This window comes from Zeugodacus cucurbitae, chromosome 4 (assembly GCF_028554725.1).
Source record: "Zeugodacus cucurbitae isolate PBARC_wt_2022May chromosome 4, idZeuCucr1.2, whole genome shotgun sequence".
NCBI lineage: Eukaryota > Metazoa > Arthropoda > Insecta > Diptera > Tephritidae > Zeugodacus > Zeugodacus cucurbitae.
Window position 1 is genome coordinate 33,882,630 of NC_071669.1, and position 72,089 is coordinate 33,954,718.

The following is a 72,089-nucleotide window of genomic DNA, read 5'->3' on the forward strand; positions in this document are numbered from 1 at the left end:
CCAGCGAAGTCGATCAGCCTCAGGCCGTTTGGCGATGTTTCGTCATGGAGGCTGAATTTTCCGACTGTTGTGCCAAAGACACCTTCTTTACCCACCCTGGCGTTAAAATCGCCAAGCACGATTTTGACATCGTGGCGGGGGCAGCGCTCATAGAAAGCGTCTTTGGTCACATCGTCCTTCTCTTCCGTTGGGGCGTGGGCGCAAATCAGCGATATGTTGAAGAACCTCGCTTTTATGCGGATTGTGGCTAGAGGTTCATCCACCGGGGTGACTGACAGGACTCGGCGACGGAGTCTCTCTCCCACCACAAATCCAACACCAAATTTGCGCTCCTTTATATGGCCGCTGTAGTAGATGCCACAAGGACCCACCTTCTTCCGTCCTTGTCCCGTCCATCGCACTTCTTGGACGGCGGTGATGTCAGCCTTTAGTTGTATGAGGACAACAACCAGCTGGGCAGAGGCACCTACCCAATTAAGGTCCCAATCTTTATCCTTAAAACGTTTGCAGGGGTCGTCGTCAAAAGGGCGGTGTCTCATCCGAGGCTCTGTGTTTGTTTTCATTGGGGAGACTTTTTTATGAGGTGGGTCCCAAGCCCTACGCACAACCGCATAAGCGGGCTTCGCCTTCTCACTTGAGCTCGCCTCCAAACGGATGTCTGTTAGCTACCCAGGGGATACTTGGTCTAAAACCGGAAGTCGTGAGCTGCTTGAGTCATATGCAAAAGAATCGTTTCTGGCCACTCCCAAGTGAATGGCAATCAGAAACTTTCCTCACTTGCGTGAACTTCTACATATGACCCCATCCCCCTATATGTTCGATATATGGGGCCTTAAAAACCTATGGTCCGATTTCAGCGATTTTTAGAATGGGGCTGCCACACTATGAACATAGTATTTGTGCAAAGTTCTGCACCGATATCTTCACTAGTACTTACTTTATATATTGTAAAGTAAACGATTCAGATTGTCTTCAAAGTTCTGGTATATAGGAAGTGGCAATTAAATGCACATCTTAACCAAATAAGTACCACAGAGCATCTGTATATGTTAACATAAAATCAATGAATTTTATTGCTTTCAAAGAATTGAAAATAATATATAAAGACTGTGTCTTCAGAACAAAAATAAAATTATTAGTAAAACAGCAATAAACTTATAAAACTTTTAAACTTTGAATCTTTTTTATTTTTACAATTGTACCTAGTACGCCGAACAAACGTTCTTTTTATCCATTGTATTTTCAACGAAATTAACGATTCGGTTCACCTGGTCAATTGTTGAATGATGATTACGAAAGACGAACTGATGTATTGTTATAAGCTGTTTTCATTCTATTATTGATTTGATTATTATTATATATTATATTATTTCTTTTTTAAATGACAATTGTACCTAATAAGTTAAAAATAATAATTAAAAACTAAATGTTAGAGGAATTCATTTGCTGTCTGAAGGCCTATTACGTTTCAGTCGGTTTTCTCGTTCAGCGGTTCTTCATTTCGTGAGACTTTGAAAGATTGATTATTTCGTTTACTACTGAATTCACAAAAAGATCACGGTGAAAGTCAGCAGATCTAACATACCAAGGATCATTAACTATACTTCTTAGTACCTTATTTTGGAAGCGCTGAATGCAGGCAGTACAGTTTTAACGTGAGCAACCCCATAATTGAACTGAATTGATTATATATAAACAGCGTGTTTTCGATTGAAAACGTGGATCTCGTATCCTACTAGATTGTAAAACTTAGCAAATTTTAATTCAAGCTCACCCCATTTTTCCTTGACATACTATTTCCAGAGAAGCTTAGCTATGGATTCCTAGGTACTTAGCATTATTGTGAGTACCATACGAGTACCATTTATATAAATGGGATGATATGATGTTTTTTTTAAGTAAAGTCTACGTGCATTGATTTAGAATCGTTTTATGTAATGCGCTACTTTGAAGCCAATTCAGTAATTGCATTGACCGCTGTTTGCACTCGAAGGGTAGATATTGAGGTTGACTCTCCTGCTGCTAACATGGCTGTGTCGTCCGCAAATGTCGCTGTCACATAACTTGAGTCAGTGGGGACATCACTTGTAAAAAGCAAGTAAAGCATTGGCACCAACACGCCAACACCCGCATCTATCGGTTGCAAGTTTGAGTATGCAAACTACTCTAACAAAAGTTTGAGTATGCATCCTCTTGTTTTATGCGAAAGTATCTATATTTTTATATTGTTTGGGTAACATGCATTTCAATTTCAGCAGTAGACCCGAATGTCAAACTCTAACAAAAGCCTGAGACACGTCTAAGAAGGCCGCCGAACAAACGTTCTTTTATCCATCGCATTTTCAACGAAATTAACCACTCGGTGTACCGGTGGTCAATTGCTGAATGATGATCTCGAAAGCCGAACTGATGTACTGGTATAAGGTGTTTTCGATCTATTAGTGATTTTAGCCTCTTTATGAGAACATTCTCGAAGACTTTCGATAGAGCTGGCAGCAGCGAAATTGGCCTTTAAGATGTGACATAATATAGTAACAATGTTTACAATTTTTTTATACAATTCTTTGGTAGATTGCGTAATATTTCTCCGGTTATTAAATCAAACCATGGAGCTTTTTTGAGCCTTGCGTTCTTGATAAGAATTTTATTTCCGTACTAGTAACTGGAGAAATGCTGACGAGTGGATCCTACCAACTATTTTCATAGCTCGAATAATCGGCAGATTTATCAACAGTGAGTTTGGACAAATACATTTTGAAGGAATAGTTTTTAAACTGTCTAATTTTTCTTAGTTCTAGGTCTTAGTTCCGCTGTACATCTATTATTTTGAGAGCAGCTGACCTAGTTTGCTGCCATCTTCGTCGAAGTTTGCGTTTTTTATGGATACCATCTAAGATGTATTTTGGAAATTTGTTTCCACTTAGATTCACGCGAATATTCGGTGTACTCTTCCTCGCAGCATTTTGAATTACTTTTGTGAAAGATTCAACCTCACAATCTAAGTCAACATCTGTCGATATGTACTTTATTCAGTATAATCTTAAATTTATACCAATCAGTATGTTTATTAGATAAAGAACACGTGCCGGACGAAATTACTTGTTCTTAATACTGTTATCAAGGTTGAGAAAGGTTTAAGGTTCATCAAAGTCAGACAAATACAGTTCAAAAAAGTAGTAATTTGTCCCAAATTCTGGATAAACTAAACGAACAAGAAAAATAATTTAAGCCCATAAATCAGCGGCTCAACACTCTTGAATACAATATACAATTTATTGATGAACAGTAACTGTCTGAAAATAATGCTATGGAACGCCAATGGTCTTTCCAAAAGTAAAACACCGAATCGTTAATTTCGTTGAAAATGCAATGGATAAAAGAACGTTTGTTCGGCGGCCTTGTTAGATGTGTCTCAGGCTTTTGATAGAGTTTGGTACTCGGGTCTACTGCTGAAATTGAAATGCATGTTACCCAAACAATATTGCGAAATAATTGCTTCCAACCTAAAATATAGATACTTTCGCATAAAACAAGAGGATGCATACGCAAACTTGCAACCGATTGAAGCGGGTGTTCCCCAGGGAAGCGTGTTGGTGCCAATGCTTTACTAGCTTTTTACAACTGACTCAAGTTATGTGACAGCGACATTTGCGGACGACACAGCCATGTTAGCAGCAGGAGAGTCAAAATCAATACCAACCCTTCGAGTGCAAACAGCGGTCAATGCAATTACTGAATGGGCTTCCATTCATTTATATAAATGGTACTCCTATACCACATCACAATAATAACCATAATAACCTAGGAATCACCCTAGATGCTAAGCTTAGCTGGAAAGAGCATACCACATCACAATAATAACCATAATAACCTAGGAATCACCCTAGATGCTAAGCTTAGCTGGAAAGAGCATGTCAAAAAAAAGGTGTGAGCTTGATTTAAAATTTGCTAAGTTTTACCATCTAGTCGGTTGAAAGCATGGATTTCAATCGAAAACACGCTGTTTATATATAATCAAGTACTAAAACAATTTGGGCCTATGGAGCTCAACTATGGGGTTGCTCAAGGCAAAACTGTATTGCCTGCATTCAGCGCTTCCAAAATAAGGTACTAAGAAGTATAGTTAATGCTCCTTGGTAGGTTAAATCTGCTGACCTTCACCGTGATCTTGGTGTGAATTCAGTACTAGAAATGAGGCTTATACAGCATGTAAAAGAAGAGGCATCCAGATTCGTCGGAACGAGAAAACCGACTGAAACGTAAGAGGCCTTCAGACTTAGCAAGGCAACTAACATTTAGTTTATAATTATTATTTTTAAGTTATTAGAATTAAATTGTTGTTAGTATTTAATCATTGTATACTAGATACAATTGTTATAAAAAAATTAGATTAGCTTTGATAGGCTCAACCTTGACAACTGTATTAAGAATGCTTTTGATCTGATAAACTTTCTTAATGTCCTCGGTAGCATTAAATACTACTAAAAACATATCTGGCGGTTCTTTAGTCTTCCATTCATATTGTTTTATGAAATAAAAATACTAACTAGAATTCGACGAACACTCCATATTAATTAGTTCTAAAAATATATTTTGCAATTTGGAATAAATTAATTTCTCATTTTTTCTATTTCCTTCATAAATGTATCAATTGAATTTTGACATAGATCATTCGCCCAGTAGTTGTTGATTTTAAAAGAAGAACCAACAATGACCGCTTGGACCTTTTTAAAATATTTATTTAGATTTGTTTTTGTCAACCCAGAGCCTATTATCAATGGTGTCTTAATTTTGCCCGCTATCTCATCCAAATCTTCAATATTAGTTGCACAACCGGTTGATCTACCTAGAAATAAGGAAATAATTGTCACTTAATATATTTTTACTATATATTTCTTTACCTGTTATCACGATACCATCCGTTAGGAAAAACTCTGCCGCGTTTGCGGTCTCTAATAATGTAACGTCATGCGTTATGGCATGTGAGCTGTGTTTCTTTTTTAAATCTGTAAAGATCAGGACATTTTCGGCATCAATATACCTACGATATCGCAGTATCTCTCCAGCACAAGCATCCGTATAACCTTCGTCCGCCACATGAGCAAACACAAAACCTTCTGCGCGAATGAATTGTAGATCACATGCCTTTGCAACTGCTAACGCTTGTTTGTTGCCACAAGCCAATATTTGAAGCCCACAAGGAAGATCAGACGGAACCATTTGACGAATTTCACTTGATATTCTCGATAGACAAGCAATAGTTTCAGGGCCTAAAAGACGATTTTGCATATAAGGCACATCATGCATATTTTCTATTAATATAGCATCCTGAAAAAAATTTAATATTAATATTACTAATTATTAATATTAAATATCAGATATTAATATTCACCACTTTATGTTTAACCAAAATGCTTGCTTCCATTTTAGCCTTATTCACAATATGAGACCAATTTCCTTTGTATCCAGGGGTACCTTGATAAACATATATTTCAACAATACTTTATTTTAGTTTTGTAATCATTTCGAGTAATTCTTTTAGATATTATCGCTAGGAAAAATTTTTGACATAAAGTCAATAAAGAATAATTCATAAGAAAATATTAACTCTTAAAACAATAAAGTAAGTGATTTATGTATGGTATAATATAACTGTATGTATTTTGCAACTAAGGTAAAACTATGACAAATCAAACATTTATAATGTATATCAAAATATATGTTAAGTGGTATTTCAATTCAGAACCAATACCTGGAGTTTCTTACTATAAACGCTTAATAAATTGATAAACTATTGTATTTCCAGAGCGACTTAATATTAACGCGTTTATTATAATTCACATTTGCGCAAGATTAGAAAAAAAACGGTTTGTGGCATTAAAAAAATGCATACGATTAATACACTTAAATATTTTTGTTTTCACGCTCCATAATTTTTATTTTTTGTTACTGAAATAAATTCATATTTATTGCTTATATCTTAATCACAACATTTACCTGGCAAAGCACCAACGTGTACCATCGCAATTACATTACATTTTTTATTACCAAATACTTTAGTAAAGCGATTCATTGCTACAAATAGAAGAGGTAAAACATAAATAATTCAACAGAACTAAAATATTCAATAAAATTGTTAACGTAGTGCAATTGTACTATTATCCTTAGACTCATGGCATCATTTTGTATATACCTGTGCTAAATATTTATTTTAAAATCAATTTTTCCATCACATTAGTTCTGTAGGGAGATGCACTTTAATAAATATATTCTATATTACGTAATGACAAAATGATAATTGAAAAATTCCCATTTAATTATGTTGGAACATCTTCTATTTAGTTATATGAATGAGAGAACAGCAATCAACTACACAAAAGACCAATTTATTCATACTCAGCGGAAAATCACATTATGGATAAGGGGAATGCCTGGATCAGCAAAATTTTCAGTTCATGAACAACTGACAAGGGTATTCTAAGATTGGGTTTTTTGTTCCAATAATCCGAACTACAGTAGTTGAGTTTTTTAGTATATGATAGCGCTATGCCGGAATTACATGCGTAGAATTCTGCTTGCCGAAAAAATATTTGTATTGATTTGACAGTTCAAAATCTGCACCTAAATGAAATTTGAATTTCTCTGCGCAGAGGCAGTGCTGACAACAAATATTTAATTTTTGAGCAATGTCTGGCAGCATTGTGAATTAGCTGAAATGTAATTTATTTGAAAACAAGTAAGGAAGGGCTAAGTTCGGGTGTAACCGAACATTTTATACACTCGCAATTTATTTATTTAACTTTATTTATATTATATAATACACAATTTGACCCACACATTTGTCATATATATTGTATAAAGTCCATTGAAAGTTGGAAAACATAATTAATAACATTAGGTTAGAAGCACCGAGGTCCTCGTGTTCGATACATGGGGCCTTAAAAACCTATGGTCCGATTTCGGCGATTTTTAGAATGGGGCTGCCACACTATAAACATATTATTTGTGCAAAGTTCTGCACCGATATCTTCACTAGTGCTTACTTTATATATTGTAATGTAAACGATTCAGATCGTCTTCAAAGTTCTGGTATATAGGAAGTAGGCGTGGTTGTGAAGCGATTTTGCCTATTTTCACAACATATCATTGGGATATAAGGAAACTATTACGAACCAAGTTTCAGTGAAATCGATCGAGTAGTTCCTGAGATATGAAAAATCTGAGTGCAGCTTCCATCTGCCATTTCTTATGTGAAATTTAGTGTTGCTGACGTTTTCAACCTAACCTTTGTATGGGAGGTGGGCGTGGTTATTATCCGATTTCTTTCATTTTTAAACTGTATTAAGAAGTGGTTAAAAAACGACTGCAAAAAGTTTGGTTTATATAGCTCTATTGGTTTCCGAGATATGTACAAAAAATCTATTTGGGGGCGGGGCCACGCCCAACTCTCCCAAAAAATTGCATCCAAATATGCCCCTACATAGTGCGATCCTTCATATCAAATTTTATTTTCATAGCTTTATTTATGGCTTAGTTATGGCACTTTATGTGTTTTCGGTTTCACCATTTTGTGGGCGAGGCAGTGATCCGATTTAGCTCATTTTCGAAAGCATCCTTCCTATGGTGCCAAGAAATAAGTGTGCCAAGTTTCATCAAGATATCTTAATTTTTACACAAGTTACATCTTGCACAGACGGACGGACGGACGGACAGACAGACATTCGGATTTGAACTCCACTCTTCACCCTGATCACTTTGGTATATATAACCCTATATCTACCTCGTTTAGTTTTGGGTGTTACAAACAACCGTTATGTGAACATTGTTGCTAGCAACTTTGTTGCGAGAGTATAAAAATGTTGAATTTATAAATCAAATTTCCTTTTGTTTGATCTGCACGCAGAATATCTGCACATGTATTTCGGGCATTAACAGCAATAATGTTTTTAACTAACTGTCGAACTTTGAACGTGTTTTCGCGGCAGTTCTTCTTTGCTTGTATATGAAGAAAACCTCAGTCGAAAGCAATCATATGTTGTAGGGAGCAAATAAGTCTGAAAATGTGGAATTGGTATCAATACTCGATTGCTTCATGTTGCAAGACCGATTAAAAATTATTTGAAAAACAGGGGCCTAAGAAGTTTTATCTTGCCAATTCTGACAACAATTTGTTCCGATCGTTGCAGAATGCCTTCTCCGGAATACAAAATTGCGTTGATTCATTTTTGGCCGTCAAGCCAGTTTTGATATGTTTTATTATATATATTTATATATTCCGCATTCCGTCTCGCAGCGGAGAGAAAACAGACTGCCTACCTCGCAACATTGCAAACAACCACAACACGTGCGGGATGGGATAGATACCGAGAGCTGAAGAGGAAAGCGAGACGCATCTGCAGACAAAAAAAGAAAGAGGCCGAAATGCGTGAGTACGAAGAGCTTGAGAAGCTGGCAGGCAGAGGTAATGCTCGAAAATTTTACGAAAAAATGAAGCGACTTAACGAAGGTTTCAAGACCAGAGCATCCGCATGTAAAGACCAAGATGGTAATCTGGTAATCGATGTCCAGGGCATACTGGAATTATGGAGGGAGCACTTTTCCGACCTGCTGAATGGCAGTGAAAGTACAACACCAGGAGATGGCGAACCCGATTCCCCAATCGATGACGATGGAATAGATATTCCATTACCCGACCATGGAGAAATTCGAATAGCAATTACCCGCTTGAAGAACAACAAAGCGGCAAGGACCGATAGATTACCGGCCAAGCTATTCAAATACGGGGCGAAGAACTGATAAGCTGCATGCATCAGCCTCTTTGCAAAATATGGTCGGAAGAAAGCATGCCTGACGATTGGAATCTCAGTGTGCTCTGCCCAATCCATGAAAAGGAATATCCCATAAACTGTGCCAATTACCGTGGGATAAGCCTCCTAAATATCGCCTATAAGGTTCTATCGAGCGTACTGTGTGAAATACCTAAGTCCACCGTCAACAAACTGATTGGACCTTATCAGTGTGGCTTTAGACCTGGAAAATCCACCATGGACCAGATATTCCCCATGCGCCAAATCTTGGAGAAGACCCGTGAAAAGAGGATCGACGCACACCAATTTGTCGATTTTAAAGCTGCTTTCGACAGCACGAAAAGGAGCTGCATTCATGCCGCCATGTCTGAATTTGGTATCCCCGCAAAACTAATACGGCTGTGTAAGTTGACGTTGAGCAACACCAAAAGCTCCGTCATGATTGGGAAGGACCTCTCCAAGCCGTTCCATACCAAACGAGGTTTCAGACAAGGTGACTCACTATTGTGCGACTTCTTTAACTTGATGTTGGAAAAAATAATACGAGCTGCAGAGCTAAATAGAATCTTCTACAAGAGTGTACAGCTCCTGGCGTATATATATATATATATATATTTGGCGTAGGAACCGCTTTAAGCGATTATAGCCGAATCCACCAGAGCGCGCCACTCATTCCTCCTTTTTGCTTTTTGGCGCCAATTGGAAACACCAAGTGAAGACAGGTCCTTCTCCACCTGGTCTTTCCACCGGAGTGGAGGTCGTCCTCTTCCGCGGCTTCCTCCAGCGGGTACTGCATCGAATACTTTCAGAGCTGGAGTGTTTTCTTCCATCCGTACAACATGACCTAGCCAGCGTAGCCGCTGTCTTTTTATTCGCTGAACTATGTCAATGTCGTCGTATAAATCGTACAGCTCATCGTTCCATCGCCTGCGGTATTCGCCGTTGCCAATGTTTAGAGGACCAAAAATCTTGCGCAAAACCTTTCTCTCGAAAACCCCAAGAGTCGTCTCATCGGATGTTGTCATCGTCCACGCTTCAGCGCCATACATCAGGACGGGAATAATGAGCGACTTATAGAGTTTGATTTTGGTTCGTCGAGAGAGGACTTTACTTTTCAATTGCCTACTCAGTCCAAAGTAGCACCTGTTGGCAAAAGTGATTCTGCGTTGGATTTCAAGGCTGACATTGTTGGTGTTGTTAATGCTGGTTCCCAGATAAACGAAATTATCTACAACTTCAAAGTTATGACTGTCAACAGTGACGTGGGAGCCAAGACGCGAGTGCGCCGACAGTTTGTTTGATGACAGGAGATATTTCGTCTTGTCCTCATTCACCACCAGACCCATACGCTTCGCTTCTTTATCTAGTCTGGAAAACGCAGAACAAACGGCGCGGTTGTTGCTTCCGATGATATCAATATCATCGGCATACGCCAGGAGCTGTACACTCTTGTAGAAGATTGTACCCTCTCTATTTAGTTCTGCAGCTCGTATTATTTTTTCCAGCAATAGATTGAAGAAGTCGCACGATAGTGAGTCACCCTGTCTGAAGCCTCGTTTGGTATCGAACGGCTCGGAGAGGTCCTTCCCGATCCTGACGGAGCTTTTGGTGTTGCTCAACGTCAGCTTAAATAGCCGTATTAGTTTTGCAGGGATACCAAATTCAGACATCGCGGCATAAAGGCAGCTCCTTTTCGTGCTATCGAAGGCAGCTTTAAAATCGATAAAAAGATGGTGAGTATCGATTCTTCTCTCTCGGGTCTTTTCCAAGATTTGGCGCATGGTGAATATCTGGTCAGTTGTCGATTTTCCAGGTCTAAAGCCACACTGATAAGGTCCAATCAGTTCGTTGACGGTGGGCTTTAGTCTTTCACACAATACGCTCGACAAAACCTTATATGCGATATTGAGGAGACTTATACCACGGTAGTTGGCGCAGATTGTGGGGTCTCCCTTCTTATGGATTGGGCAGAGCACACTAAGATTCCAATCGTCAGGCATGCTTTCTTCCGACCATATTCTACAAAGAAGCTGATGCATGCACCTTATCAGTTCTTCGCCGCCGTATCACAACCGACAGACGTAAAACGAAAGAGGCCGAAATGGGTGAGTATGAAAAGCTTGAAAAGCTGGCCGACATGGGTAATGCTCGAAAATTTTATGAAAAGATGAGGCGATTAACAGAAGGTTTCAAGACCGGAGCATTATCATGTAGGGACCGAGAAGGTAATCTGGTAACGGATGTCCAGAGCACACTGGGATTATGGAGGGAACACTTCTCCGACCTGCTCAATGGCAGTGAAAGTACAACACCAGGAGATGGCGAACCCGATTCCCCAATCGATGACGATGGAATAGATGTTCCATTACCCGACCATGAAGAAATTCGAATAGCAATTACCCGCTTGAAGAACAACAAAGCGGCGGGGGCCGATGGATTACCGGCCGAGCTATTCAAATACGGCGGCGAAGAACTGATAAGGTGCATGCATCAGCTTCTTTGCAAAATATGGTCGGAAGAAAGCATGCCTGACGATTGGAATCTCAGTGTGTTCTGCCCAATCCATAAAAAGGGAGATCCCACAATCTGCGCCAATTACCGTGGGATAAGCCTCCTCAACATCGCGTATAAGATTCTGTCGAGCGTACTGTGTGAAAGACTAAAGCCCACCGTGAACAAACTGATTGGACCTTATCAGTGTGGCTTTAGACCTGGAAAATCTACAATGGACCAGATATTCACCATGCGCCAAATCTTGGAAAAGACCCGAGAGAGAAGAATCGATACCCACCATCTTTTTATCGATTTTAAAGCTGCCTTCGATAGCACGAAAAGGAGCTGCCTTTATGCCGCGATGTCTGAATTTGGTATCCCTGCAAAACTAATACGGCTATGTAAGCTGACGTTGAGCAACACCAAAAGCTCCGTCAGGATCGGGAAGGACCTCTCCGAGCCGTTCGATACCAAACGAGGCTTCAGACAGGGTGACTCACTATCGTGCGACTTCTTCAATCTATTGCTGGAAAAAATAATACGAGCTGCAGAACTAAATAGAGAGGGTACAATCTTCTACAAGAGTGTACAGCTCCTGGCGTACGCTGATGATATTGATATCATCGGAAGCAACAACCGCGCCGTTTGTTCTGATTTTTTCCGCATGGATAAAGAGGCGAAGCGAATGGGTCTGGAGGTGAATGAGGACAAGACGAAATATCTCCTGTCATCAAGCAAACAGCCGAGCACTCGCGTCTTGGCTCCCACGTCACTGTTGACAGTCATAACTTCGAAGTCGTAGATAATTTCGTATACCTGGGAACCAGTATCAACAACACCAACAATGTCAGCCTCGAAATCCAACGCAGAATCACTACTTTGGACTGAGTTGGCAATTGAACAGTAAAGTCCTCTCTCGACGAACCAAAATGAAACTCTACAAGTCGCTTATCATTCCCGTCCTGCTTTATGGTGCAGAAGCTTGGACGATGTCAACATCAGATGAGACGACACTAGGAGTTTTCGAGAGGAAAATTTTGCGCAAGATTTATGGTCCTCAGAACATTGGCAACGGCGAATACCGCAGACGATGGAACGATGAGCTGTACGAGTTATACGACGACATTGAAATAGTTCAGCGAATAAAAAGACAGCGGCTACGCTGGCTAGGTCATATTGTCCGAATGGACGAAAACACTCCAGCCCTGAAAGTGTTCGATGCAGTACCCGCCGGAGGAAGTCGAGGAAGGTGGAGAGCGACCTGGTTACACTTGGAATCTCCAACTGGCGCCGAACTGCGAAGGAAAGAGAAGAGTGGCGCGCTCTCATCGATTCGGCTATAACCGGCTAAACGGTTGAACGCCAATAACATACATACATATTCCCATAATGAAATTTAGTTTTAGTGCTTAATTTATTCATTATCATTAAATTGATCTTCAATATGGGAAAAGGAAATGTTTTTATCATGTTCATGTAAATGAAATGAAATGTTTCATCTTTGCATAAAATTGGGAAAAAATTCGAATATTTCGAAAAACTATAGGAATTACTTCTATATAAAGAAACTTATAGAAAGAACTTCAAGGGTGGCAATAATCGTGTAGTTAATGAAGTAAACCTGAGGTTCATGCCGGGGTTAAAGGGATATCCAACTTATTCCAGTGTCTCCAAATTCACATTTTTTATAACAATTTAAATTGTTGCCAGATCATACTAAATATAAATTTTTGGATATTTAAATTAAAACACCGAAGATTTATTACGGTTAAAAATTATTAGAGATTGAATAAAAATTACCCATTTAAATTTCATATCGTAATATAATTGTATGTTTTCACCGGTTTTTGAACTTTCAGTAATAAATAATGTGAATTAATAAGTGACAATTATTACATTTTTTTATAATTTTCCATGAAAAATTAGTTTCTCGATGGTGAAAATCCCAAAGAAAATCTTTAACCACATTAAAATTTCATGTTTTCATTTACATTTATTGTTTTAAACTTGTATTTGTGATCTGACACGGCGGTTATAAATGTCTCTGTTGTTACATTTTTTAGCAACATTTCAATCTGACCAACTGTCAAAGATTGATAGGTTATGACGTTTGAAGCTTCCAATTTTCGTGACATATACGCAAAAATGTTAATAAAACTGCTAAAGTGAGCAAATCAACTTTCAAAGAGAATAAATTGGGAAATGTGAACATTTAAACCATTTAACAAGTTGCGAAGAGAAATTAACGTAAATTATGCTCGAACTGGAAGACTTAGGGTGGAAGAGCCATCGAAGGCGAAGTATGTAGAGAGAAAACGAACTGCATACATTCTAAGAAGAGCACACCTGCATTCACCAACCAAGGAGGAGCTCACAAAGGAGCTTCAGGAAACTTTAGAGTGTGCTAAAGCGGTTCTTCCCAATTTCAGCCTAGAACCGCCAGCAGGAGCAACAAAAAGGCAAAGGTCAGCTGAAGAGGCTAAGCCGCTCTAGCGAAAATGGGAATGGTATATCCTGCGACCCAACTGATAGCGGTCGACAGGAAATATATACCGTCTAGACCAAGGGCAAGAGTTTGGATACCGGCTACACCATCTCAGCCGGAACAAATTATGCAGCTGATCAGGGCTTGCAACCCTAACCTACCAACGGAGGGTTGGAAGTTTGTTAAGGCATTCGACGAAACGCTGAACAAAAGTGGCGGCGAAATCAATTATGGCTTCACTAAAGTCAAGGTGAAGACATATAAAGCAGGTGACGGCGCTATCGACCATCTTACCTCGCATAACGAGATGGGTGAAGTGGAGGAAGATCCTATGGAGTCCTCGAGCTCTGTCGATTGCCTCGAACAAGGTGAGTGTTCCTCAGGGTCTGAACTGGCGGACAAGCTCTCTAACTTATACACTGAGAAAGAGCTTTTAAGCGATTCTCAAGATGATGTAGATGTAAGTTTAACTAATGCATCTCTTACAAATTAATCTTCACCACAACAAACTAGCAAGTAGCCCTAATTAACCGTATGAAAATATATCAGCCTAACTTTGTCCTCATTCAGGAGCCATGGGTTAATGGAGGGCGGATTTGCGGCCTGAAGACGCCGAACTATAAACTACACATGTCACATTGTGAAGGTAAGAACAGAACATGTATATTGGCTAAAAAGGGTCTTAATGTTTTTATATTGTAAAAATATAGTGACAAAGACACCACGGCAGTAAGCTGGGAGACGAGCAGAGGTAGCTACCGGCTTGTCTCTTGTTACATGCCGTATGATGAGGAGCATCACTGCTAATAAAAAGGCTGATGCACGAAAGCGAGGCGTCCAAGAGTTTATTAATACTTGGATGCGGCTCCAACGCACATCTCTCACAATGGGGCAGCTCAGATACCAACACAAGAGGGGAGTTGCTTTTTAATTATTTATTAGGCACTAAGCTATTGTTGTGTAATAGAGGGAACACGCCAACTTTTATTACCAGAAATCGACAAGACGTATTAGGTATAGCACTTGTGTCGGAAGAACTGGTAGACAGAGTAACACGATGGAGGGTTTTAGAAGAACACTCTTTTTCCAATCTTCAGTATATTGAATGTGTACTGAGGGACAAAGTAGGTCGAGATAACAAATATAGAAATCATAGGAAAACAAACTGACTCCTCCATTCCAACCTAAGAACAGGGAGGACATAAATTCCTTAGTTGAAAGGTTCACAGAATCTTATCAACAAGCATTAGATGTGGCATGTCCACTTACTCGCCGTAACAGAAGGATTAGACCCCAATGGTGGTCCCCCGAGCTTAAGAAATTTCAGAAAGAGTGCAGGAGGCAATTTAATGCAGCGAAACAATCCCAAGTAGAGCAGGACTGGGAACGACACTACAGCCTTCTAAAGTCATACAAAAAGGAAATTAGGAAATCAAAACGAAAACCGTGGAAATCCTTCTGTGAAGAAATCGAAACCACAACAGAAGCGTCTCGGTTAAGAAAGGTAATAGCAAAGGGTATGCATAACGTTGGGTACCTACAGAAGCCAGATCAGAGCTGGACGGAATCCAGTGAAGAAACTTTAAAAATGCTGATGGATACTCACTTCCCGGGCAGCTCAGAGAGCTTCACCGCTGAGTATACTCTGGATAATGAAGTGGAAACAGAACCTAATATTGGAGACTTTTATCAATAGACAAAATAAGGTGGGCAATTAACAGTTTCAACCTTTTAAATCTCCGGTATATTCGACGGTATACCTGACGGTATATTCCCGGCTCAATTGCATACATCGTTCAGTTACGTAACGGGGTGGTTAGTAACCATTCTCGAAGGAACCCTTCGGTTAAATTATATTCCTTCATTATACATACCAAAAGCGGGCAAAAGCTCTCACACCAGTCCAAAGGATTTTAGACCAATCAGTCTTTCCTCATTTCTACTAAAAACACTGGAAAGATTAATAGAAATTAATATAAGAAGCAAGCTAGCTCCGGAAAAGTTAGCAGTTTCACAGCATGCGTACTCCAAAGGAAAATCCACGGAAATAGCCTTAAACTCGGTGGTGGCAGAGATTGAAACGGCTCTGGTAGTAAAGGAATACGTTCTCATAGCCTTCTTAGACAAAGGAGGCGCGTTTAACAACATCCAGCCTAAGGCCATTATCAACGCGCTTAAAGATCTGAATGTCTCGGAAGCACTCATGAAACTTATAGAACAGATGTTTCTAGGCAGGTTCATAACTTCAACGCTGGGGGTTTCAACGATGTGCAGATCTGTCCATAGGGGTACACCTCAAGGAGGCGTGCTATCCCCACTTCTATGGATCCTAACAATGAACAGAATGTTATTATATCTAGAGAAAGGGGGAGTACATGTTGTGGCCTACGCTGATGATGTAGCGGTATCAATTAGGGGAAAATTCCCACATATACAGGCAAATCGTTTACGGGCAATATTTTCGCTTTTTCCGTTTTCTAATCGTTTGACATGTTCTGTAAATCGTTGCGTTTTTGTTTTTTCGAACATCATCAAATCGTTTTGTCGCCCTGTTCTGCAAATCGGAATAGTTACAATTTTCAGAATTCACCTGAATGCCTACTTTAGTTTTGTCGAGCCTGCAAAACCTACCAACAAAAAAGGCAACGGTGAGAAGGATGACGCATCACAGCGACCAACTGAGCCTAAGCAGAGCTTACAAACAGCAAAATCAGCAGAGAACGGCAGTCAACAAGGGCCAGCAACAAACAAGAATACACCAACAAATTCGCAGGTACCAGCAAATGAGCAGACAGCGAAGAAAAACATAGCGCAAGGTGAGAATGTACCAATAAAAAAAGGTTTATCTGTGCAGATTGGTATTGACCGTTACATCAATGTAAAAAGAAAGTTAAGTCCTTCAAAGTTAGCGGTCAATCCTAAAAAATTTCAAGACGACAAGCCAATCAAAAGCAAACCTGAGGTATTAAATGGCAACAGATTTGCCTTATTAAGCAAAGGTTCGGACGACGATGGGAAGGGTACCACCACGAATGCTACACCACCGCCAATATATTTGCGGGAGCGCAGCTCAAATACACTTGTTGCTAAATTGAGTGAAATTGTAGGTACTAATAATTTTCATATTTTTTTTTTTTTAACTGGCGTAGAAACCGCTTACGCGGTTATAGCCGAGTCCACAACAGTGCGCCACGCATCTCTCCTTTTGGCGGTTTGGCGCCAATTGGTAATACCAAGTGAAGACAGGTCCTTCTCCACCTGGTCCTTCCACCGGAGTGGAGGTCTCCCTCTTCCTCGGCTTCCACCAGCGGGTACTGCATCGAAAACTTTCAGAGCTGGGGCACTTTCATCCATTCGAACAACATGACCCAGCCAGCGTAGCCGCTGTCTTTTTATTCGCTGGACTATGTCTATGTCATCGAACAACACATACAGCTCATCATTCCATCTTCTGCGGTATTCGCCGTTGCCAATGTTTAAGGGACCGTAAATCTTCCGCAAAACCTTTCTCTCGAAAACTCCTAGTGCCATCTCATCGGATGTTGACACCGTCCACGCTTCTGCACCATAAAGTAGGACGGGAATGATGAGGGACTTGTAGAGTTTAGTTTTTGTTCGTCGAGAGAGGACTTTACTTTTCAATTGCCTACTCAGTCCATAGTAGCACCTGTTGGCAAGAGTGATTCTGCGTTGGATTTCAAGGCTGACATTATTATCGGTGTTAATGTTGGTTCCTAGGTATACGAAATTATCTACAACTTCAAAGTTATGACTGTCAACAGTGACGTGGGAGCCAAGACGCGAATGCGCTGACTGTTTGTTTGATGACAGGAGATATTTCGTTTTGTCCTCGTTCACCACCAGACCCATTCGCTTCGCTTCCTTATCCAGGCGGGAAAAAGCAGAACTAACGGCGCGGGTGTTGTTTCCAATGATATCGATATCATCGGCGTAAGCCAGGAGCTGTACACTCTTGCAGAAGATTGTACCTTCTCTATTTAGCTCTGCAGCTCTTATAATTTTCTCCAGCATCAAGTTAAAGAAGTCGCACGATAGCGAGTCACCTTGTCTGAAACATCGTTTAGTATCGAACGGCTCGGAGAGGTCCTTCCCGATCCTGACGGAGCTTTTGGTGTTGCTCAACGTCAACTTACACAGCCGTATTAGTTTTGCGGGGATACCAAATTCAGACATCGCGGCATAAAGGCAGCTCCTTTTCGTGCTGTCGAAAGCAGCTTTAAAGTCGACTAATAGATGGTGTGTGTCGATCCTTTTTTCACGGGTCTTCTCCAAGATTTGGCGCATGGTGAATATCTAGTCAGTTGTTGATTTTCCAGGTCTAAAGCCACACTGATAAGGTCCAATCAGTTTGTTGACGGTGGGCTTTAGTCTTTCACACAGTACGCTCGATAGAACCTTATAAGCGATATTAAGGAAGCTTATCCCACGATAGTTGGCGCAGATTGTGGGATCTCCCTTTTTATGGATTGGGCAGAGCACACTGAGATTCCAATCGTCGGGCATGCTTTCTTCCGACCATATTTCGCAAAGAAGCTGATGCATGCACCTTATCAGCTCTTCGCCGCCGTATTTGAATAGCTCGGCCTGCAATCCATCGGCCCCCGCCGCCTTGTTGTTCTTCAAGCGGGTAATTGCTATTCTAATTTCTTCGCGGTCGGGCAATGGAACATCTGTTCCATCGTCGTCAATTGGGGAATCGGGTTCGCCATCTCCTGGTGTTGTACTTTCACTGCCATTCAGCAGGCTGGAGTAGTGTTCCCTCCACAAACACAGTATACTCTGGTCATCAACCACTAGATCACCGCTGGGGGTCCTACAGGAGTGTGCTCCGGTCTTGAAACCTTCAGTTAGTCGCCGGATCTTTTCGTAAAATTTTCGAGCATTACCCCTGTCGGCCAGCTTGTCAAGCTCTTCATACTCACGCATTTCTGCCTCTTTCTTTCTTTTTCTGCAAATGCGTCTCGCTTCCCTCTTCCGCTCTCGGTATCTTTCCCATCCCGCTCGTGTTGCGGTCGATCGCAACATTGCGAGGTAGGCAGTCTGTTTTCTCTCCACTGCGAGACGACAATCCTCATCATACCAGCTGTTTTTTTGGCTTTTCCGAAAGCCAATGGTTTCGGTTGCAGCTGTACGTAAGGAGTTTGATATGCCGTCCCACAGCTCCCTTATACCGAGATGCTGATGAGTGCTCTCAGAGAGCAGGAGTGCAAGTCGAGTAGAAAATCGTTCGGCTGTCGGTTGTGATTGCAGCTTCTCTATGTCGAACCTTCCTTGTGTTTGTTGACGTGTGCGCTTTTCTACACAGAGGCGGGTGCGTATCTTAGCTGCTACAAGATAGTGGTCCGAGTCGATGTTGGGACCACGAAGCGTACGCACATCAAAAACACTGGAGACATGTCGTGCATCTATCACAACATGATCGATCTGGTTGCGAGTGATTCTTGATGGATTTTCTAATGCTGGAATCTAGTACTACAGATGACCATATTTCGGGCCCCGGCGAAGTCGATCAGCCTCAGACCGTTTGGTGATGTTTCGTCATGGAGGCTGAATTTTCCGACTGTTGTGCCAAAGACACCTTCTTTACCCACCCTAGCGTTGAAATCGCCATTTTTTCCAGCATCAGGTTAAAGAAGTCGCACGATAGTGAGTCACCTTGTCTGAAACCTCGTTTGGTATCGAACGGCTTGGAGAGGTCCTTCCCGGAGCTTTTGTTGCTCAACGTCAATTTACATAGCCGTATTAGTTTTGCGGGGATACCAAATTCAGACATCGCGGCGTAAAGGCAACTCCTTTTCGTGCTGTCGAAAACAGCTTTAAAATCGACAAAAAGGTGGTGTGTGTCGATCCTCTTTTCACGGGTCTTTTCCAAGATTTGGCGCATGGTGAATATCTGGTCAGTTGTCGATTTTCCAGGTCTAAAGCCACACTGATGAGGTCCAATCAGTTCGTTGACGGTGGGCCTTAGTCTTTCACACAGTACGCTCGATAGAACCTTGTATGCGATATTTAGGAGGCTGATCCCACGGTAATTGGCGCAGATTGTGGGATCTCTCTTTTTATGGATTGGGCAGAGCACACTGAGATTCCAATCGTCAGGCATGCTTTCTTCCGACCATATTTTGCAAAGAAGCTGATGCATGCACCTTATCAGTTCTTCGCCGCCGTATTTGAATAGTTCTGCCGGTAATCTATCGGCCCCCGCTGTTTTGTTGTTCTTCAAGCGGGTAATTGCTATTCGAATTTCTTCATGGTCAGGTAATGGAACCTCTGTTCCATCGTCATCGATTGGGGGATCGGGTTCGCCATCTCCTGGTGTTGTACTCTCACTGCCATTCAGCAGGTCGGAGAAGTTTATCCCAGTATGCCCTGGACATCGGTGACCAGATTACCACCTTGGTCTCTACATGAGGATGCTCCGGTCTTGAAACCTTCGTTAAGTCGCTTCATTTTTTCATAAAATTTTCGAGCATTCCCTCTGTCTGCCAGCTTCTCAAGCTCTTCGTACTCACGCATTTCGGCCTCTTTCTTTTTTTGTCTGCAGATGCGTCTCGCTTCCCTCTTCAGCTCTCGGTATCTATCCCATCCCGCACGTGATGTGGTCGTTTGCAACGTTGCGAGGTAGGCAGTCTGTTTTCTCTCCGCTGCGAGATGGCACTCCTCATCGTACCAGCTTGTTTTTTGTCGTTGCCGAAAACCAATTGTTTCGGCTGCAGCGGTACGCAGTGAGTTTGAGATGCCGTTCCACAGTTCCCTTATACCGAGATGCTGATGAGTGTTCTCAGAGAGCAGGAGTGCAAGTCGAGTAGAGTATTTCGTGGCTGTCTGTTGCGATTGCAGCTTTTCGACGTCCAACCTTCCTTGTGTTTGTTGACGGGCATTCTTTGCTGCACAGAGGCGGGTGAGTATCTTCGCTGCGACCAGATAATGGTCCGAGTCTATATTTGGTCCTCGGAGCGTACGCACGTCTAAGACACAGGAGACATGTCTTCCGTCTATCACAACGTGATCGATTTGGTTCCGCGTGTTTCGATCAGGAGACAGCCAAGTAGCTTGATGTATTTTCTTATGCTGGAATCTGGTACAACAGACGACCATATTTCGGACCCCAGCGAAGTCGATCAGCCTCAGGCCGTTTGGCGATGTTTCGTCATGGAGGCTGAATTTTCCGACTGTTGTGCCAAAGACACCTTCTTTACCCACCCTGGCGTTAAAATCGCCGAGCACGACTTTTACATCGTGGCGGGGGCAGCGCTCATAGGTGCGTTCTAGGCGCTCATAGAAAGCATCTTTGGTCACATCGTCCTTCTCTTCCGTTAGGGCGTGGGCGCAAATCAGCGATATGTTGAAGAACCTCGCTTTGATGCGGATTGTGGCAAGACGTTCATCCACCGGGGTGAATGCCAGGACTCTGCGACGGAGTCTCTCTCCCACCACAAATCCAACACCAAATTTGCGCTCCTTTATATGGCCGCTGTAGTAGATGTCACAAGGACCCACCTTCTTCCGTCCTTGTCCCGTCCATCGCACTTCTTGGATGGCGGTGATGTCAGCCTTGAGTCGTATGAGGACATCAACCAGCTGGGCAGAGGCACCTTCCCAATTAAGGGTCCGGACATTCCAGGTGCATGCCCTTAAATCATAGTCCTTTATACGTTTGCCGTGGTCGTCATCAAAAGGGGGGTTTCTCATCCGAGGCCTGTGTTTCTCATTCACTTGATATTCCTTTTTATGTGGTGGGTCCCAAGCCCTACGCACAACCGCATAAGCGGGATTCGCCTTCTCACTTTAGCTCGCTTCCAGACGGATGTCTGTTGGCTACCCAGAGGATACTTGGTCTAAAACCGGAAGTTGTGAGCTGCTTGAGCCACATGTAAAAGAATCGTTCCTGGCCAATTCCAAGTGAATGGCAGTCAGAAACTTGCCTCACTTACGTGAACTTCTACATATGACTCCATCCTAATTTTCATATAGTGCCTTTGAAAAAAGGCAATATAGATAAAACTAAAATACAGTCGTACACTGAGAAAAGTTTCATGGACATAGTTAAATATTTGTCAAACAAAAATAAGAACTATTATTCTTATCAACTGAAGAGTTCTAAAGGCCTAGTCATTGTAATTAAAGGTATAGAGTCTTCCATAGATTCTAGCGAAGTCAAAGAAGCTCCTGAGGAATGTGGCTTTGAAATTAAAACTGTTGTAAATATCTTCCACAGAAACAAAGTACCACAACCCATGTTTAGAATTGAACTGATGCCGAATTCTAACCAGCTTAGAAAGAACGAAGTGTATCCAATATACAATTTAAAATATTTGCTGCACCGCAGAGTAACCGTTGAAGAACCACACAAAAGAAATGGTCCGGTACAATGCACCAATTGCTAAAAATATGGGCATACCAAATCCTATTGCACTCTACGCAGTGTTTGTGTGGTATGTGGAGATTTACATTCCACCTCCAAATGCACCATTAAGAAAGAGAATTTATATAAAAAATGCAGCAATTGTGGAGGAAATCACACTGCCAACTACAGGGGTTGTCCTATTTATAAAGATTTAAAATTGAAGCTGTCACAGGGAATTCAAGCACGTCGTAACCAAATGTTACATACTCCCCGTAATGACATTATAGATACCACAGACCATATTCCAAAACCTAGTAATATTAAAAATAATACTGAAAATGGTAGTATTGAAATCTTACGCAATGTATCGTTTTAAAATTACAGATGGTGAATTTAAAAACTTTTTTGGAACGTTAGGTCATAGATTCCTAGCAGGTGGGGATTACAATGCAAAACACATGTACTGGGGCTCACGTCTAATTAACCCTAAAGGAAGACAGCTGTACAACACAATTATGAATAAGCACAATAATCTTGATATAATATCTCCTGGCAAGCCGACATATTGACCCAGTGATCGTAACAAAATACCAAGTCTAATTGATTTCGCAGTAATCAAACATATAGATAGATCGCTTGTGACAGCTGATACATGTACAGACTTATCTTCTGATCATTCGCCTGTACTAATAAAGTTGTGTGAAGAACCCATATTCGTTGAGCCAAAGGTGGGTCTAACATCTCACAAAACGAACTGGTTGAAATATAAGAAATACGTGAGTAGCCACATTAATAGTGAGTACAAAATAAATACAGGAAGGGATATTGACGAAAGCATAAGAGAACTCAATGATATAATAACTAACGCAACTATCTTAATAACACCAAACAGAAACTATAAGCCACTTGGTCTCCGAAAAACCACTAATAGAGAAATAGAAAAGCTTGTAAATGAAAAAAGGCGTGCTAGACGAGAATGACAGATAAATCGCTCCCCTTCCACTCAGCTTCAATTGAAATCTGCCATACGAAAATAAAAGAAAGCGCTAAACGCGTGGAAGAATTCCACAATGAAATGTATATAAAGAAGCTATGTCCAAACTCAAGAAAGCAAAATTCCCTGTGGAAAGCCCAACAGTCCATGAAGCCTCCAGTCGACTCCAACATGCCTATACGAGACTTGGGTGGAAATTCGGCTCGAAGTGATGAGGAAAAGGCTAATTGTTTTGCAAATCACCTGGAAAAGGTATTTCAACCCAATTGCACAAAGAACAACTTTAAGTTATCAAACTTACCTAACACAGCAAATGAGTCGCTCGAGTCTTTTAAGACTTCACCTTTTGAAATTAATTGCATCATAAAAGAACTAAATCAAAAAAAGTCGCCAGGACATGATAATATCACCCCAAAAATGCTAATAGAGTTACCAAATATTGCTGTAGAGGTGCTCTCTTTGCTCTTTAATGCGATTTTTAGTTTTGGATACTATCAGATTTCATGGAAAAAGTTGCAGATTATGTGTGATTGGCGTTGCAACCGTTTAGCCGGTTATAGCCGAATCGACGATAGTGCGCCACCTCTCTCTCTCCTTCGCAATTCGGCGCCAGTTGGAGATCCTAAGTGTAACCAGGTCGCTCTCCACCTGGTCCCTCCAACGGAGTGGAGGCCTTCCCCTTCCTCGGCTTCCTCCGGCGGGTACTGCATCGAACACTTTCAGGGCTGGAGTGTTTTCGTTCATTCGGACAACATGACCTAGCCAGCGTAGCCGCTGTCTTTTTATTCGCTGAACATTTCAATGTCGTCGTATAACTCGTACAGCTCATCGTTCCATCGTCTGCGGTATTCGCCGTTGCCAATGTTCTGAGGACCATAAATCTTGCGCAAAATTTTCCTCTCGAAAACTCCTAGTGTCGTCTCATCTGATGTTGACATCGTCCAAGCTTCTGCACCATAAAGCAGGACGGGAATGATAAGCGACTTGTAGAGTTTGATTTTGGTTCGTCGAGAGATTACTTTATTGTTCAATTGCCAACTCAGTCCAAAGTAGCACCTGCTGGCAAGAGTGATTCTGTGTTGGATTCCAAGGCTGACATTATTATCGGTGTTAATGTTGGTTCCTAGGTATACGAAATTATCTACAACTTCAAAGTTATGACTGTCAACAGTGACGTGGGAGCCAAGGCGCGAATGCGCCGACTGTTTGTTTGATGACAGGAGATATTTCGTCTTGTCCTGATTCACCTCCAGACCCATTCGCTTCGCCTCCTTATCCATGCGGGAAAAAGCAGAACAAACGGCGCGGTTGTTGCTTCCGATGATATCAATATCATCGGCGTACGCCAGCAGCTGTACACTCTTGTAGAAGATTGTACCTTCTCGGTTTAGCTCTGCAGCTCTTATAATTTTTTCCAGCATCAGGTTAAAGAAGTCGCACGATAGTGAGTCACCTTGTCTGAAACCTCGTTTGGTATCGAACGGCTTGGAGAGGTCCTTCCCGGAGCTTTTGTTGCTCAACGTCAATTTACATAGCCGTATTAGTTTTGCGGGGATACCAAATTCAGACATCGCGGCGTAAAGGCAACTCCTTTTCGTGCTGTCGAAAACAGCTTTAAAATCGACAAAAAGGTGGTGTGTGTCGATCCTCTTTTCACGGGTCTTTTCCAAGATTTGGCGCATGGTGAATATCTGGTCAGTTGTCGATTTTCCAGGTCTAAAGCCACACTGATGAGGTCCAATCAGTTCGTTGACGGTGGGCCTTAGTCTTTCACACAGTACGCTCGATAGAACCTTGTATGCGATATTTAGGAGGCTGATCCCACGGTAATTGGCGCAGATTGTGGGATCTCTCTTTTTATGGATTGGGCAGAGCACACTGAGATTCCAATCGTCAGGCATGCTTTCTTCCGACCATATTTTGCAAAGAAGCTGATGCATGCACCTTATCAGTTCTTCGCCGCCGTATTTGAATAGTTCTGCCGGTAATCTATCGGCCCCCGCTGTTTTGTTGTTCTTCAAGCGGGTAATTGCTATTCGAATTTCTTCATGGTCAGGTAATGGAACCTCTGTTCCATCGTCATCGATTGGGGGATCGGGTTCGCCATCTCCTGGTGTTGTACTCTCACTGCCATTCAGCAGGTCGGAGAAGTTTATCCCAGTATGCCCTGGACATCGGTGACCAGATTACCACCTTGGTCTCTACATGAGGATGCTCCGGTCTTGAAACCTTCGTTAAGTCGCTTCATTTTTTCATAAAATTTTCGAGCATTCCCTCTGTCTGCCAGCTTCTCAAGCTCTTCGTACTCACGCATTTCGGCCTCTTTCTTTTTTTGTCTGCAGATGCGTCTCGCTTCCCTCTTCAGCTCTCGGTATCTATCCCATCCCGCACGTGATGTGGTCGTTTGCAACGTTGCGAGGTAGGCAGTCTGTTTTCTCTCCGCTGCGAGATGGCACTCCTCATCGTACCAGCTTGTTTTTTGTCGTTGCCGAAAACCAATTGTTTCGGCTGCAGCGGTACGCAGTGAGTTTGAGATGCCGTTCCACAGTTCCCTTATACCGAGATGCTGATGAGTGCTCTCAGAGAGCAGGAGTGCAAGTCGAGTAGAGTATTTCGTGGCTGTCTGTTGCGATTGCAGCTTTTCGACGTCCAACCTTCCTTGTGTTTGTTGACGGGCATTCTTTGCTGCACAGAGGCGGGTGAGTATCTTCGCTGCGACCAGATAATGGTCCGAGTCTATATTTGGTCCTCGGAGCGTACGCACGTCTAAGACACAGGAGACATGTCTTCCGTCTATCACAACGTGATCGATTTGGTTCCGCGTGTTTCGATCAGGAGACAGCCAAGTAGCTTGATGTATTTTCTTATGCTGGAATCTGGTACAACAGACGACCATATTTCGGACCCCAGCGAAGTCGATCAGCCTCAGGCCGTTTGGCGATGTTTCGTCATGGAGGCTGAATTTTCCGACTGTTGTGCCAAAGACACCTTCTTTACCCACCCTGGCGTTAAAATCGCCGAGCACGACTTTTACATCGTGGCGGGGGCAGCGCTCATAGGTGCGTTCTAGGCGCTCATAGAAAGCATCTTTGGTCACATCGTCCTTCTCTTCCGTTGGGGCGTGGGCGCAAATCAGCGATATGTTGAAGAACCTCGCTTTGATGCGGATTGTGGCAAGACGTTCATCCACCGGGGTGAATGCCAGGACTCTGCGACGGAGTCTCTCTCCCACCACAAATCCAACACCAAATTTGCGCTCCTTTATATGGCCGCTGTAGTAGATGTCACAAGGACCCACCTTCTTCCGTCCTTGTCCCGTCCATCGCACTTCTTGGATGGCGGTGATGTCAGCCTTGAGTCGTATGAGGACATCAACCAGCTGGGCAGAGGCACCTTCCCAATTAAGGGTCCGGACATTCCAGGTGCATGCCCTTAAATCATAGTCCTTTATACGTTTGCCGTGGTCGTCATCAAAAGGGGGGTTTCTCATCCGAGGCCTGTGTTTCTCATTCACTTGATATTCCTTTTTATGTGGTGGGTCCCAAGCCCTACGCACAACCGCATAAGCGGGATTCGCCTTCTCACTTTAGCTCGCTTCCAGACGGATGTCTGTTGGCTACGCAGAGGATACTTTGTCTAAGACCGGAAGTTGTGAGCTGCTTGAGCCACATGTAAAAGAATCGTTCCTGGCCAATTCCAAGTGAATGGCAGTCAGAAACTTTCCTCACTTACGTGAACTTCTACATATGACTCCATCCTAATTTTCATATAGTGCCTTTGAAAAAAGGCAATATAGATAAAACTAAAATACAGTCGTACACTGAGAAAAGTTTCATGGACATAGTTAAATATTTGTCAAACAAAAATAAGAACTATTATTCTTATCAACTGAAGAGTTCTAAAGGCCTAGTCATTGTAATTAAAGGTATAGAGTCTTCCATAGATTCTAGCGAAGTCAAAGAAGCTCCTGAGGAATGTGGCTTTGAAATTAAAACTGTTGTAAATATCTTCCACAGAAACAAAGTACCACAACCCATGTTTAGAATTGAACTGATGCCGAATTCTAACCAGCTTAGAAAGAACGAAGTGTATCCAATATACAATTTAAAATATTTGCTGCACCGCAGAGTAACCGTTGAAGAACCACACAAAAGAAATGGTCCGGTACAATGCACCAATTGCTAAAAATATGGGCATACCAAATCCTATTGCACTCTACGCAGTGTTTGTGTGGTATGTGGAGATTTACATTCCACCTCCAAATGCACCATTAAGAAAGAGAATTTAAATAAAAAATGCAGCAATTGTGGAGGAAATCACACTGCCAACTACAGGGGTTGTCCTATTTATAAAGATTTAAAATTGAAGGTGTCACAGGGAATTCAAGCACGTCGTAACCAAATGTTACATACTCCCCGTAATGACATTATAGATACCACAGACCATATTCCAAAACCTAGTAATATTAAAAATAATACTGAAAATGGTAGTATTGAAATCTTACGCAATGTATCGTTTTAAAATTACAGATGGTGAATTTAAAAACTTTTTTGGAACGTTAGGTCATAGATTCCTAGCAGGTGGGGATTACAATGCAAAACACATGTACTGGGGCTCACGTCTAATTAACCCTAAAGGAAGACAGCTGTACAACACAATTATGAATAAGCACAATAATCTTGATATAATATCTCCTGGCAAGCCGACATATTGACCCAGTGATCGTAACAAAATACCAAATCTAATTGATTTCGCAGTAATCAAACATATAGATAGATCGCTTGTGACAGCTGATACATGTACAGACTTATCTTCTGATCATTCGCCTGTACTAATAAAGTTGTGTGAAGAACCCATATTCGTTGAGCCAAAGGTGGGTCTAACATCTCACAAAACGAACTGGTTGAAATATAAGAAATACGTGAGTAGCCACATTAATAGTGAGTACAAAATAAATACAGGAAGGGATATTGACGAAAGCATAAGAGAACTCAATGATATAATAACTAACGCAACTATCTTAATAACACCAAACAGAAACTATAAGCCACTTGGTCTCCGAAAAACCACTAATAGAGAAATAGAAAAGCTTGTAAATGAAAAAAGGCGTGCTAGACGAGAATGGCAGATAAATCGCTCCCCTTCCACTCAGCTTCAATTGAAATCTGCCATACGAAAATAAAAGAAAGCGCTTAAACGCGTGGAAGAATTCCACAATGAAATGTATATAAAGAAGCTATGTCCAAACTCAAGAAAGCAAAATTCCCTGTGGAAAGCCCAACAGTCCATGAAGCCTCCAGTCGACTCCAACATGCCTATACGAGACTTGGGTGGAAATTCGGCTCGAAGTGATGAGGAAAAGGCTAATTGTTTTGCAAATCACCTGGAAAAGGTATTTCAACCCAATTGCACAAAGAACAACTTTAAGTTATCAAACTTACCTAACACAGCAAATGAGTCGCTCGAGTCTTTTAAGACTTCACCTTTTGAAATTAATTGCATCATAAAAGAACTAAATCAAAAAAAGTCGCCAGGACATGATAATATCACCCCAAAAATGCTAATAGAGTTACCAAATATTGCTGTAGAGGTGCTCTCTTTGCTCTTTAATGCGATTTTTAGTTTTGGATACTATCCGATTTCATGGAAAAAGTTGCAGATTATGTGTGATTGGCGTTGCAACCGTTTATCCGGTTATAGCCGAATCGACGATAGTGCGCCACCTCTCTCTCTCCTTCGCAGTTCGGCGCCAGTTGGAGATCCCAAGTGTAACCAGGTCGCTCTCCACCTGGTCCCTCCAACGGAGTGGAGGCCTTCCCCTTCCTCGGCTTCCTCCGGCGGCTACTGCATCGAACACTTTCAGGGCTGGAGTGTTTTCGTTCATTCGGACAACATGACCTAGCCAGCGTAGCCGCTGTCTTTTTATTCGCTGAACTATTTCAATGTCGTCGTATAACTCGTACAGCTCATCGTTCCATCGTCTGCGGTATTCGCCGTTGCCAATGTTCTGAGGACCATAAATCTTGCGCAAAATTTTCCTCTCGAAAACTCCTAGTGTCGTCTCATCTGATGTTGACATCGTCCAAGCTTCTGCACCATAAAGCAGGACGGGAATGATAAGCGACTTCTAGAGTTTGATTTTGGTTCGTCGAGAGAGGACTTTACTTTTCAATTGCCAACTCAGTCCAAAGTAGCACCTGCTGACATTATTATCGGTGTTAATGTTGGTTCCTAGGTATACGAAATTATCTGACTGTCAACAGTGACGTGGGAGCCAAGACGCGAATGCGCCGACTGTTTGTTTGATGACAGGAGATATTTCGTCTTGTCCTCATTCACCTCCAGACCCATTCGCTTCGCCTCCTTATCCATGCGGGAAAAAGCAGAACAAACGGCGCGGTTGTTGCTTCCGATGATATCAATATCATCGGCGTACGCCAGCAGCTGTACACTCTTGTAGAAGATTGTACCTTCTCGGTTTAGCTCTGCAGCTCTTATAATTTTTTCCAGCATCAGGTTAAAGAAGTCGCACGATAGTGAGTCACCTTGTCTGAAACCTCGTTTGGTATCGAACGGCTTGGAGAGGTCCTTCCCAATCATGACGGAGCTTTTGTTGCTCAACGTCAATTTACACAGCCGTATTAGTTTTGCGGGGATACCAAATTCAGACATCGCGGCGTAAAGGCAACTCCTTTTCGTGCTGTCGAAAACAGCTTTAAAATCGACAAAAAGGTGGTGTGTGTCGATCCTCTTTTCACGGGTCTTTTCCAAGATTTGGCGCATGGTGAATATCTGGTCAGTTGTCGATTTTCCAGGTCTAAAGCCACACTGATGAGGTCCAATCAGTTCGTTGACGGTGGGCCTTAGTCTTTCACACAGTACGCTCGATAGAACCTTGTATGCGATATTTAGGAGGCTGATCCCACGGTAATTGGCGCAGATTGTGGGATCTCTCTTTTTATGGATTGGGCAGAGCACACTGAGATTCCAATCGTCAGGCATGCTTTCTTCCGACCATATTTTGCAAAGAAGCTGATGCATGCACCTTATCAGTTCTTCGCCGCCGTATTTGAATAGTTCTGCCGGTAATCTATCGGCCCCCGCTGTTTTGTTGTTCTTCAAGCGGGTAATTGCTATTCGAATTTCTTCATGGTCAGGTAATGGAACCTCTGTTCCATCGTCATCGATTGGGGGATCGGGTTCGCCATCTCCTGGTGTTGTACTCTCACTGCCATTCAGCAGGTCGGAGAAGTTTATCCCAGTATGCCCTGGACATCGGTGACCAGATTACCACCTTGGTCTCTACATGAGGTCTTGAAACCTTCGTTAAGTCGCTTCATTTTTTCATAAAATTTTCGAGCATTCCCTCTGTCTGCCAGCTTCTCAAGCTCTTCGTACTCACGCATTTCGGCCTCTTTCTTTTTTTGTCTGCAGATGCGTCTCGCTTCCCTCTTCAGCTCTCGGTATCTATCCCATCCCGCACGTGTTGTGGTCGTTTGCAACGTTGCGAGGTAGGCAGTCTGTTTTCTCTCCGCTGCGAGGCGGCACTCCTCATCGTACCAGCTTGTTTTTTGTCGTTGCCAATTGTTTCGGCTGCAGCGGTACGCAGTGAGTTTGAGATGCCGTTCCACAGTTCCCTTATACCGAGATGCTGATGAGTGCTCTCAGAGAGCAGGAGTGCAAGTCGAGTAGAGTATTTCGTGGCTGTCTGTTGCGATTGCAGCTTTTCGACGTCCAACCTTCCTTGTGTTTGTTGACGGGCATTCTTTGCTGCACAGAGGCGGGTGCGTATCTTCGCTGCGACCAGATAATGGTCCGAGTCTATATTTGGTCCTCGGAACGTACGCACGTCTAAGACACAGGAGACATGTCTTCCGTCTATCACAACGTGATCGATTTGGTTCCGCGTGTTTCGATCAGGAGACAGCCAAGTAGCTTGATGTATTTTCTTATGCTGGAATCTGGTACTACAGACGACCATATTTCGGGCCCCAGCGAAGTCGATCAGCCTCAGGCCGTTTGGCGATGTTTCGCCATGGAGGCTGAATTTTCCGACTGTTGTGCCAAAGACACCTTCTTTACCCACCCTGGCGTTAAAATCGCCAAGCACGACTTTTACATCGTGGCGGGGGCAGCGCTCATAGGTGCGTTCTAGGCGCTCATAGAAAGCATCTTTGGTCTCATCGTCCTTCTCTTCCGTTGGGGCGTGGGCGCAATTCAGCGATATGTTGAAGAACCTCGCTTTGATGCGGATTGTGACAAGACGTTCATCCACCGGGGTGAATGCCAGGACTCTGCGACGGAGTCTCTCTCCCATCGTCCATCGCACTTCTTGGAAGGCGGTGATGTCAGCCTTGAGTCGTATGAGGACATCAACCAGCTGGGCAGAGGCACCTTCCCAATTAAGGGTCCGGACATTCCAGGTGCATGCCCTTATATCATAATCCTTAAGACGTTTGCAGGTGTAGTCATCAAAAGGGTGGTGTCTCATCCGAGGCTTTCGTAGATTTTTCATTGGTACTTCGTTTTTATGTGGTTGGTCCCAAGCCCTACGCACAACCGCATAACCGGACTTCGCCTTCTCACTTTAGCTCGCCTTCAAACGGATGTCTGTTGGCTACCCAGAGGATACTTGGTCTAAAACCGGAAGTCGTGAGCTGCTTGAACCATGTGGAGAAGAATCGTTTCTGGCCACTCCCAAGTGAATGACAATCAAAAACTTTCCTCACTTGCGTGAACTTCTACACATGATCCCCAGTCGCAGATTATCCTGATAGATAAACCTGGGAAAGACCTGACACAGCCGTCTTCATACAGACCAATCAGTCTTCTACCCTGTATTTCTAAAATATTTGAAAAGGTGTTACTATCAAAGATGTCTCCTTTCCTCCACGAAAATAATGTAATACCAGCGCATCAATTCGGGTTACGTGCAAAACATAGCACGATAGAGCAAGTAAATAGAATAACTAACGAAATAAAGCATTTGAGGACAGAGAGTACTGTTCAGCTATATTTCTAGATGTTGCTCAGGCATTTGATAAAGTGTGACATGAAGGGCTTTTATATAAGATTAAAAACATTCTACCTTTAGAATTGTATAAAATATTGGAGTCTTATTTAAATAATAGACAATTTATGGTTAAAGTAGGAGACTTCTTATCTAATGACGACAAATAAGGCTGGTGTACCATAAGGCAGTGTTTTAGGGCCAACTCTGTACATCATATATACTGCTGATCTTCCAACAGCTAATAATGTTTTGACATCAACTTTCGCGGATGACACAGCTTTAGTGAGCCGTAACAAATGCCACATTATAGCATCAAGAATATTAGCGGAGCACTTAAGATCTGTCGAAGAATGGCTAGCCAACTGGCGTATAAATGTGAATGAACAAAAGTGTAAGCACGTTACATTTTCTCTAAGACCAAAAATGTGTCCGGCAGTAAAAATTAACAATATTTTTGTGCCCCAAGCGAATGAAGTTACCTATCTTGGTATTCACCTAGATAGAAGGCTTACGTGGAGAAAACATATATCTAGTAAAATAACTAGCATGAAGATAAGAGCTGCAAATTTAAATTGGCTTATAAATAAAAACTCTAAACTTAGCCTAGACAACAAATTGCTTTTATACAATATGGTCATAAAGCCGATTTGGATGTACGGCATTCAACTGTGGGGTACGACCTGTGCAACTAATATCGATATAATACAAAGGTTCCAATCGAAAAAGCTTAGAACAATCACGTGCTCACCATGGTACATGTGCAATGATAATATCCATAAAGATCTTGGTATCCCTATGGTAAAGAAAGAAGTAGAGGACAGCAGATTGAAATATATATCTAAACTCCGTGATCACCCAAACCCATTGGCTAATGCTTTAGTACAATCCTGTTATCAATCACGTCTAAAAAGAAGAGATATGCCTGCATACTAAAGAGCAACGTTTCACCAAAACAACTCAATCACCTGGTTGAGCTTGTCTAGTTTTAATTAGTTTTAAGATTTTATAACTTATTGTTAGGCTTTAAAGAGCAGTTTCAGTAAATAAATATATATTGAAAAAAAAAAAATTCGGCAAGATAAAAGATAGCGATTTTGAATCCAAATTAAATTTTCGTTTAAGAAACGTTTATCAAAATGTCCGTATTTAATAAAAAAATAAAAATAATATCACTATATAAAACAAAGCATATATTAACAAATAGTTAAGCATGTGTTGCCAAGATTTGTGAAATTTTCCGCTGTCGTTGAGGGCAGAGGCAGAAGAACGTCCCAAGACAGGCAGCAAAGCCGTGGTTACCCAAAGAGCAGCAAACCCACTACATGTTTCTGAACCTCAAGAAGGTGTTTAGAAACAAAATCACTCAAAGCATTGCCGCATTTATGCTGAAAACCCTTTTCTGTTGAAAAAAGATGTTTGTTTACAAATTATTTTACCGTAGTTGCATGAGTAAAATCAATGTATCCTATCACTCCTGGTATTCCAATTTTTTTCCCAAACCGACGTTGAGGTAATGCTTTTCTGAAATCCATTTCAGACATTTGAACCTTAATCCACTTCGGACACAAAATATTTTCTTAAACATTAATCACTTCGGATACAATTTTGGACATTGTACTTCTACCTATACCAATATCGGTATACATTCCAATTGAAAGTTGATATGAACCTTCAGCGAAAACCTAAGACTTGCCACCAATTTCATTAAATTAGGTATGGAGATTTATCTTCCCAAATATATAATTTGGTTAAGTATTTCTGAAAATGCACGCTTACTTAATCGACATCTGGAAACAAACCTGAAACAAAAATAAATCATTATAAGTCGAGTTCTAGCAAAACTCACGTGGAATCCGGTGCCGGCAGCGAATTAGAATGGTCTCTCAAATGTCGTCTTTCGGTTGTACCTTGATAATATCGTTCACAACAAATTAATGGCCATAAAAAACATTGTTTCTTTAATTAAAACTGTTTAATTTCAAATTATTTACAATTTTGAACCAACAAATTCTGTTTTAATTGTTTTGTCAAACTGTCACAAGGAAAACAGCTGTTTCGAATTGAAATTCGAAATCAAATGAAATCGTACGATTTGCAGAACAGCTAAAATAAAATCGTACGAATTGTAATTTCGGATCCGCATTGAAATCGCTTGCAAAAGGATGGTTGGACCAAAATGGGGACTAACTCCCCGCGTAGCACATTGGCTCTACACAGCTGTGGTAAGACCGATTATGACATATGGGTTATTTATTGGACTGGTGGCCAATAATTGACAAGAAGTACGCAGTAAAGCGTATGGTAAGTTTACAAAGAGCGGCATGTATATGTATCAGTGGAGCTCTCAGAACAACGCCGAGCCAGGCATTAGGTGCGATTCTGTATTTACTGCCTATAGATCTATTCTGCAAACAACAGGCGGCAAAATCGGCACTTAGGCTGAGGGAATCTTCGCTACTGCAAAACTGCAATAGGGGGCATTCCAGTATACTCGGCAAGTTCCAAGTTCTACCAAATATTACGGACTTTCGCAATCCTATAGAAATGAATCTAAACTCGGACCTACACATATCCTTCCCCTATAGAGAGGAGTGGGAAATGGGAAAAGTGGACAAAGATTCAGAGAAAAGTATCTATACAGACGGTTCAAAACTGGACAAACGAGTAGGAGGCGGGGTATTTTCAGAGAAACTGGATACCAGAATCGCTTTCCGGTTATCGGATCACTGCAGTGTTTTCCAAGCAGAGATCACTGCAATTAAAGAAAGCCTTTTCGTTTTGTCAAAAAGAGTGCTAACGACTAAACACATATTCATATTCTCGGATAGTCAAGCAGCTTTAAAATCACTAAAGTCGCAAATAATATCATCGAAGATAGTGAAAGAGTGTTTGGATTTACTAATGGCAATGACATTATATTTCACGATACACCTGCAATGGGTCCCGGGACATAGTGACATTCCTGGAAACTGTGTAGCAGATGAACTAGCCAGATTGGGCACAACATTGCAGTTGGATGCTAATAAAGAGGGAATTTACATACCTCTGGCAACGTGCAGATATCTAATAGATAAATATGCTGTTGATACGGCTGAATCACAATGGAAACAATCAACGACTTGTTCCGTAAGTAGACAAACGTGGCCTGAGTGGAGCAAGAGCCGTACTTGTAGTTTATTGAAATTTAAGAGGAATGACACAAGAACCCTTGTAGGGGTGTTAACGGGACGCTGTCTGTGTTGGTAGACACGCCAGCAGACTGGGGTTACCTTGTAACGATTACTGCAGAAGCTGCCAGAAAGAAGAAGAGGAAGAAACGATTACACACCTTCTATGTGGATGTAAGGCTCTGTATAGGAAAATAATCGCAACTATTGGACGCAGTTTTCTCGAGGATGTGGGTGAAGTTGCTCATATCAAATTGTGTGAACTTTTTCACTTTATTAAGACTACAGGGTGGTTCAAAGATGACTCTATAGTGTGAGGGATCACAGTCCCAGTGGTGTCAGAATGGGCCTCCAAAAGGCCTAGGTGTGTCGTTTTGACAACCACATAACCTAACCTAACCTAACCTGTGCTAGAACTGACGTGACTAATATAAGGAGTGACTTTATGCCGTATTTTATAAAGAGGATAAATTCTAACTCAAAGTACCAAATGGATTCATTCGTTATTTTTACTAAAAAGGAATACTATTTGGTTTACTTACACTGTCGGTTCAGAGTATAAAGAAGTATGTGTATCAGAGAACTGCAACGAGTAATAAATGTGTGTGTATACTTAAGTACTGATACGTTACTCGGTCTGATTCTGTCACTTCGGTTCATGTACACGAAGCGTACCGTTTGGCTTTAAATCAGCGATAGAGAACAAATTTAAATCACTAGCGATCAGCTTGTGCCTGATTTGTTTATGAATGTTCGCATCAGCAGCAAATACCCGAAGTGATACAAACTAATGCTTCAATGATTGAAATGATCGACAGCGTTCGGTTTGTATATCATCCCCTAAACACTTATTTACTCAAGCACTTCTATTTACAAGTTCTTTGTGTTCTGATGGCAAGTGAAGCGCGCTAGGAAGTGTATATGTAAATGTTTGTGATAAGGTAAAATTGTTTGTGATTAAAGAAAAATGAAGAAAATTAAACTAATTAGTGAAAAAATTGTTTGCGGTACATATACTTTAAGTGGTCAACGGAAAGGGCGCAGTTCACTCTGGAATATTTTGTCAGAAATTAATAATTAACTTGGGAAATTGTAACCGGCTTTGTTTATTGCCGGCTCTGCTGTGTTTATTAGTTTATTAGTGCTCGGCTGTGTTAAAATATAAAAACAATCAGACTTCAAATTTGCATAGGCATAACTGTTGTAAGGCTACAAACAACAAATATATCTTAAAACAAATTTCTGCTGAGGACAAAAATGAGACAACTAAAATGTGTGCTAATTGGATTATTGAAGATTGCTGACCGTTTTCTACTGTACAAGGTACTTCATAAAAATGACAAATTTTTTTATAAAGCTCGGAGCAGTATACGGCGAAAACATCGATGTGGACGATCATTTACCGGATCCTACAACGGTGTCACGGAACGTGCAAAAGTCGGTAGAGAAAACGAAATTAGAGATTCGAGGGGAGATAGCTGAAGCTGGAATTCGATGGAATTCCCATTATAGAATGCTTAAGGCAATTCATGATAACTGGGCGGACATGAATAGAATTTTGAGCAACAAAGGACGAAAGTCGACGACTTTTAAGGATAAATTTAACTATTGTAAAATCTTTGGTAGGTGTATGCGAGAATGTTGAAGTTGTGTTTAAAAAACTTCAATTAACAAAGGTACCATCATTGTGTTAGTTATACCATCGATATTAACCCTGAAGCAAAATTTAAGCCAAAATCCGAAATATGTACTCACAATTATTAACTTAAAACTAACCATTTTAGAATATATTGATACGATATGGCTGGCGAACCTTAGTATATGGCATAAAGTTACATTTTTTTATACCCCCAGCTATTAATATGCAAGTAACTGAGTTGGATACTATAACAGAATTTTGTGTGTCACTAATTATATCGAATTCATTTATGAATGAGCCAGCGTCATCCTCAGCTCGAACATTAAGCTCAATCTCAGATAGCATCGACTCTAATCATTTAGTTCCATCTTCCAATGATGCCTTTTTCTTTTCACAATTAATGCAAAATTCAGCAATAAGAACTGTCGAAACACCTAGTGAGGAGCTCAATAGATATTCTAGAGAACTGGTTCAAATGTCTAATAGTTTCAATTTGCTTGAATGGTGGAATAACAATAAAAAAATATCCAAATTTATATCAAGTTGCCATGCATATACATTCAATACCAGCTAGCAGTGCTGCGGCTGAGAGGTCATTCTCGTTGGCAGGTAATATTATTACGGAAAAACGCAACAGACTTGCACCTGGCTCAGTTGATAGCTTAATATTTTTAAATTCAATTTACAAAAATAAAAATTAGGTGTAATAGATATGTATATACCTATAGATATGTATGAAATAAGTTTATTAGTTGTTTTAATAAGAATTGATCTCTTTTTCTCAATTTTGGCTTTATGTTATTAAAAAATTAAATATTGTTATTGTTATTTTTAAGAAATGTGTTCATTACTTTTTACAAATGAAATGTATTTTGAAATTTATTGTTGGTTAATAAAATAATTAAACCTTTTAAAAATATGTGTTACGTTTGTTCTGTTCTGTTTAAAATATACATACATAGTATGTAGAGGACATAGTACATATATACATGTGTTGTGTGTATGTACTCTAGGGAATTTCCACTATATTACGGAAATTACACTATTTAACAACATATTTATGTATATATGTATGTATGCGATCGTGATTTCCGAAGAACAGATTGTTCGTGTTGCATCAGATCAGTTGACGCTGGCGGCTACTCGAATTGATTAACAATGTTGTCTATGCTGAACTGAATTGATTTGATTGTGTTTTTGGCACGACTGTTTGTTCTGATTTTATCATACTCGTTGCAGCTCTCTGATGTGTATAATATAATACATCTATAATTTTATAAACTGTTATTATAGTTTTGTTTTGTCGAGAGCATTGTTTGTGTTGTTGAAGCTGATTCCACGATTTACGAAATTATTTACAAATTCAAAGTTCTGACTGTCAACAGTGACGTGAGAGACATTCACGTTGCTTCCTTATGTAGTCTCGGAAAAGCAAAACTAATTGTTGAACTGTTGAGACCAATCGTATCAATATCATCCGCGTACGTCAGCTGCGTTCAGTTGTACACTCTCCAGTAACATGTTGGGGAAAAAGATTCCAGGCTTAAAACAACACTGATTACAGAGACACTTTCCCAATTAAATGATCAGACAAATTGTGAGCCTTTTATATTATGTTCCGACCAAAAATTTTATGTGATTAGATTACATTTAACCGCTTTACAATACTACCCTGTTCTCACTGCTGTTGGAGATTTATAAATCACCTGTTTTTGACACATATGCGTAAGAGTGTTTCTGTATTGCTAACTAGGAAAGTTTCTACTGTGAAACTATGAAAACACAAATTATGAGAGTTTGAACTAATAAGAATTAATTTTTTTTATTATAAAAATTAATTTGGCTGTATCCGATCGCTATCTTTACATGTAAAAGTAACAACAAAGTTATCCAGTTGAACTCGGACAAGAGAGCGGATACCTCATTGAAAATTCTATCGCCGCTTACGTCAGTGCTATCAAATTTTTTGCACATATGAACACCATTCACACTGGCATAAAAGGCTCAAAGAACAAATGATTGTCAAAAGGAACAATACAAATATATTTTTGTTTTTTACAATACAAATATACTTTTAATATTTTTAACTTGAAATAAACTATAATTGATTAAAGAACACGTTAGGCATGGAGCTTGAAACTAAAGGGGATATGGAGAACATCCTCTATCCGCTCATACACATTTTAACCACGAAATCGTGGTACGGTCCTTCCTGCTTATAAGGGACCGACGAGATGTTATAAATTTACCTCCGTTTAGGTTCCCAACAAAATTGATATTTGTATTGTTTTACATATTTTATACACAACCCCGTAGGTTTCATTAAAATAAGAAGAATGTACATACATACATATGTACTACATACATATATAGTAGTACAACCAAAGTTTTAACAGGTGCAGTAAAATACCAAAGAAACATCGATAATTTCTAACAAGGACATATAAGCAAGCATTAAGCAAGCCTCTGTATAAACATTACAGGTTAGTATAATATAATTGTAATAATGTGCACATTTAATATAATTCGCAAAAAAGTCAACATAGATCTAAAGAAAATTACCTCAATAGGGATGTCAAACAAAACGATATATACGTATTGTAACCCAAATGATACCAGAAGAAACTAGAATTGACATTTGAAATCGATAACTTGCTAGATGTAGACATTTAATAGTGGCTTTTATTTGACAATCCAGTGATCGAACTCAGGGTAGAGTTTCAGCGATAATGATTTATTATGGAAATCCGTTTCATGTGGTGTCAGAAGTGGGATTGACAAATAAAATTCCATAGAAGATAATGGTTAAGTTCAATGATTTAAAGATACCACAACTCAAAAAGGTGTTGGAACAACGAAGCTTAGCAACGAATGGGTTGAAAGCTGAGTTACAAGCCCGTTTGCGAGAGGCCATGGAAGAAGAAAACATCAACGTTGACGAATTTGTTTTTGAATCGCTGTTAGAGGAATCGACAACGAAAATTGAGGAAAAGGAAGATACCCCATGTCCATCAGGGGTACTGGACATGAACAAGCTTTTGTCTGCATATCGTCACAGTTCCAGGCGCAGTCATTAGAAATAAAGGATATGAAAACCCAGCAGCAATCACAGTTTGAAGCGCAGGACGTTCGTTGGTCAACGCGAATGGAAGAACTGGACACACGCTTAGCAACAAAGTTGTCCCAAATAAAAATAAATAGCTATCAACGCAGATATCAGCTCAAGTATCAGTACAGTTTAAAGAACGTTACACACGTATATCACAAGTGACCTCACAAATACTGGAACTAAAAACGCAGATTTCAGAAAAAGCAAGATAAAGTTAAAGCTGATGTGGAAGAACTGAAAGATCGTCTCCGTGACCTGCAACTAAATCGACCAATGGTGTCAACAAGTTCTGTCAAAGTCAAGACCCCATTATTTGACGGCACAATTCCGTTCCAGATTTTCAAAATCTAATTTGAAAAGACTACAGTTACAAACAATTGGAGCGCGGAAGACAAAGTCACTGCGTTATTCGTGGCTTTAAAGGGAGCTGCTGCAGAAATTCTACAAACAATACCCAATTGTAGAAAGACGGTATGGAAGTGAGCACCGGAGACAAATTTTCCAAATCGAACTGCAAAATCGCAAACAGAAAGCTAGTGAGTCTCTGCGAGAATTTGCTACGGAAGTGGAAAGGTTAGCTCACTTGGCTCATGCGCATAAGTCTGCAGAGTATATAGACGATATAAAAATCCACAGTTTCGTTAATGGTATACGCGACGAGAATACGCGGTATTCTGCACTATCATGCCCAAAATTGACATTTGCAGAAACAGTGACCTTTGCTCTAACGCACGAAACTGCCTCCTTACTTAGCAACAGAACATTTAAAGCTCATCGTGTAGAAATGGAAGAGCCTGCCTGGACGAAGAAATTTTTTGAAGAAATGCATAAAATGCTGGAGAAATCTGGAGAAGCACGTAAGAAAAATGATATTGTGGTTTAATGCTTCAACTGCGGAAAATGCGGCCATATTGCACGTAATTGCAATATAGAATCAAATCGACCCAATTATCTAGCCGGACGCAAACGCAAAGCTGAAGAAGACCAAAGAACTCTGAAAAGCACCCAATCGTTAAACTAAAGCGAGCCAGTCGAAAGGGGCGCGTGCTGGCTCCCTCAAGTGAATGCCCTGTAATCTCTGTATCTCAAATAAATAGAAATGCGAACAACGTTACCGTTAGTGGATGCGTGGATGGTAGAAAGCGCATTCTGACTGTGGATACGGGAGCATCACATTCCATAATTCGATCGGATCTAGTCAGCAAGGAAGTAGAACCACTAGCTGGTGCAAAGTTACGTAGATACTGTAACTGTAGATGACACTCAAGTTCTCGGGGAAGTAACGTGCGAAATTGGAATAGGAAAGATAGCCAAGATGTTACATAACTTTATAGTGGCAGATATCGTCGACGAAGTCATAATTGGAGTAGACTTTCTAGCCAGTGAAGGAATCAAACTAGACATGGAAAACAAAATTATGACTTATACCAATATGGAAGTGCCGCTTATGTTTGGTTATGATAACAAATGCAACGTTAGACGAGTGTTAATAACAGAAAATCAGAAGATTCAACCAGAAGCACTTATTTGGGCAGAAATAGATGGAGACTATGGGAAGGACACGTTATGTGTTGTTGAAGGCGCAAAAGAATCTATACCAAACTTACTTATATGACACGACAAGACAAAATAGTTCCAGTAAGAGTCCTTAATGAGTGTAAGTCACCAGTCACAGTCTCCAAAGGAGCTATATTAGGAGATTGAGGCCGTACTAAATTGCGAAACACATCTTGAAGGAAATTCTGTGGGTAAAAACGATATTTCGAACTAAATTAACGCTTGGACCGAGGAATTAGAAGTAGACTATAAAAAGAAGGCCAAACAACTTTTCCTCAGATACTCCACCATATTTGATAAAGATGAATATAAACCAGGTAGAACCAAAATTGTGAAACATTTCATCAACACCGGAGATACAAGACCAATCCGCCAGGCTCCTCGCAGCGCACCTTTAGCCAAACGTGAATTTGTAAGCAAGACCATACGTGAAATGAGCGATAGCGGCATAATTGAACCATCATCGAGTCCATGGAGTTCACCTGTAGTACTTGTGAAGTAGAAAGATGGTAACATGAGATTCTGTGTGGACTACAGAAAATTGAATGATGTCACGAAGAAAGACAGTTACCCATTACCTAGAATAGATGACACTCTAGACTCGCTATGAGGCACGAATTGGTTTTCAACACTCGATTTGAAAAGTGGCTATTGGCAAGTGGAAGTAAACGAAGAAGACAAAGAAAAGACGGCTTTCAGCGTTGGAGATGGTCTATGGGAATTTATTGTAATGCCCTTTGGGTTATGTAACGCTCCTGCCACTTTTGAGAGACTTATGGACCAAGTGTTAAAAGGATTGCACTAGAAGAAATGTTTGGTGTACCTAGACGATATCATCGTGTTGGGTAAAAGCTTTGATGAGCATCTGATTTGGAAGAGGTTTTCCAACGCATAGCCAGCGCTGGTTTAAAATCAAGCCCAAAGAAGAATTCTCTGTTCAAGAAGGAAGTGAGCTATCAAGACACAAAGTGACAACGAAGGGTATTTGTACAGCTCAGGAAAAGATAGAGGCAGTAAAGGATTGGCCTCGACCTCAGAATTTACATGAATTGCGGAGTTTCCTTGGACTGTGTACGTATTACCTACGATTCATTCCAAAGAAGAAGAACAAAGCCTTTGAATGGAATGAATAACAGGAATTAGCCTTCCAAACTCTGAAGAAGAGATTATGTACTGCGCCAATGTTAGCATATCCAGTTCCAGGCTCAAAGTTCGTCTTGGACACGGATGCTAAAACTCTTATAATCGTTCCGAAAGTCAGAATTCCTGATGTTCTCAAGGAGATGCATAATGGTCCAAGTGGAGGGCACATGGGAATCACAAAAAACTTGGAAAAACTAAAGCAAAGATTTTATTGGGTTGGTTTTCGGCAATCAGTCACGGAAGACGAAATGAGAGAAATTCATGCTATGTTGAGACAGCAGACGCAAATCATGAGTGATAAAAAGAAGGCAAAATACGACAACGCAATGAACTCCGAAGGATTTGTGGAAGGAGATTAGGTATTGTTATATAACCCACAACGGAAGAAAGGATTGTCTGCTAAATTTCGGTGTAGTTGGGAAGGACCATACCAGGTTATTAAACGGATCAATGATGTAGTGTATCGTATACAAACCATTGGAAGACCTAGGAATAAAATGAAGGTGGTTCATCTAGAACGGCTTGCAGCATTTGGTTCTGGAAGTATGTCTAATCGGGATGATCAGACTTAAGTGGAGGGCAGTGTGACGAACATGTATGCTAGAATAAACTAGAATCAACAACGAAATCGATAACTTGCCAGATTTATCCAGACATCGATATTCGTAGTTGCCAGAATGTTCGAGTGACGATAACTGCTAACAACCGGGTATATAAGGGCTGCCGGACTGGCACACAGTTTTAATTAGAGAGTTGCCGAGTAAAGTGCAAGAAATTAGAAGTAAGAAGTTGTAAACTTGTACAACGAGTAATAAAGTGTTAAGTTTGTTAAATTAGAAATAAAGATAAGTGTATAACCATTAAACAGTGACTTTTATTTGACAATCCAGTGATGAAACTCAAGGCAGAGTTTTAGAGTAAACGATTTATTTCGGAAATTCGTTACAATATGGACGTTACATTGAAAGGTAAGCGTAATTAGGATGTGTACAGAAAGGGCGTCTTGTTTAGAGTTGCTTTCTATAGTATGAACTAATCGTGTTGTTAGGGAAAAACCGATTACTTTTAACAGATTCCAATTGTCGATTCTAGATTGTTCGGGTATCATTTTCGTTACGCAGAAGGCTAATTTTCGAGATATTCGGCTTTAAAGATTAAAAAATCAAACATTTCAACAAGAAATTTCACACACTTTAACACACATTTTTCACTTCAAATTACACTTTTTAAATTTACCCTGCCAACATTCAATAAAATTCAAATTTTACATATATTTAAAAACAAGAGAGTATGCGGACCTCATCAAAAATATGGCCGCTTGCTGAGTGCCACCAAGTTTTGTTTTACTTATGTAGCCCATTCACAATGGTAGAATTGACTCGAAGCACCAATTATTATCAAAAGGACAATACAAATATATATTTTTAATATTTTTAACTTGATATATATTATAATAGATTAAATAAAAGGTAATGAAGTTTTAAAAAACATTTTTTTGCGTAGATTTAAGTTTTTTTTTACCAAAGAAAGTTGTGTAACACTATTGCGCATGATTAAGAGGACATTTTAGCGCAAGATTGCCTGTTTGTTTGAATTGTGCGTTCTTTTGACTTCACTCGCTGAGCCAATCGATGACAGCTAATATCCATAAAAATATTCAAAAGAAATATCTTATACCGGCGACACATATATGGTAAAAATACTATGATATATGGTAAACCCAATTTGATGTTTCAAAAAATTGAAAACAATAAATATTTAAATGAAATGGAGAAAGTAATATTTAATATTGCAAAATAAGACAAAAACACTTTTCTCCACAAAGCACAGAAATAATTAAAGTATATCTCCACACAAAGCGGTGCATGGCCTTGACGTTTTTGAAAAAACACTTGTGAAATTTTTTTTAGGTCTTCGACTTTGCTTCCGCCGTTTTCCAATAGATGTCTCTAGGGTCAAGCACTGGTCGATTAAATCGATTAAATCATTTAATATAGATCTAGGACCCTGCAAGACAGGTGCCGGCGAATTCTCCGGTGAAATGCCAGGGAGCGGTACCCGCAGTTTCAATGAAAGTTTCTATGCCATTCTTAAGGGTGAATTGACAAAAGTACCCGAAACTATTGTGTACGTGTGATCGTTCATCCCTTTCTTGCACATTACATTCATCATTTAGCAATGTATATATACCTCTTGCACAATTTGGGGAATGGTATTGGTACCATCACGGGTGAAAGACCCAAAACTGCGAACGAAAACTCCACGTGCACTTTCAGTACTGCGACCCACAAAAGCCCAGAAACTATACCTTCTGTTTTCGGTTAGTTCTACCAAAATCCCAAATGAGAATTTAATAACAAAATCATTAATTATATTACATATTTATTGAAAATATCATGTCATTTAGTTGTTTATTATTATATTTACTTTATACATATATTATCGTACTACACTATATACATATGTATAAAGTAGGTGAAAATGAATATTTGAACAATTTTTGCTATCGGACAAAGGCTGGAGGAAGAGTGGAAAATGTCAAATACCCCGTGCGGTCTGGAACTGTAAACTGCGCACATTATATGAGGACTCTTTTGGTTTCTTTCGGAGTTTTTATAAGATCTGTTCTTTCCTTAATTTCACTAGTACTAGATTCATCTGGGAGGAGGGTTTCTATAAATTATATAGTATTAGAATTTTTATAAAGTTTGTAATAAAAGTTGGTAATAATTACCTTATGTTTCAGGAATTCTAAATCTAACACGGCACCGTTCAAGTCTTAACATCCATGCTCTTGCTGTAGTATTTCCAATGAACTAATTTCGGTGAATTTATGTCATTGTAAAGCGATACAACAACGTTATGATTCCTCAATACAAGGTGAAAATAAATCAAAAAAGTCCTCCTAATTAAACATACAAAAAGTTTTTAAATTTCTATGAGCACAAACATTCATTAAATTTACCCTTTAATTTCTGTGTTTTAGCTGCTAATAGCACGGCCAAGTGCCGGTAAGCTCAAAGATACTGAAACTGCTTTGCCCTCTAGCTCATTGGCAAAACCCAGTTGACACACGTCGTGATAATAAAGGTTTAATTGCACGCAAAAAAGTGACATTAAACGTAATAACTGGTGTGTGAATGATTTGTGTTCCATGTAGCAGCGTTTGCGTCCATAGTTCTGGATTTGCTTGCAGCACATATTCAATCGCTTCGAAAGTTCTACGCTGCTACAATAAGTGACACCAATAAGTTGGCGTACCTTTAACGCGGCATCTGAGGTTTGAAATATCTGTGTGGAAAATTAATTAGAATTTAAGGCAAGATAATATTATTATATTCAACAATTATTTACGTATTCAATGGTTTCGCCATTGATGTTGACCATTGTTGGCTTCTATTGCGTGCTTCGAATTGATAGTGCAATGAAGTATTACTGTAACACCCTCTTCAATTCCATATTTTGGCCTTAGAAAACTTTTATTTTACGTTTTACTTATGTATTTAAAAATGCGTGCTTCAATAATTTATTCTTTAATAGGCTGCAGATCACTGAATTAAATAAAACACGCAAAATAAAACTACACAAGCAACCATGATATAGCTCAAAACAAAACTTGTTCAAACACGAGAACTTTGATTGTTTCTTTCTATCATTCAGGGTGCTGTATGAGAGAAGTGTTGAGTTAAATGTTTATGCACAGTTTACCCTTTGTTGTGTATGTAGTGGCGTTATTAAAATTTCTTTGAATGTGTTGGAGTTTCAGTACCCATGACTTGCTGGGGACATTTGTGTCAACATTAACCCAACAAAATATTTGTAGAAATCTGTTTGCATCCAAACTTATTCTCAACTGAAAATGTCACTTTTTGAGCCGAATTATCGACATTTGCACGGAATACGCATGCTGCCAGAAAGAATGGTAAAAAAAAATGGGCGGAAGCAAAGTTGTTGACCTATATTTTCTATTTTATTTATTTATTTTTGAAAAATCATTTTGACAAAAAAATGCTGACATTGTTATACCCGACACACCCATGTGGAGTGGCCAGAAACGATTCTTCTCCACATGGTTCAAGCAGCTCACGACTTCCGGTTTTAGACCAAGTATCCTCTGGGTAGCCAACAGACATCCGTTTGAAGGCGAGCTAAAGTGAGAAGGCGAAGTCCGCTTATGCGGTTGTGCGTAGGGCTTGGGACCCACCACATAAAAACGAAGTACCAATGAAAAATCTACGAAAGCCTCGGATGAGACACCACCCTTTTGATGACTACCCCTGCAAACGTTTTAAGGATTATGATATAAGGGCATGCACCTGGAATGTCCGGACCCTTAATTGGGAAGATGCCTCTGCCCAGCTGGTTGATGTCCTCATACGACTCAAGGCTGACATCACCGCCATCCAAGAAGTGCGATGGACGGGACAAGGACGGAAGAAGGTGGGTCCTTGTGACATCTACTACAGCGGCCATATAAAGGAGCGCAAATTTGGTGTTGGATTTGTGGTGGGAGAGAGACTCCGTCGCAGAGTCCTGGCATTCACCCCGGTGGATGAACGTCTTGCCACAATCCGCATCAAAGCGAGGTTCTTCAACATATCGCTGATTTGCGCCCACGCCCCAACGAAAGAGAAGGACGATGTGACCAAAGATGCTTTCTATGAGCGCCTAGAACGCACCTATGAGCGCTGCCCCCGCCACGATGTAAAAGTCGTGCTTGGCGATTTTAACGCCAGGGTGGGTTAAGAAGGTATCTTTGGCACAACAGTCGGAAAATTCAGCCCCCATGACGAAACATCGCCAAACGGCCTGAGGCTGATCGACTTCGCTGGGGCCCGAAATATGGTCGTCTGTAGTACCAGATTCCAGCATAAGAAAATACATCAAGCTACTTGGCTGTCTCCTGATCGAAACACGCGGAACCAAATCGATCACGTTGTGATAGACGGAAGACATGTCTCCTGCGTCTTAGACGTGCGTACGCTCCGAGGACCAAATATAGACTCGGACCATTATCTGGTCGCAGCGAAGATACGCACCCGCCTCTGTGCAGCAAAGAATGCCCGTCAACAAACACAAGGAAGGTTGGACGTCGAAAAGCTGCAATCGCAACAGACAGCCACGAAATACTCTACTCGACTTGCACTCCTGCTCTCTGAGAGCACTCATCAGCATCTCGGTATAAGGGAACTGTGGAACGGCATCTCAAACTCACTGCGTACCGCTGCAGCCGAAACAATTGGTTTTCGGCAACGACAAAAAACAAGCTGGTACGATGAGGAGTGCCGTCTCGCAGCGGAGAGAAAACAGACTGCCTACCTCGCAACGTTGCAAACGACCACAACACGTGCGGGATGGGATAGATACCGAGAGCTGAAGAGGGAAGCGAGACGCATCTGCAGACAAAAAAAGAAAGAGGCCGAAATGCGTGAGTACGAAGAGCTTGAGAAGCTGGCAGACAGAGGGAATGCTCGAAAATTTTATGAAAAAATGAAGCGACTTAACGAAGGTTTCAAGACCGGAGCATCCTCATGTAGAGACCAAGGTGGTAATCTGGTAACCGATGTCCAGGGCATACTGGGATTATGGAGGGAACACTTTTCCGACCTGCTGAATGGCAGTGAGAGTACAACACCAGGAGATGGCGAACCCCCAATCCCCCAATCGATGACGATGGAACAGATGTTCCATTACCCGACCATGAAGAAATTCGAATAGCAATTACCCGCTTGAAGAACAACAAAGCAGCGGGGGCCGATAGATTGCCGGCAGAACTATTCAAATACGGCGGCGAAGAACTGATAAGGTGCATGCATCAGCTTCTTTGCAGAATATGGTCGGAAGAAAGCATGCCTGACGATTGGAATCTCAGTGTGCTCTGCCCAATCCATCAAAAGGGAGATCCCACAATCTGCGCCAATTACCGTGGGATCAGCCTCCTAAATATCGCATACAAGGTTCTATCGAGCGTACTGTGTGAAAGACTAAAGCCCACCGTCAACAAACTGATTGGACCTTATCAGTGTGGCTTTAGACCTGGAAAATCGACAACTGACCAGATATTCACCATGCGCCAAATTTTGGAGAAGACCCGTGAAAAGAGGATCGACACACACCACCTTTTTGTCGATTTTAAAGCTGCTTTCGACAGCACGAAAAGGAGCTGCCTTTACGCCGCGATGTCTGAATTTGGTATCCCCGCAAAACTAATACGGCTGTGTAAATTGACGTTGAGCAACAAAAGCTCCGTCATGATTGGGAAGGACCTCTCCAAGCCGTTCGATACCAAACGAGGTTTCAGACAAGGTGACTCACTATCGTGCGACTTCTTTAACCTGATGCTGGAAAAAATTATAAGAGCTGCAGAGCTAAACCGAGAAGGTACAATCTTCTACAAGAGTGTACAGCTGCTGGCGTACGCCGATGATATTGATATCATCGGAAGCAACAACCGCGCCGTTTGTTCTGCTTTTTCCCGCATGGATAAGGAGGCGAAGCGAATGGGTCTGGAGGTGAATGAGGACAAGACGAAATATCTCCTGTCATCAAACAAACAGTCGGCGCATTCGCGTCTTGGCTCCCACGTCACTGTTGACAGTCATAACTTCGAGGTCGTAGATAATTTCGTATACCTGGGAACCAGCAACAACACGAACAATGTCAGCCTCGAAATCCAGCGCAGAATCACTCCTGCCAACAGGTGCTACTTTGGACTAAGTGGGCAATTGAAAAGTAAAGTCCTCTCCCGACGAACCAAAATTAAACTCTACAAGTCGCTTATTATTCCCGTCCTGCTTTATGGTGCAGAAGCTTGGACGATGTCAACATCAGATGAGACGACACTAGGAGTTTTCGAGAGGAAAATTTTTCGCAAGATTTATGGTCCTCAGAACATTGGCAACGGCGAATACCGCAGACGATGGAACGATGTACGAGTTATACGACGACATTGACATAGTTCAGCGAATAAAAAGACAGCAGCTACGCTGGCTAGGTCATGTTGTCCGAATGAACGAAAACACTCCAGCCCTGAAAGTGTTCGATGCAGTACCCGCCGGAGGAAGCCGAGGAAGGGGAAGGCCCCGCTCCGTTGGAGGGACCAGGTGGAGAGCGACTTGGGATCTCCAACTGGCGCCGAACTGCGAAGGAGAGAGAGAGGTGGCGCACTATCGTCGATTCGGCTATAACCGGCTAAACGGTTGCAACGCCAATCACATACGTACATTGACACACATCGATTTGTAGTAAACTGAAATACCAACTTTGTTTCACAGACATCAGATATTTCAAAAAAATGTAAACAGTAAAAGGTTTTGTATATAAGCTCTCACCTCGGTTTCTTACCTATTTGTTATAAGTTTTTACATTGTTATGTGTATACATTTCCCGTTTCTTGTGTGGATTTCTTCAAAATAAGTAAAATGAGGAAAATTCGAACATGACATTATATTTTTTTTGTAATGAGCTAAGACTTAATCACGACCTCTAGTCTTTGTTGTCCGTTGTCTTTCTTTCTGATTATGAAGGCGTTGGGAACGTTGAAAATATTATATTAGAAATATGCAAGCTCGCACTAGGGAGTCGAAGTCTGAACGTTCAACTCCCTAGTGCGAGCTTGCATATTTCTAATATAATATTTTGTTGTTCCAGCCGCTGCACACGCTCCGTACTCAACTCTCAAGCGCGAACTTGGCAGGTTTTGAAACTCTTTGGAACGCGATTGCGATGCGAAGAGAATGACGTGCAAGACGATTTTCAGTAATTATTTCCAGAAAGTTGAGATTCCAGCAAAAAATATAGCCTATGTTACTCGGGGTGAATGTAGCTTTCCAATGGTGAAAGAATTTTTGAAATCGGCACAGTAGTTTTTGAGTTTATTCATTACAAAAATACATACAAATCTTTCTTCTTTATAATAGTAGTATAGATAAATAAGTTATATAGTTTTGAATATTAATTGAATTAATAAACACCTTTATATTTACATATGAACTGATTTTTTACTTATGTTGTGATGTTAATTGTTTTTGTTTTTCTGTTGTACTAGTTTACTAAATAAATTTGTTCATGAAAGAATCGGCATCGGCTTTGGCCAAAAATTGGGTATCGGTCGGACACTAGTTATTACATCACATTTTTTATTTTTTTTTTATTACAATTGTACCTAGTATACTATGATTAAATACTAACAATAATAATAATTAAAAGCTAAATGTTAGAGGAATTCATTTGCTGCTACATTTGCTTTGCTAAGTCTGAAGGCCTCTTACGTTTCAGTCGGTTTTCTCGTTCAGCAGTACCGATGAGTCTGGATGCCTCTTCATTTACATGCTGTATAAGCCTCATTTCGTGAGTCTTTGCAAGTTTGGTTATTTCGTTTACTACTGAATTCACACCAAGATCACGATTAAGGTCAGCAGATCTAACATACCAAGGAGAATTAACTATAATTCTAAGTACCTTATTTTGGAAGCGCTGAATGCAGGCAATACAGTTTTGACTTGAGCAACCCCACAGTTGAGCTCCATAGGCCCAAATTGGCTTTAGTACTTGATTATATACAAACAGCTTGTTTGCGATTGAAAGCGTGGACCGACCAGATGGTAAAACTTAGCACGTTTTAAATCAAGCTCGCACCTTTTTTTCTTGACATGTTCTTTCCAGCGAAGCTTAGCATCTAGGTACTTAGCATTATTGTGATGTGGTATGGGATTACCATTTATATAAATGGGATGGTATGATGTTTTTTTTAAGTAAATTCTACGTGCATTGATTTAGAATCGTTTTATTTAATGTGCCACTTGGAAGCCCATTCAGTAATTGCATTGACCGCTGTTTGCACTCGAAGGGTAGATATTGAGGATGACTCTCCTGCTGCTAACAGGGCTGTGTCATCCGCAAATGTCGCTGTCACATAACTTCAGTCAGTGGGGTTATCACTTGTAAAAAGCAAGTTTCTTCTTCTTCTTTCCCGCTTCTATCGGTTGCAAGTTTGAGTATGCATCCTCTTGTTTTATGCAAAAGTATCTATATTTTAGGTTGGAAGCAATTATTTCGCAATATTGTTTGGGTAACATGCATTTCAATTTCAGTAGTAGACCCGAGACGTCTAAGAAGGCCGCCGAACAAACGTTTTTTTATCCATAGCATTTTCAACGAAATTAACGATTTGGTGTACCTGCCAATTGTTGAATGATGATCACGAAAGCCGAACTGATGTACTGGTATAAGGTGTTTTCGATCTATTATTGATTTGAGCCTCTTTATGAGAACATTCTCGAAGAGTTTCTATTGAGATGGCAGCAGCGCTATTGACCGGTAAGATGTGACATCATGTAGTGGTTTACCCGGCTTAGGTATCATAATAACTTCAGATACTTTCCAAAGCGGTGGAGCGCTGTTTAAAATGTTTACAATTTTTTTATACAATTCTTTGGTAGATTGCGTAATATCTCTCCGGTTATTAAATCAAACCCATGAACTTTTTTGAGCCTTGCGTTCCTGATAAGACTTTTAATTTCTTTACTAGTAACTGGAGAAATGACGAGAGGATCCAACCAACTATTTTCACAGTATAGCTTATGTCCATCGTTAGGTGTAAATGTGTTTCTCAAATGATTTGCAAATACTGCAGCTTTTTGTGCATTCGTTTTGGCCCATTTAGTTTCGTTTAATTTTATTGGTGCGACATGTTTTATTTGTTTATTAATATTCCTTGCAACTTTCCAGAGCGAATAATCGGTAGTGAGTTTGGACAAATACGTTTTGAAGGAATAGTTTTTAAACTGTCTAATTTTTGTTCTTATTTCCGCTGTACATCTATTAACCTCAGTTTTGAGAGCAGCCGACCTAGTTTGCTGCCATCTTCGTCGAAGTTTGCGTTTATCCAGTATTTGGGATAACGGATTACTTGTTTGAACTGTATTTGTCTGACCTTGTTTAGCCATTTGCGCAAATGTAAGTTTAGATGTTGATGGGAGGGGTCTTACTTACTCCTTTGTCCGCAACGGGGTTTTTCGCCTGATCATTGACATTCTCCTCAACTGTATTAGCATTCTTTTTGTCTCTAATTTTTTGCAGTTCTTTTGCAACGACACAACCACGGTAGTTTGCAGGATGAGAATCGCTGCAGTTACAACATTTGGCAGGATCTGTTATTGAGGAGCGCTTCTTTTTGAGTATCCGTATTGTATAATTCATCAACACTTACATTTGATGGTTTTGGTGCTGTACTAGCAGGCTTGCTTTTACTGGCTTTCAGTTCTTCATTTTCTTTTTTGAGTGCTATATTATCTTTGTGTAACTGATAACACATCGCTTCTAAGGTTTTAAGCCTTTCATTTACAAGAGAGTTAGCCTTTTGTAACTCTTTAATTGTATATAAACGTGCTTAGACTATTTCTCGGCGTCACCTCATGTTGAGGTTCTGCCATTTTTTGTTTTTAGCGATTTCCCTACTGGGTGTTAGCAACCTGTCGTTTGGTCGGTAATGCAGTTGGGAATAAAACTTTTTATTGTCAAATTAGGTTTTGTTAACAAATAAAATACTATATTTAAGGCTTAACAATGGATTTGGATGAGATTTTTATTGAAGAAGTTCGTAATCGTCCTCTTCTGTACCATCTGGGGCATATCGATTATACAAATTTAATAATAAAAAAACTACGTTTGGAAGGGGCTTGTGGTCTACATAAAATTGAGTAGTAAGGCAAATTATAGAAAAACTGAATAAAATTCTGATGCGCAATTCCAACAATGAAACGATGTTCTGTATGATAATGCGTATGAGTTGCACGACGACGTTGACAAAATTATATATGTATATACATATATATATTTGGCGTAGGAACCGACCTTAAATCTTGCGCAGAACCTTTCTCTCGAAAACCCCAAGAGTCGTCTCATCGGATGATGTCATCGTCCACGCTTCAGGGCCATACATCAGGAAGCTACTTGTAGAGTTTGATTTTGGTTCCTCGAGAGAGAACTTTACTTTTCTATTGCCTACTCAGTCCAAAGGACCACCTTTTGGCTAGAGTGATTCTGCGTTGGATTTCGAGACTGACATTGTTAGTGTTGGTAATACTGGTTCCCAAGTAGACGAAACTATCTACAACTTCAAAGTTATAACTGTCAATAGTGACGTGCGAACCAATACGTGTGTACGCTGACTGTTTGTTTGATGACAGGAGATATTTCGTCTTGTCCTCATTCACCACCAGACCCATACGCTTCGCTTCTTTATCAAGTCTGGAAAAAGCAGAAAAAACGGCACGGTTGTTGCTTCCGATGATATCAATATCATCGGCGTACGCCAGCAGCTATACATTCTTATAGAAGATTTTATCTTCTCTATTTAGCTCTGCAGCTCGTATTTTTTTCAGTAATGGATTGAAGAAGTCGCATGATAGTGAGTCAGATTGTGGGGTCTCCCTTTTTATGGATTGGGCGGAGCACACTTAGATTCCAATTGCCAGGCATGCTTTCTTCCGACAAAGAAGCTGATGAATGCGCCTTATCAGTTCTTCGCCGCTGTATTTGAATAGCTCGGCCGGTAATTCATCGCCCCCGCCGCTTTGTTGTTCTTCAAGCAGGCAATTGCTCATCGAATTTCTTCATGGTCGGGTAATGGAACATCTATTCCATCGTCATCGATTGGTGAATCGGGTTCGCCATCTCCTGATGTTGTACTTTCATTGCCATTTAGCAGTTCGGAGAAGTGTTCCCTTCATAACCCCAGTATGCTCTGGACATCCGTTACCAGATTACATCCTCGGTCCCTGCATGATAATGCTCCGGTCTTGAAACCGTCTCAACTTTTCATAAAATTTTCGAGCAATACCCATGTCGGCCAGCTTTTCATACTCACGCATTTCGGCCTCTTTCATTTTACGTCTGCAAATGCGTCTCGCTTCCCTCTTGAGTTCTCGATATGTATCCCACCCCGAACGTTGACATATTTCAGCTAATAAAAAAACAAGGGCTGCGCGTCATGTTGTTCGAATGAACGAAAGCGCTCCAGCTTTGAAAGTATTCTATGCAGTATCCGCTGGTAGAAGCTTAGGAAGAGCTTCCACTCCGTTGGAAAGACCAGGTGGAGAAGAACCTAGCTTCACTTGGTATTACCAGTTGCCGAAAAACTGGCAAAAGGAAGAATAAATGTCGCGCTATTGTAAACTCGACTATAACCGCGTAAGCGGTGCAATCACCAGTTAAGAAGAAGAAGTAAATATACCTATATTTATACAGACATGTTCGCTCAAAAGGACAGTGACCAATTCCTACAGTATTTGGAAGCAGGCAAGTATTTAGGGAACTTGTGCTGCGATTGTGAGTCAAACACAAAACCAGGACACTTTTCCACTTTACCAGCGAAGATTACAGAAGCCGGAGTTCCGCTAAACATTGCGAATATAGGCCTATATCGACTTTGGTGTTTGTAAAAAATATATTTTTTATTGAACCAATACCTTATAAGAATTGAAAGCACTCGAAATGTTTTGTTTTTACCTAAACACAGCCAATAAAGTCTGCGTTCACCCATTTCTTTCACAAAATTTTTTTATGAGAAGTAAAAGCACAAAGTAAATAAGTAATTAAATTAAAATTTTTTACATCTAATTTTTCTTTACATTCATAAGATAAAAATACAAAAACAAAAAACATAGGCACCATAGCTTTGAAATATGTTACAAAATCATTAAAAGTGATAAATTAAAGTAAATATTTTTTTGTATAACCATTTTGCTCTAAAACTACTACAAATTGGCATTGAATTTACCAACTTATCTATTTCCTCAGCTGTACTCTGTGACCATTATTCCTGCATAACAGCCCGCAAAGCCTGTTTACTAACTATTATGGCTAACGAAATTTTTTCTAATACCCAGCAAGACAGGTACCGGCGAATTCTTCGGTGAAATGCCAGGGAGCGGTACCAGCAGTTTCAATGAAAGTTTCTATGCCATTCTTAAGGGCGAATTGACAAAAGTACACGAAACTCTTGTGTACGTGTGATTGTTCATCCCTTTCTTGCACATTACATTCATCATTTAGCAATGTATATATACCTCTTGCACAATTTGGGGAATGGTATTGGTACAATCACGGATGAAAGACCCAAAACTGCGAACGAAAACTGCACGTGCACTTTCAGTACTGCGGCCCACAAAAGCCCAGAAACTATACCCGCTATTTTCGGTTAGTTCTACTAAAATCCCAAATGAGAATTTAATAACAAAATCATTAATTATATTTCATATTTATTTAAAATATCATGCTATTTAGGTGTTTATTAATATATTTACTTTATAAATGTATTATTGTACTACACTATATACATATGTAAAACGTATTGAATATTTGAACAATTTTTGTTATCTGACAAAGGCTGGAGGAAGAGTGGCAAATGTCAAATACCCCGAGCGGCCTGGAAGTGTAGGCTGCGCAAATTATGTGAGGACTATTTTGGTTTCTTTAGGAGATTTGGAAGATCTGTTCTTTCATTAATTTCATTAGTACTAGATTCGTCCATTTTCTGGGAGGAGGGTGTCTATAAAATATAAAGTAAAATTATAATTTTTTCAACATAAAAGTTGGTAATAATTACCTTATCTTTCAGGAATTCTAAATCTAGCACGGCACCGTTCAAGTCTGAACATCCATGCTCTTGCTGTAGTATTTCCAATGAACTAATTTCGGTGAATTTATGTCCTTGTAAAGCGATACAACAACGGTATGATTCCTCAATACAAGGTGAAAATGAATCAAAATTAAATTTACCCTTTAATTTCTGTGTTTTAGCTACTAATGGCACGGCTAAGTGCCGGTAAGCCCAAAAATACTCCAACTGCTTTGCCCTCTAGCTCATTGGCAAAACCCAGTTTACACACGTCGCGGGAATTGAACGGAGTAAACGGTTACAAAAGCACCTAAACCATGTCGTTTCAGTTCCTTCTGGGCTTGTGTTGAGCAAAAGGTTTAATTGCACGTAAAAAAGTGACATTAAACCTAATATCTGGTGTGTAAATGATTTGTGTTCGATGTAGCAGCGTTTGCATCCATAGTTCTTGATTTGCTTGCAGCACATATTCCATCGATTCGAAAGTTCTACGCTGCTACCATAAGTGACACCAATTAGGTGCGTCCCTTTAACGCGCCGTATGAGGTTTGAAATATCTGTATGGAAAATTTTAGAATTTAAGACAAGATAATATTATTATATTCAACAATTATTTTCGTATTCAATGGTTTCGCCCTTGATGTTGACCATTGTTGGCATGGCTTCTTTTGGGTGCTTCGAATTGACAATACAAAGTATTTCTGTATCACCCTCTTCAATTCCATATTTTGGCTTTAGCAAACTTTTATTTTACGTTTTACTTATTTAAAAATGTGTGCTTCAGTAATTTAAACTTAAATTAGGCTACAGATCACTGATTTAAATAAAACACGCAAAATAATACTTCACAAGCAGCCATGATATAGCTCAAAACAAAACTTGTTCAAACACGAGAACTTTGGTTGTTTCTTTCTATCATTCAGGGTGCTGTATGAAAGAAGAGTTGAGGTAAATGTTTCTGCACATATCGCCCTTTGTTGCATATGTGTGTATGTATGTATGTACATATCATCGCGGCGTAAAGGCAGCTCCTTTTCGTGCTGTCGAAAGCAGCTTTAAAATCGACAAAAAGGTGGTGTGTGTCGATCCTCATTTCACGGGTCTTCTCCAAAATTTGGCGCATGGTGAATATCTGGTCAGTTGTGGATTTTCTAGGTCTAAAGCCACACTGATAAGGTCCAATCAGTTTGTTCACGGTGAGCTTTAGTCTTTCACACAGTACGCTCGACAGAATCTTATACGCGATGTTGAGGAGGCTTATCCCACGGTAATTGGCGCAGATTGTGGGATCTCCCTTTTTATGGATTGGGCAGAACACACTGAGATTCCAATCGTCAGGCATGCTTTCTTCCGACCATATTTTGCAAAGAAGCTGATGCATGCACCTTATCAGTTCTTCGCCGCCGTATTTGAATAGTTCTGCCGGTAATCTATCGGCCCCGCTGCTTTGTTGTTCTTCAAGCGGGTAATTGCTATTCGAATTTCTTCATGGTCGGGTAATGGAACCTCTGTTCCATCGTCATCGATTGGGCGATCGGGTTCGCCATCTCCTGGTGTTGTACTCTCACTGCCATTCAGCAGGTCGGAGAAGTGTTCCCTTCATAATCCCAGTATGCCCTGGACATGGGTTACCAGATTACCACCTTGGTCTCTACATGAGGATGCTCCGGTCTTGAAACCTTCGTTAAGTCGCTGTCTGCCAGCTTCTCAAGCTCTTCGTACTCACGCATTTCGGCCTCTTTCTTTTTTTTTCTGCAGATGCGTCTCGCTTCCCTCTTCAGCTCTCGGTATCTATCCCATCCCTCACGTGTTGTGGTCGTTTGCAACGTTGCGAGGTAGGCATTCTGTTTTCTTTCCGCTGCGAGACGGCACTCCTCATCGTACCAGCTTGTTTTTTGTCGTTGCCGAAAACCAATTGTTTCGGCTGCAGCGGTACGCAGTGAGTTTGAGATGCCGTTCCACAGTTCCCTTATATCGAGATGCTGATGAGTGCTTTTAGAGAGCAGGAGTGCAAGTCGAGTAGAGTATTTCGTGGCTGTCTGTTGCGATTGCAGCTTTTCGACGTCGAACGTTCCTTGTGTTTGTTGACGGGCATTCTTTGCTGCACAGAGGCGGGTGCGTATCTTCGCTGCGACCAGATAATGGTCCGAGTCTATATTTGGTCCTCGGAGCGTACGCACGTCTAAAACACAGGAGACATGTCTTCCGTCTATCACAATGTGATCGATTTGATTCCGCGTGTTTCGATCAGGGGACAGCCAAGTAGCTTGATGTATTTTCTTATGCTGGAATCTGGTACTACAGACGACCATATTTCGGGCCCCAGCGAAGTCGATCAGCCTCAGGCCGTTTGGCGATGTTTCGTCATGGAGGCTGAATTTTCCGACTGTTGTGCCAAAGACACCTTCTTTACCCACCCTGGCGTTAAAATCGCCAAGCACGACTTTTACATCGTGGCGGGGGCAGCGCTCATAGGTGCGTTCTAGGCGCTCATAGAAAGCATCTTTGGTCACATCGTCCTTCTCTTTCGTTGGGGCGTGGGCGCAAATCAGCGATATGTTGAAGAACCTCGCTTTGATGCGGATTGTGGCAAGACGTTCATCCACCGGGGTGAATGCCAGGACTCTGCGACGGAGTCTCTCTCCCACCACAAATCCAACACCAAATTTGCGCTCCTTTATATGGCCGCTGTAGTAGATGTCACAAGGACCCACCTTCTTCCGTCCTTGTCCCGTCCATCGCACTTCTTGGATGGCGGTGATGTCAGCCTTGAGTCGTATGAGGACATCAACCAGCTGGGCAGAGGCATCTTCCCAATTAAGGGTCCGGACATTCCAGGTGCATGCCCTTATATCATTATCCTTAAAACGTTTTCAGGGGTCGTCATCAAAAGGGGGGTGTCTCATCCGAGGCTTTCGTAGATTTTTCATTGGTACTTCGTTTTTATGTGGTGGGTTCCAAGCCCTACGCACAACCGCATAAGCGGGCTTCGCCTTCTCACTTTAACTCGCCTTCAAATGGATGTTTGTTAGCTACCCAGAGGATACTTGGTCTAACACCGGAAGTCGTGAGCTGCTTGAACCATGTGGGGAAGAATCGTTTCTGGCCACTCCCAAGTGAATGACAATCAAAAACTTTCCTCACTTGCGTGAACTTCTACACATGATCCCATCCTCCATGTGTATGTAGTGGTGTTATAAAAATTTCTTTGAATGTATTGGAGTTTCAGTACCCATGACTTGCTGGGTAGTTCCCAGAGATGATCAATGGGATTGAGATTGGGTGATTGAGAGATTGATTGAGTATTTTATAAGAACTAAAGTCATACTATGTCAGCAGTAAGCTTTTCGGCTATTGTAACAATGTAATGATTATATATTAAGCACATTTATTCACAAATGCACATTTTAAAAGTATGCAGAGGAAAACATAATAATTCCAAACAATATACGAAAAACCCCAAAATGAGATTCTAGCGGAACAGAATAATAATTATCAAAAAATTGTCAAAATCACACTATAATTCAGATATCGAACATAAGAACCTCAGTACCTACTGCTAATTTTTTACTGAAAATATCGGTAAATTTTTTATATATTCTATAGTCATTCAAAAATAATCGTTTTTTTATTAATGTACCTCTGTCTGCCTTAAAATGGGTCAAATCGGATCATAACTTCAATCAGACCCTATATATCTTATATCATGTTTTCCAAACTTCCGATGGTATCGTATATATTGTATAAATTATGAACGTAAAGGTGAACGTATAATCTTGGATATAATGTAGCTTAGTGGCAAAAAAATAGTGAAATCGGTTCAGGAGTTACAGCTTCCAAGTACTACATTTAATAATTTTCGTTATTCTAGTGAGCGTTATGCGTTCTCGGATATGTGTCAAAATGTGTTTTATGCATATATTATAAAATTAAATAAATAAATTGCGAGAGTATAAATTGTCGGAATGATGGAATACAAGAAGAAGAAACTCGCGAGCAAAACTAGCAAACGAAAGAAAAACTGCCGAAGTTCGCGATAGTACCAAATAATAACACCAAAAACAAAGAGTTTAAGTCAAGGAAAGTGTTTCTTTAAAAGTGAAAAATATATTAACTTGAAAATCTAGTGCATAATCTCGGAATTTAATAACAATAGTACTGTTTCGTCGTCTATAAAAAATTTTTCACTTTTCCAAACAACAAAAAATTTGCTCTTTGTTAAATGGTAAATATATTCGTGAAAACATGTATGAGTACCGTATATGCACACAAAAACATTTCCTTTTTAGCACTATTCGTTTCAATTGAATTTTCCAACTTTCATGCAAATTTAATAAAAAACGAAGGAATTACAGAACACTAAACAAGCACTAAAATCGCGCGAATTCCCATTTCGGCACCGAATTCAAATCCTATTCAGAACATGCCTGTATATTTTTGTTTCAAAATGCTGTGATTCCAATGAATAATGATCATCATACATTTCTGTTATGCTCTTAAAATGTTTGAACGGCACAAGACGTCAAACATGCGCTTCAACAGCTCGAACCTTGCTTACTCGACGTCATCTAGCAGTTTTTGGTGACGGGTATATAGGGATGCAAACATCGTAAAATGAAACATCGATGGTTCGATGTATCGATGTTTCTTCAAAACCCATCGAAATCAAAAACATCGGCCATTAAAACATCGATACATCGAAACATCGATGTATTTTTGAACTTTTTTAACTTATTTTAAAATTAGTGTGAAAAGCTAAGGGATACAGAAGCAGAAGCATAAATAAATGAAATGTAGTACGCCTTAAGTTGATACATTTTATTTCACTTAGCATTATATGTCTGTTAAAGTTTTTTCTCAATAAATAACAGAATTTCAAAACAACGATATGGAAAATTTTTTCACTGTCATTTCTTTTCGATTTTACTTCCGCGTGATAGTTGCCCTGGGTTTAGAAAACAGTCGTTTACTCGGCACTGAAGAGGCTATTAAGCCTATTTATACAACTCCGGAAACACAGTATTCATGTCAACCCAAACTCTATTGGCTTCTGATTGGTAGGGGTAACAGCCGAGATACACTTTCTCTTCAACCGTCCGTCCCTGTAATTGTAAATAAATTTGACAGCTAACATTTCACCTTTTGGTGGACCAAATGCTTATTCTGGTTCCAAATATCAAACGAGTTGTCTGTTTCACACTCATCCGAAGATTCTGTTGTATCAGCGCGATTCTTTGAATTTTTTATGAAACAAAATAAAGTATTTCTTTTAGCCATAGCATCTTTAAAATGCAGTAATTTGAATCTCTGATCTAACGCAGCAGCCTACGCCAGAATTAAATTGTATAAATGAATCATAAAAGTAACCGCAGTATTGTCCAAGGGCACATTCCCTTAACGAATTCTCCGTATTTTACAAAAATCCAATGTAATAAAGCGTATCCAAATAGAGGGTTTCGGGTTAATACCCGAAAAAGTGCGAAGGTGTGAAGTAAAATTTTTATATAAAACATCGACATAAAACATCGTTGAAAGTGGCATCGATGCATCGATGTTTTTAGATTCGAGACATCGATGGCTAACATCGATGTTTTTTGACGATTATTTTATTTTTGACGAAAACATCGATGTTAGCCATCGATGTCTCGAATCTAAAAACATCGATGTATCGATTTTCGTCAAAAAACATCGATGTTTCAAAAACATCGATACATCGTTTGCATCCCTACGGGTATAGCAATTGATTTCATAGTTTGTATGTAATAAAAGCTGCCATCGATTGGCTAAGCATTAAAGAGAAGTCAATATAACGTTTTATTCAGTAATTCAAACAAACAGCACTTGTGGTGTAACCCTGCGCTAACGTGTCCTCTTAATCATGCGCAATAGTGTAGCACCATTTTCTTTGGTAAAAAAATAACTTAAATCTGCAAAAAAAATGTTTTTACCACTTTATTTCCATGCCTAAGTTAAAAAAATTAAAAAAAAATTATTTGTATAGCCCTTTTTGATAATAATTTTTCCTTCGAGCCATTTTTTCCATTGTGAATGGGCTACATAAGTAAAATAAACCTTTGTAGCATCCAGCAAGCGGCGATGTAATTTTTACTGAGGTATCCGCATACTCTCTTGCACGAATTCAACTGGATAACTTTGTTGTTGCTTTCACATATAAAATTTTGGACAAGCGTGCAGAGAAGTGACCAATCGATTACAGCTAATATTTTGCCGACAGAAAGTGTAAATCGTGACGAATATGTTGCTTGTCGTATGAACCAAGAATGATAGGATCCAGTATTACGACATTCGTTTACAGTTACTATAACTTTTTTGGGTTTTAATTTCCTGTGACGTCACGTGATAAAAGGTGGAAGTGAGCGATAGTGCTTTATTATCTATTATCTTTATGCTCTAAAATTCTAAGTGAAAAATATATTAAATTGAAGAAGAAGTGCACAATGACGGAATGTAATAACAAAACATACATAAAAATCGCATATAATGAAAGATGGCAAAAATGGCGAACTTTAAAAACAAGTTTATTTATAACTATGCATATTTATAAGTATGCGTACTATATTGGTGATGGGGTAATATGTGGAAGTTCACGTAAGTGAGGAAGCTTTCTGATTGCCATTCACTTAGGTGTGGCCAGGAACGATTCTTTTGCATATGACTCAAGCAACTCACGACTTCCGGTTTTAGACCAAGTATCCCCTGGGTAGCCAACAGATATCAGTTAGGAGGCGAGCTAAAGTGAGAAAGCGAAGCCCGATTGTGCGGTTGTGCGTAGGGTTTGGGACCCACCACATAATAACCCTCCCCAATGAAAGACCAAACAGAGTCTCGGACGAGAAACCCCACTTTTAATGACGACCACTGCATACGTTTTAAGGATCACGATTTGAGGGCATGAACTTGGAATGTCCGGACCCTTAATTGGGAAGGTGCCTCTGATCAGCTGGTTTATGTCCTGATACAACTAAAGGCTGAAATCAGCGTCACCCAAGAAGTGCCATGAACGGGACAAGGACGGAAGAAAGTGGAGCGCAAATTTGGTGTTGGAGCGAGATTCTTCAACACATCACTAATTTGCGCCCACGCCGCAACGGAAGAGAAGGACGAATCACGCTATCGATTTCGATTGTCAATTCTAGTTTGTTCTGGTATCATTTTTGTTACAGTATGAACTCAAAAGTTTGTATTGTAACGGATTTCCAAAATAAATCGTATATGCTGAAACTCGATCACTGGATTGTCAAATAAAAATCACTATTTAATGGCTATACACTTATATTTATTTCTAATTCAAAGAACTTAACACTTTATTACACGTTATTCGAGTTTACAACTTCTTACTTATAACTTCTTGCACTTTACTCGGCAAGTCTCTAATTAGAACTGTGTCTTGCTGCCAGTCCGGCAGCCCTTATATAGTCGAATAGTTGGCAATATATCGCCACTCGAACATTATGGCAACTACGAATATCGATGTCTGGATAAATCTGGCATGTTATCGAATTCGATTGACGATTCTAGTTTATTCTAGCATACATGCTCGTCACACTGCCCTCCATTTAAGTCTGACTATCTCGATTAGACACAATTTCAGAACCAAATGCGCTATTTGGGTATCCCAATCCTTTTGATACTTGTCTACCACTTCCTTTAGATGTTCTTCTAAAGTTCGATTGAAATGTTCTTCCATTCCATCGGACTCTAGATGTAAGGTTGTTGTACGAGTTTCTCGTATACCGAGTTTGTGGCCTATTTCCTGAATTAGAGCTGATTCAAAATTCCTCTCTTGGTCAGAATGTACTTCTATTGAAACACCATACCTCGGTACCCAATTATTGATGAAAACATCCGCTACTGAAATTTGCTGAAATAATCCGTGACTACCAAAACGTATTTGTTTCCTAATTTACAGGTGTGAAATGGACCAGCTACATCCATGGAAATTCGTTCAAATCGAGCACGCGAATTGTTCTACTTCATCTGGACTTCACTGGACCCTTATCAATCTCCTTTAGAACATCAGTAGTTCTTACTTTCGGAACGATTATAAGAGTTCGGGAACTTTGTCCTCCTCCGCTTTCCCAATACTCGATGCAAGCAGCCAGATACCAAAATTAAACAGTTCCACCGTGTCCAATATGCCTTTGCAACTGGACTCTCTGCAGCTTTTTCTTCTATTGTTGGACGCTTGTTCAGCTCCACTGCATGTATTACCAGTTTCAAATCTGGATCTTCCTGCTGAAATTTTCGTAATTTCTTTGGATCTCAGCCATCTGTCGAAGTTATTGTCATTAATCGGACATCTATAATGTCTTCTTTGCCCTCAGCTCTTGAACAATATCTACATTCTAAATTACAAGGACGACGGGACATCGCATCCGCATTCCCATGATTACTACCCTTGCGATGTTCTATAGAGAAGTCATAACTCAGCCTCTCAATCCATTGTGCCAATTGTCCTTCTGGATTCTTGAATTACAAAAGCCATCTTGATGCATGATCTGTCCGTACTCGAAATCGCTGGCCATAAAGGTACATATGGAAATGTACCAAAGCCAGTAATTCTCTTCGAATTACGCAATAATTCTTCTCTGGCTTGCTTATCGTCTGGCTATAAATCGCGACCACTTTCTCATTCCCGGCAATTACTTAAGATAAAACGCCTCCAAGACAAACGTTGAGCCTGGAACTGAATATGTTAACATTGCCGCAGTACATAATCTTTCCTTCAGAGTTTGGAATGCCAATTCCTGTTCTTCATTCCACGTTGTTCTTCTTCGAGAGTTCATGGAGGCTACTAGCTACGCTGGCAAAGATGACATGATACGAAACTCTTTGTTTTGGGGGAGCACTGTCAAAATCCACATTTTTTATAACATTTGTCAATGATGCCACTACCGAAAAAATTAGATTGGCCATTTTAGAAATAACTTTTGGGTATTTTACATTTTAGACATTAATTTTAAATGCTCTGTTCCACAGTAGTTCAATTTCTTATATATACTACCTTAAATATACTTATACACTAATTATAAATAAGTAAAAAGGTAAAAATACGATTTTTTTAATTCATGCAACAAAATATATTAATTTATTAACGCAAAATATATATTATTGATATATATATATATATATATAATATATATATATATATAAATATATATAATATATATATATATATATATATAAAGGTGTGATACCAGAAATAATACCAGTAAAAGTATTGAAAAATCAGTGGGAAATAAATTTTTGGGGAAATTAAATTATATTAGGCGTGTTTTATTTGACAAGCAAATTAAGCTATTAGCTTATTTTGTATGGAAAACTTAGCCAACATAATTATGTTGTATATTGAACTAGTGGCATTGCTAGTTCATCGTTTTTTTCTTTCACAATATTTGCGTTTTTTCCAAAAAAGTGTAGTTGGCAATAGCGAGAAACCCGATTTTGACAGATAAAAATGTAAACAAACCAAAATTTTAAATTCTATCGGATCCCGGATCTAATAATGATTGTACATTCCTTAAAAGCTCAGAATATTATAGAAAAGCGGTAAACAAAAGGAAATTTGATTTATAAATTCAACTTTTTTTTCAAATAAATTATATTTCAGCTGAGAGAGAAACGTCGATAATAGGTACACAGCCCAAGGAAACTCCGCAATTCATGTAAATTTTTAGATCTTGGCCAATCTTTTACTGACTCTATTTTTTATTGAGCTGTACAAATGCCCTTCGTTGTCACTTTGTGTCCTTAATAGCATACTTCCTACTTGAACTGAGAACACTTCTTCGGGCTCAGTTTTAAACCAGCACTGACTATGAGTTGGAAAACCTCTTCCAAATTTTTGAGATGCTCATCAATACTTTTACCCAACACATTGATATCGTCGAGATATACCAAACAAGTCTTCCAGTACAATACTTTTAACACTTGATTGATAAGTCTCTCAAAAGTGGCAGGAGCGTTACATAACCCAAAGAGCATTACAGTAAATTGCCATAGACCATCTCCAACGCTTCTTCATTAACTTTCATTTATCAATAACCACTTTTCAAATCGAGCGTTGAAAACCAATTTGTGCCTGAAAACGCTAGAGTGTCATCGATTCTATCTTTCTTTTCATCTTTTTTCTTCACAAGTACTATAGATGAACTCCATGAACTCGATGATGGTTCAATTATGCCGCTATCGCTCTTTCCACGTATGGTCTGGCTTACAACTTCACGTTTGGCGAATGGAACGCTGCGAGGAGCCTGGTGGATTGGTCTTTAATCTCCGGTGTTGATGAAATGTTTCATAATTTTGGTTCAACCTTGTTTGGATACATCTTTATCAAATATAGTGGATTATCTGAGAAGAAGTTGTTTAGCCTTCTTTTTATGGTCCATCTCTAGTTCCTCGGTCCAATCGTTAATATCGTTCGAAATATCGTCTTTACCCACAGAATTACCTTCAAAATGTGTTTCGAAATTTATTACGGCCTCAATCTCCTGACACTGCCGTAATATAACTCCTTTGGAGACTGTGATTGGTGACTTACACTCATTAAGGACTCTTACTGGAACTATTTTGTCTTGTCGTGTCATAGCCAGGGTTTTTCCTATAAGTAAGTTTGGTGTAGATTCTTTTGCGTCTTCAACAACCCACAACGTGTTTGTCACATAGTCTCCATCTATTTCTGTCCAAATAATTGCTTCTGATTTTGGTGTAATCTTCTGATTTTCTGTTATTAACACTCGTCTAGTGTTGCATTTGTTATCGAAACCAAACATAAGAGGCACTTCCATATTAGTATAAGTCATAATTCTGTTTTCCATGTCTAATTTGATTCTTTTACTTGCTAGAAAGTATACTCCAATTATGACTTCGTCAACGATATCTGCCACTATAAAGTTATGCAACACCGCTATCTTTTCTATTACAATTTCGCATCTTACTTCCCCAAGAGCTTGAGTGTCATCTCCAGTTGCAGTATGTAACGTACCATGGAATCATGGAATGTTTTTCACACGTATCCACAGGCAGTATGCGCTTTCTACCGTCCACACATCCACTAACGGTAACGTTATTCATATTTCTATTTATCTGTGGGACAGAGATTAAACGGCATTCACTTGAGGAAGCCAGCACGCGCACCTTTCGACTGTCTCGCTTTAGTTTACCGATTGGTTGCTTTTCAAAGTTTGTTGGTCTTCTTCAGCTTTGCATTTGCGTCCAACAAGATTATTGGATCCATATTGCAATTACGTGTGATATGGCCACTTTTTCCGCAGTTGAAGCACTTAACCACGCCATTATTTGTCTTACGTGTTTCTCCAGATTTTTCCAGCATTTTATTCATTTCTTCAAAAAATTTCTTCGTCCAGGCAGGCTCTTCTATTTCTAGACGATGAGCTTTATAAGTTCTATGGCTGAGTAAGGAGGCAGTCTCGTGCGTTAAAGCAAAGGATACCGTTTCTGCAAAAGTCAATTTTGGACATGCTGGTGCAGCATAGCGCGTATTCTCGTCTCGCATGGGTCAATTTTGCAGTTCTATCGGGAAAATTTGTCTCCAGTGCTCACTCCCATACCGCCTTTCTACATCACCGTTGATGTTTTCTTCTTCCATGGCCTCGCGCAATCGGGCTTGTAACTCATTCGTTGCTAAGCATCGTTGTTCCAACTTCCTTTTGAGTTGTGGTACCTTTAATTCGTTGAACTTAACCATTTTCTCCTATGGAATTGTATTTGTCAATCCCACTTCTGACACCACTTGTATCGGATTTCCAAAATAAATCGTTTACGCTGAAACTCTACCCTGAGCTCGATCACTGGATTGTCAAGTAAAAGTCACTATTTAATGGCTATACACTTATCTTCATTTCTAATTCAAAGAACTTAACACTTTATTACTCGTTATACGAGTTTACTACTTCTTACTTATAACTTCTTCTAACGAATATTGATGTCTGGATAAATCTGGAAAGTTATCGATTTGGATTATCGATTCTAGTTTATTCTTTTTTTAATATTTCCTTATTTATTGAGTCTGCTTAACAACAAGTTATAAAATCTTAAATCTATTTAAAAACAAGACAAGCTCTACCAAGTGATTGAGCTGTATTGGTGAAACGTTGCTCTTTAGTACGCAGGCATATCCCTTCTTTTTAGGCGTGTTTGATCGCAGGAATGTACTAAAGCATTAGCCAATGGGTTTGGGTGATCACGGAGTTTAGATAAATATATCAATCTGCTGTCCTCTACTTCTTTCTTTACCATAGGAATACCAAGATCTTTATGGATATTTTCATTGCGCATGTACCATGTACTGGTGAACACGTGATTGATCTAAGCATTTTCGATTGGAACCTTTGTATTATATCAATATTAGTTGCACAGGTCGTACCCCACAGTTGAATGCCATACATCCAAATCGGCTTTATGACCGCATTGTATAACAGCACTTTGTTGTCTAAGCTAAGTTTAGAGTTTTTATTTAAAAGCCAATTTAAATTTGCAGCTCTTATCTTCATGCACGTTATTTTACTAGATATATGTTTTCTCCACGTAAGCCTTCTATCTAAGTGAATACCAAGATAGGTAACTTCATTCGCTTGAGGCACTAGAATATTGTTCATTTTTACTGCCGGGCACATTTTTGGTCTTAGGGAAAATGTAACATGTTTGCACTTTTGTTCATTTACATTTATACGCTAGTTTGCTAGCCATTCTTCGACAGAACTTAAGTGCTACGCTAATATTCTTGATGCTATAATGGGGCATTTGTTATGACTCACTAAAGCTGTGTCATCCGCAAAAGTTGATGTCAAAACATTATTGGAAGATTAGCTGTATATATGATGTATAGAGTTGGGTCTAAAACACTGCCCTGTGGTACTCCAGAACTTACCCTGCAAGACAGGTACCGGCGAATTCTTCGGTGAAATGCCAGGGAGCGGTACTAGCAGTTTCAATCAAAGTTTCTATGCCATTCTTAAGGGCGAATTGAAAAAAGTAGACGAAACTCTTGCGTACGTGTGATCGTTCATCCTTTTCTTGCACATTACATTCATCATTTAGCAATGTATATATACCTCTTGCACAATTTGGGAATGGTATTGGTACAATCACGGATGAAAGAACCAAAACAACATGTGCACTTCCAGTACAGTACTGGTACTATCACGGATGAAAGACCCAAAACTGCGAACGAAAGCTGCACTTGCACTTTCAGTACTGCGACCCACAAAAGCCCAGAAACTATACCCGCTATTTTCGGTTAGTTCTACCAATATCCATCCACAAAATCATTAATTATATTTCATATTTATTTAAAATATCGTGCCATTTAGGTGTTTATTTTTATATTTACTTTATAAATGTATTATCGTACTACACTATGTACATTTGTAAAACGTATTGAATATTTGAACAATTTTTGCTATCTGACAAAGGCTGGAGGAAGAGTGGCAAATGTCAAATACCCCGAGCGGCCTGGAAGTGTTAGCTGCGCACATTATGTGAGGATTTTTTTGGTTTCTTTAGGAGATTTGGAAGATCTGTTCTTTCATTAATTTCATTATTACTATATTTGTCCATTTTCTGGGAGGAGGGTGTCTATAAAATATAAAGTAAAATTAGAATTTTTACAACATAAAATAATTACCTTGTGTTTCAGGAATTCTAAATCTAGCACTGGCAACGTTCTAGTCTTAACATCCATGCTCTTGCTGTAGTATTTCCAATGAACTAATTTCGGTGAATCCATGTCCTTGTAAAGCTATACAACAACGGTATGATTGCTCAATACAAGGTGAAAATGAATCAAAAAAGTCCTCCTAATTGAACATACAAAAAGTTTTTAAATTTCTATGATCACAAACATTCACTTAAATTTACCCTTTAATTTCTGTCGTTTCAGTTCTTCCCGGGCTTGTGTTGAGCAAAAGGTTTAATTGCACGTAAAAAAGTGACATTAAACCTAATATCTGGTGTGTAAATGATTTGTGTTCGATGTAGCAGCGTTTGCATCCATAGTTCTGGTTTTGCTTGCAGCACATATTCAATCGATTCGAAAGTTCTACTGCCATAAGTGACACCAATTAGGTTGCGTACCTTTAACGCGCCGTATGAGGTTTGAAATATCTGTATGGAAAATTTTAAAATTTAAGGCAAGATAATATTATTATATTCAACAATTATTTACGTATTCAATGGTTTTGCCCTTGATGTTGACCATTGTTGGCGTAGCTTCTATTGCGTGCTTCGAATTGACAATCCATATTTTGGCTTTAGCAAACTTTTATTTTACGTTTTACTTATTTAAAAATGCGTGCTTCAATAATTTAAACTTTAAATAGGCTACAGATCTTCTTATTCTTGACTGGCGTAGACACCGCTTACGCGGTTATAGCCGAGTCCAAAACAGCGCGCCACGTATCCCTCCTTCTGGCAGTTTGGCGCCAATTGGTTATACCAAGCGAAGCCAGGTCCCTCTCCAGCTGGTCCTTCCATCGGAGTGGAGGTCTCCCTCTTCCCCGGCTTCCACCAGCGGGTACTGCAGCGAATACTTTCTGAGCTGGAGCACTTTCATCCATTCGAACAACATGACCTACAGGCTACAGATCCCTGATTTAAATAAAACACGCAAAATAATACTTCACAGGCAGCCATGATATAGCTCAAAACAAAACTTGTTCAAACACGAGAACTTTGGTTGTTTCTTTCTATCATTCAGGATGCTGTACGAAAGAAGAGTTGAGGTAAGTGTTTATGCACATTTCGCCCTTTGTTGCATATGTGTGTATGAAGTGGTGTTATTAAAATTTCTTTAAATGTATTGGAGTTTCAGTACCCATGACTTGATTGTGATTTTAAAACGAGGTGGGCAGTATATAGCCGTTAGATTTAAATCACAACCCCGATTTTTTAATGATATAGTTGTAGCTTGTAACTGGTGGTTTGTTCTGATATCATTTTCGTTATACTACGTTCGGAGCGACATTGAAAACATGTTTTTATTGAAAAATTAGGTTTCCGTTCGAAAAATGGATTTTCATCCATGCAAACGAAATCACAGTTTTCGCTGAAAACTTCTTGAAAACTTACATTCCACTAATTATAATCGATGTCTGCTCTAGCTTAGTCGATATTATTGGAAGACATATTTTGCCAGCTCTAAAATGTAATTTGATATTGTAAACCAATTCCAATACTTTGTCGAAATAATGGATAAGAGAGTGTTAAGTTCGCGTGTGACCGAACATTTTATACTCTCGCAATTAATTTGATTAATGTTATTAAGCGTGTTTTCCTTTCTTTTCTCGAATGGTGACTTTTTATATTTCAACATAATACACATGCTGCATTACATTTTTGAATGTGCTCCATTTTTTACATGATTAAAGAAGAAAAAAGTGTCATCCTATTATGCTGGTTAGATCTCACTGACAATTTGATAACTAGGTCAGAATAAATTCAAAAATTTTTTGAGAAAAAAAGCGCTTTAAAATTACATGCAACTCGACTCACACACAAAGTCCACTAGAAAACAAAAGTCATTATATGAAAGATGGTGCAATTCCTGAAGTTTCATTAATATATCAGAAGTTTTACTCAAGAAAACGCTTGTACAGACAGATGGTTTTTAACTCGTCTCGTCATCCTGATCATTTTGATATTTGTAACCCAATG

General features: G+C 39.9%; 2 protein-coding genes and 1 long non-coding RNA gene across 6 annotated transcripts in view; all 3 read right to left on the reverse strand.

Moving 5' to 3' along the window:
* Positions 1-1,045: 1,045 nt before the first annotated feature.
* Positions 1,046-39,617, reverse strand: LOC105220061 (uncharacterized protein F13E9.13, mitochondrial). 4 transcript variants are annotated; one of them, XM_054230362.1, is made up of 5 exons: positions 39,529-39,617; positions 5,998-6,075; positions 5,393-5,475; positions 4,902-5,328; positions 1,046-4,846 (listed from the first exon to the last, which is right to left on the reverse strand). In XM_054230362.1, exons 2-5 carry the CDS (start codon positions 6,071-6,073, stop codon positions 4,611-4,613), a joined length of 822 nt encoding a protein of 273 aa, XP_054086337.1. In that variant the 5' UTR covers positions 6,074-6,075; positions 39,529-39,617; the 3' UTR covers positions 1,046-4,610. The 4 variants fall into 4 exon arrangements, with proteins under 4 accessions (XP_054086337.1, XP_054086339.1, XP_054086338.1 ...); XM_054230364.1 differs by lacking the exon at positions 39,529-39,617 and adding an exon at positions 34,007-34,048; XM_054230363.1 differs by lacking the exon at positions 39,529-39,617 and adding an exon at positions 6,194-6,335.
* A 6,128-nt stretch (positions 39,618-45,745) lies between these two features.
* On the reverse strand, positions 45,746-46,264 carry LOC128921837 (uncharacterized). Its single transcript, XM_054230365.1, has 2 exons — positions 46,130-46,264; positions 45,746-46,066 (listed from the first exon to the last, which is right to left on the reverse strand). The coding sequence occupies exons 1-2, from the start codon at positions 46,160-46,162 to the stop codon at positions 45,758-45,760; spliced, it is 342 nt and encodes a 113-aa protein (XP_054086340.1). The 5' UTR covers positions 46,163-46,264; the 3' UTR covers positions 45,746-45,757.
* A 23,480-nt stretch (positions 46,265-69,744) lies between these two features.
* Positions 69,745-72,089, reverse strand: part of LOC128921838 (uncharacterized) — a 2,481-nt gene continuing 136 nt past the window's right edge. The window contains exons 1-4 of the long non-coding RNA XR_008471144.1: positions 70,603-72,089; positions 70,296-70,541; positions 70,063-70,234; positions 69,745-70,013 (exon numbers count right to left, since the gene is read on the reverse strand). The exon at positions 70,603-72,089 is cut by the window's right edge and continues 136 nt beyond it. This is a non-coding gene — a long non-coding RNA (uncharacterized LOC128921838). The remainder of the gene's footprint in view (positions 70,014-70,062; positions 70,235-70,295; positions 70,542-70,602) is intronic.

Bases quoted from the DNA above. Each gene is read 5' to 3' on its own strand.
- LOC105220061 (XM_054230361.1), bottom strand. From the start codon at position 26,637: ATGAGAAACCCCCCTTTTGATGACGACCACGGCAAACGTATAAAGGAC.
- LOC128921837 (XM_054230365.1), bottom strand. From the start codon at position 46,162: ATGGTCAACATCAATGGCGAAACCATTGAATAC. The intron at 46,067-46,129 runs GTAAATAATTGT...TTTTCCACACAG, and splicing joins ATGGCGAAACCATTGAATAC to ATATTTCAAACCTCAGATGC.